Source organism: Amblyomma americanum, chromosome 8 (assembly GCF_052857255.1).
Source record: "Amblyomma americanum isolate KBUSLIRL-KWMA chromosome 8, ASM5285725v1, whole genome shotgun sequence".
Classification (NCBI taxonomy): Eukaryota; Metazoa; Arthropoda; class Arachnida; order Ixodida; family Ixodidae; genus Amblyomma; species Amblyomma americanum.
In genome coordinates, this window is record NC_135504.1 from 5,823,042 (window position 1) to 5,895,130 (window position 72,089).

The 72,089-nt window shown below is 44.1% G+C and overlaps 2 protein-coding genes across 2 annotated transcripts; both read right to left on the reverse strand.

The window, feature by feature from the left end:
* Window positions 1-3,829: 3,829 nt before the first annotated feature.
* On the reverse strand, window positions 3,830-12,743 carry LOC144101655 (uncharacterized). Its single transcript, XM_077634793.1, has 4 exons — window positions 12,672-12,743; window positions 10,889-11,062; window positions 5,164-5,319; window positions 3,830-4,315 (listed from the first exon to the last, which is right to left on the reverse strand). The coding sequence occupies exons 1-3, from the start codon at window positions 12,741-12,743 to the stop codon at window positions 5,251-5,253; spliced, it is 315 nt and encodes a 104-aa protein (XP_077490919.1). The 3' UTR covers window positions 3,830-4,315; window positions 5,164-5,250.
* Window positions 12,744-23,392: 10,649 nt separating this feature from the next.
* Window positions 23,393-60,424, reverse strand: LOC144101657 (4-pyridoxate dehydrogenase-like). The gene is made up of 11 exons (XM_077634794.1): window positions 60,183-60,424; window positions 53,604-53,809; window positions 50,642-50,837; window positions 47,431-47,568; window positions 37,219-37,346; window positions 34,979-35,146; window positions 34,426-34,570; window positions 33,683-33,834; window positions 32,471-32,651; window positions 31,540-31,756; window positions 23,393-23,573 (listed from the first exon to the last, which is right to left on the reverse strand). Exons 1-11 carry the CDS (start codon window positions 60,301-60,303, stop codon window positions 23,411-23,413), a joined length of 1,815 nt encoding a protein of 604 aa, XP_077490920.1. The 5' UTR covers window positions 60,304-60,424; the 3' UTR covers window positions 23,393-23,410.
* Window positions 60,425-72,089: the final 11,665 nt, after the last annotated feature.

Sequence of the window (72,089 nt, forward strand, 5' to 3'; positions counted from 1 at the left end):
GTTGTTGACACGTGCCTGATGAACTGGCGATGTTTGATATCACGCAAGTCAAGCGTGCTTGTATTCTTTTCCCGGCCACCAGGCCAGTACTTATACTGGCTGGCAGCCAATAAACGTTTTAGTTGTGAGTCAGCGCTGTGTGTTGTGTCTCCTCTTCTTTGTCCCGTCTGTCGCGCTGTTATGGATCATCGATAAAATCTCTTCCCCGGTTACAGCGATTGTCACATCGGGTTGGTATTTATGAAATGCCAATTAATAATTTGCATACGTAAAATCTTTGAGTTATCGTCGTCTAAGAAGCGCACTAGGTAACGGTCAGTGCTGGCCAAGAAAGTGGCAGCTTATACAGGTGCGACACTCGAACCAATGTAGATACTGTTACGCGGAGCAAGAACCAGGTTGTTGGAAAACCCAAAAGTAGAGCTTAGATAGAAGTCAAGAGAATGCAATCTTTCAGCGACAAACCGCTGGCATTCTAAAAACCTCTCACACCCCTAGCCTGAATAAAAGACCTGACAGCACAAAGCGAGGCATCGTTGGGTATAGAAAATAACAGGTAATTGATGTAAATTGAAAACACAAAGCCTATAGATGAAGCACACTAAGTAGGAAACTATCTCCTGTGTTCCATGTCTAGAAAGGGTCTTCAACCAGCAACAACTTCAAACACTTATGAACGAACCCACTCCTTTCATATTGCCAGGTGCCTTGTTCACTCGCTGCGCCCTTTGCCAACTTTGCGGATGTTTGCAATAAAAAAATGGTTCTGAGCTATAACGCTCACTGTTAATAACTGCTCTATAGCACAATAAAATAAATTTAATAAAATAAAAGCAAGGTCCCTCTACAGCTCAGAAGCTCGCGGATTTACCTTAGACGGTTTCACCTTCTTTAAAATGCAGACCTTTTCGACTGCTTGAGTGGCTTCGTCCCGAAGTGTGCTGCCCAGGTATTTCTCCTAGTACCCGACGTACAGGTATTGGAGACTGACTGCCTTTTTAGGAGCTGTTTTCGCGTACTCAAATGCAATGGGCAGTAGGAATTTTGTTGGTAGAGTCTTGCGCACACTCAAAGAAGAAGGGTGGTAACCATCTTTATTAAAAGCCTCCATTAATTATATGAAAACAACAACACCCAACTCAGTGAGAATTATGGCGGAAGATGATGTTGCAGAACTAGCTTACATAAGAAATTAAAAAATCTGCATGTGAAGAGGATCACAAGCTGGATGCCTGCTGTGCAAAGATGACATAAAGGAGTTCACAGTAACGCTGAACTTTCCCAGTGTAACTGAGCCTGCCTTTGGAACATGTGTAGGACAGACATTTCAAATTTTAATGATTTCGTTTTATGTGATTCAGCGCCCCAGAGCGACTAAGGCTGTGAGGGACGTCGTGGAGGACAGCTCTAGAATCATGGGCCTTTAGCAATTCGCCTCCATTGAAAATGTGACCGCCGGGGCCGGGATCGAACCCGCGTATTTCCGGGCAGCAGCCGAGCATCATAACCACTGAGCCACTACAGCGGCTAACGCAGGCACTTTCATTACGTGGAAAGGAATATGCGGAGACCAAATGAAACAAAATCGAGCGCTCATGCAATGAGAGAACAAGACACGAATAGGTATCTTCCAGTCAGGGGAAACACTGAAGCAAGTACTTCCTCCAAGTGATTACCAAGAAATATTTCGAACAACTGACTTTACAATAGGCTTCCCTCCACCTAACAAATCGATAAAAAATACCATCAGAATATGGAGTTTCTGCGAAGAAGGCGATCACGGCAAGTCACATACAACACACGTCTACAAAAAGACGCCGTATATTGAGAGTACCAACAAAATATTCAGAAACATAACGGGTTAAGCAAAAATTTCCAGGTGAACGTTTTACTCCTCAGTATATTATAGATTTTTCCGCAGCGTTACCCAATAGCTAGAGAGATATGAAGGACATGTACTCTTCTGATGAATTAAATGCCACCCCATGCTAGACATCACCTTCATACTTTAAGCATTGAAAACCTGACAAGTTCACGTTGATCGTGCAATTGCATCATCTTGTACACAAATATTCTCGTCCACCATTTCACCCAGTCCAGTAACACCACGCGTATTCATTCAGTTGCAGGTGCTGGGAAATCACTAAAATTCACCGTGGAGAACCTTCTCTCGTGCAAAAAAGTCAAGGGAAAGTCACATCTGACACCTCCTTCAATGGCGTTACAAGACACCTTTAAGATTTCTGTACGCACCCAGCGACAACGATATACCAAAGAACCAAAATGAATAATAGCCCCATACCGTCACATTGAGGCGCCAGTGGAGCAGTCCTTATTTTCACACATTTCTACGAAGCATCAGTTGTTCGCATACTAATCATGTTCGTCTTGAAGTAGATAGTGTTGGTGATGATAGTGAATTTTTACGGCGCAAGACCATCTGAGGCCAAGGTGCGCCATGGCAAAAGGTTTTTTCGTTTTACTCAAGGTGGGGTCGAAGACCCATTTAACGATCATTTCCTCTTGAATAAGCTGAGCACCATGCCAGGGGAAGCTTGCACCCATTGTGTCACCGCTGGGTACCCGGCGGCACTCGGGATCGAACCCTGCACCTCCCGCATGCAGCTAGTGTTTCCGAGGACAGCATCGCCAAACATACGTGTGGAACTATGGCCCGTATGGCAAAAAAAAAAATAACCGAGCTCATATAGAGGACAAGATGCAAGAAGGCAAAAAGCCCCCAAGCATTTCAATTTAACGCTTATAAAATGTGTGGAAGTGTACACTGCAAAGTGACGAGATGAGGACACCTACACTGACCCGCAGCTCCGGTATCTAGAGGCATAAACACCGTTGCTATTATCATGGTCAACCTTGCCATGCTCAATAAAGGGCAAAGGCCTCTGCCGTGTTCATTTAACCGTGTAATGTGACAGCTGAGGCTACTTTATACCTGCAGATTTCCTAATCATCACCGCCCACATAACTTTCTGCTACCCCTTGCTACGCTTGCCTTCTCTTGGAATTAAGTCTGTTGCCATTGACGACCCTCAGCTATTTTTCCTTCGCGTAAAGTGCACTGCTCGTGCCCATTTCTACTGCCTGATTTCGATTAGGATGTCATTAACCCACGTTTGTTCTCTGACTCACACTGCTCTCTTCCTCTTAACCTTACACTTATTTTCCTTTCTACGCCTATGATTTGTCGGTAATTTGAGGTGAAGCGTTTGATAGCCACCATGCTACTGCCGCTGCTGTAAGAGGGCGTTAACAAAATGATGTCTTGAGAAAACATAAGCATTGTCTTTTCTATGAAAGCGATTATGATAAAACATTTTGAACTGCAGTAACCAGCATAGTATTTCTAAATACAGACCGAAAATATATCCTCAAATAATTCCTCAAAGTATTGTCTCCTGCCATCATTCTGCCTCCTGCCTGCTGACTTACGACTTCCGACGCTGACGCTTCCTTCTGCGTCGCATTTCCGCTTCGCCTACGCGTACTGTGTTAATGGATCATAAAAATTCAATATAGGAACAAAAACTTTCTCTTTGGCTGCCCGAATTGCTTTCACAAGAAAGCATGACAGCACGAGTATGTGTCAAACACGTGATTTGTGATTAAAAGATACGTTGCCTTTATTACTACCTTGTCGTAGTCGAATGACTGTGTACAATAATAAAAATGTGAATTACTATACCTCATACTACACATACTAAGCTTTCTTAATGAAGCTCGTTTAGCGACACACTTCTTGCTACCAACAGAAATAATCTGTCGCAGACAGCAGTCCAGGCCATCGGTGTTTTGGCTGCAATACGTTTTAGAGGCACATTATAAACCACACATCCATGGCCGCCCTCTTACCTGCGAACGCATCACTTCTAGCGCCACAGCTGAGGGCTTTGTGCAAGCCTGGGTATTTGTTGCGCTGCTGTAAAAACTACAGCATATCAAAAAAATCCCGCCGAGCTGTTTGTCTTGACATATAAACCTATTTCCTGCGGTGCAGTCTTTGGGAACGGAGTCGCTAAGCAGGACTCCTCTTTGTCTGGTGATTCACAAGGTTCTTTTGTCTGCTATTGCGGTCGGAAAATCGCGAGATACAGTGGGTACATGGCATCTTGTGCTTATTACGGTAGTCCTCTACTGGTGAAGCAAGGCCCAAGCATCAGGGAAGGACCGCATGTGCCGCATCTATGTAGGGGTCTAGAGACGAGCCTTTAATTCATAGCTTCGTCTTGCGTCTGGTGCGCGGCGGAACTCTTCCTGGTGGAACTGCAGCCCGCTTTGTCAATTTCATGGCGGGAACCTAAATAAACATTGAAAACGCATAAAAAGAAAAAAATTGACACGCCAGTCAGCACTGAAATCTAGAAGGTATTAAGATGGCAGTAATGAGAATGGCGCCCGGTTTGATCTTTAGTAGAACGCAGGATGAAGATTACTTAGCTACATGCCGTAGGCTAAGGCAGACATCATTTCACGAAATGAATAACATTATTTTCGTTCAGGCGCATAATTAATTTCCTCATACAAATTTCTCCGGTAATCTTTTATTTCTAAAAGTGCACAATATTGATGCAAAGCTTTCTTTTTACCGCCTATGAAAGACTCTGCATTCAGGTGACTTGCGCCCACGAAGAACTGAATAACTCGGTGGCGGCGAAAGCAAAACGCGTGCTCGGTGGTCGTCGAACCGATTGCACATTTCTGGGCTCAGTCAGTGGAAAGCCTGCAGCGGACATTTGAAACATGGCGTGCAAACTAATCAACAGCTTGGAGCAACGTAGAATCGGCTCCGCCTCGGTGCGATTAACCGCGATATATCTAGTGGCGTGTTGAATGACAGGGCCAAGCCATAAGGTCCTGTTCCGGCTGCTTTGAAGAATGAAGAAGCGGCGATTAAAAAGCATTGTGTCATTGGCACCATTCTTGTTCCGAAGCAGCAAGGTCGCTACAAAGTAATATCTTACGCCATACATGCTGTGTGAAAGGCAGCGGCGAACTAATCCACGACGGTAGGAGAGCCTTGCAGTAGTGAAGGCCACGTTGAAATAGTGTAGGTCACGTGTTCTAAGAGGTCATGTCCTCAATGAACCAGTTCGCGGCTTTGTCAAAGTAGGGCGTCGAACTCGAAAAAACAGTCAAATCCCTTACCTAAGAAAGGTCACAATGACTGGGACTGTCGCCTCAAGAGGCGTGAAGGATGCGCGTGACGCCAGTGCTCATGTAGGTCCTCTTGCGTCAAGAAGTACGCGCAGCAATGGACACAGAAGAAGAGTCCATGCTCACAGGAAACATTCGGTCCGGAATCTGTTGGAACAAATGTGAAAAAAAATGTTTCGTCACAAACACATGAGAGACTAATCATTTGCGATGTAAGCACAGATAGCACCTTTTGACCATTTACTTTTAGCTGCAGCGCAAATCTTCACAAGCAACTTATGTTTACAGTCATTCACGACAAACACCAAAGTCATTTTTCTTATTGGCACTCGAACAACAACAGCCAGGACCCCCAATTCTCTTCCATTCGTCACTATTTGCCCGCGTCTTCTACAAGACCAAGGTCCCTCCCATATTCTCCCATGAACAATGGCGTATGCCTGCCGCGAAAACCTTTACCCAGCAGATATTCTCATCAGCCCCCCAGACTTTCTCCCGCCCCCTGCTGAGCTTGCCTTCTTTTAGAATCCATTAGGTTAACAGATGATTTGGTCAGTTATCTTGCCTTAGCATTACATCTACTGGCCAAGCTCATTTTGTTCTTGATTTATACTAGGATCTCATTAACACGCATTTGCTTCCTGACCTCTTCTGTTCCTTTCCTGTCTCTTAATCCGAAGTGTTAGCAACTTCATGTTTAATATGTCATGATACGGTAGAAATATCTGTGACAACTTTCGTTTTTATAATAGAAGGGTTCCTCCGAGCACAAAAATAACCTGTGCTATGGCGAGCGTAGAAGAGTGGACGAAACTGGTATAGAACAAGCGACATGCCTCCTCTATGCTCCAAAAAGGGGTATCAAACCCTTTCTAAACCTACAACCATTGGTACACTTACCGAAGGGAAAAAAACGCGAAGGGAGCAGAAACCGGTAAGGCCAGAAATGATGATGCTAACCCATGACCGCAGCCACGGATGCTCATTTCTAGCAAATTTCAGATCAGGATTGATCACAAGATCTCGCATTCTTTGGCCGCAACACATACAGTACATTCAGCTCAGCCATTCTAGACAAGTGTTTTACTTCTTTAGCTCTGTATCTGCTGTACTGGATTGCTCATCCCTCCTACCAGTTAGCCACCGACGCATGCATGCAGCAGTCGCATATATTTTGCACACAAGAAGTTGTCACAAGGCATGCAAATTAGGTCCACAGAAATGTTGAATGAATGTTGAATGAGTCAACACAAAATATTGGTTCTCACGTGTGCCGTGAAAAAATATAACGCAGTGCTGCAGCACGCCTTCCTCGATATCATTAGGGTAGTTAAACCGCCTGTTATTTCTTATCGCCTATGTATTTCACCCTCCGTACAATCTTTTCGCATTTTAGCTGCAACAATATACCATCGCCCTCCCATGGATCCGACCATGGAACCTCGTTGTCGACAGCAGAACGCAGGGAGCAGACTCCCAGCCATCACGAAAATGTTACGGCGATGTTACGTTTAAAATATTTAATATATTGCCGCGTCATCACTGTGCGGTTCCTATTTCAAGCGTATTTTAAACCCCATCGGAGGGCGTCGCAATAATATTCTCAAACCTTTATTACCATTTAAACAACATGCCTGGTCATTTGCCTAAAGCATTGAGGTACACCTGCGATACGGTGTCCTCAGTCAACATTTTCAAGGACGAAAAGGCAATAATTTAGGGCGCTAGTAAAGCACAACAGGACGCACATTTACTATATGCCGTTTATAACCTCACTTTGGAACCTAATACCATGTCTTCGAGCTCATATTCTTGGTCACTATTCCTTGTGAGGGATAGTGGCAATCAAGTGTTCTCGGCAATCATTTCGAAGTTCTGCTTGAAAGGTATGGCAGTATCAGTAAAACTAACAATCGCAAAATTCCACTAGTTGAAGAAAATTATTACTGAGAGTAGTGGCAAAGCGGTCTGACAATGCTTTAAGCACTCTTCAAATATCCTTTTACAGTTATTACTTTGACACTGCAATGAAATAAGATTCAACACAACATAAACGCAGCGTATTTTAATGTGCAACTTGTGTTTAAACGACAAAATGTGATGACAGGCAAGGTGATGAACACATGAGAACCAGAGGATAGCCCCTTGTGACTCCGCGTCCACGTTTCTGGATGCCATTTTTAAAAAAATATCTCGAAGTGTCTAGTGTTCACGTAAGGAAATAAGCAATGCCGGCAAAATTTGAAGCCCGTGCTGGACACAGCAGCAGGACGATAAATATCTGCGAATAACAATCGCTATTCTAAACCAAAAAAAAACAGGGATGGGTGTCGCCAAGTTTAACGGCGAGCACAGGAAGTGGTGTAGTCACTTCTTTCTTCTCTCGCGCTGTCAAACATTTTACTAAAGGGCACTTCAGAACGACGACATAACCCAGCGCGAAGCTTATCGGAAGATCAAAGGCGACGATAGCCAATAGAACGCGAGATTATACACCTTTAGGATACCATGTTAACATTACCGGAGTACCGGGAGCCCGTCCACCACCGGTGAGCACGCGCTGAGTGGTCCTGATGTTCCGGGCGCGCAGCAAGATGCCGGGTACCTGGCGCGTGCCTTCAAGGCGATTTGCGCATGTCCATTGGCTGCGCGCGGACTCCCGGTACTCTGGTACCGGTAATGGAAACACCGTACGCTCTCTGCTAAAGGTGTATTTGGAAAGCGGAGGAGGAGGGAATGGCGGTAGCCTGATGCCAATTTGCACAGCGGCCATGACAGCGGCAATCCGCAACACCAGAGTAGCGCGTGCCGTCGTGTGCTCGCCGATGGGGTCATCGGGAAGGTATCCACCCCTCACCAGAGATGGCCCCAAAGTAGCGAGCGTGAGGATTTGTGGGACATACTGGGCACATTGCATGTGGAAGATTGAGTAACTAATCTTTTAAAAGATATATATAAATGTAACAGAGTGCTTATGAAATCGAAAAAAATGTATCAGGCCCTATGGAGATACAGCGGAGGCTTAGACAAGGATGTCCGCTGTGTCCTTTGTTGTTCATTTTGTACCTGCAAGGGTTAGAAACAAAACTAGAGATGAGCAGACTAAGCTTCAGCCCTTCTTTTTTCAAGCAAGGAGAATGGACTAAACACTCATTACCGGGACTAATATATGCGGATGATATAGTGCTAAACAGCTGACAAGAAGGAAGATTTGCAGAAGTTGACAGACATCTATTCTACAGAGGCAGATAGATTAGGTTTCAAGTTTAGTAATGAAAAATGTGCAGTCATGATATTCAATGATGAGGGCGGCGAGCATAGGATGCAGGAGTTCAAGCTAGAAATAATGAATGAGCACAAGTATCTTTCGGTGAGGATAAATAACGGCGCTGAGTGTCGTCTGACTGAGCGTGAAAAATATGTAATGAATAAAAATATGTAATGAATAAAGCTAGTAGGAAGGCAGCTATGATGAAAAATAGGGCACTGTGGAATTACAGTGGTAAGAGGGACCTGAAAAGGGGGGATGGTTCCTAGCCTGACTTTCGGCAATGCAGTCCGGTGCATGAGACCATATGTTCAAGCAAGGTTCGAAATCAAACAACGCGGTGTAGGGAGGCTAGCTTTGGGAGCACATGGCAATACACCAAATGAGGGGGTACAGGGTGACATGAGATGTGCGTCGTTCGAGAGCAGGGAAGCTAGCATTGAGATAGCATTTGAGGAGCGATTGAGAAAAAAAAAGGGGGGGGGGGGGGAAGCAATGGGCTAGGAAAGTTTTCAGATACCTGTACATAAGGAATGTTGACAAGAAATGGAGAAAGCGAACTAAAAAATTCACAAGCAAATATCTGGACAGCAGTCGGGGGCAAATGAGCAATTATCGTTTAAGAAATAGGTTGCAGAAGCATACAGAGAGTTGTGTGCAAAACAGGGATGCTGACGAAATCGGCACTGGGAACATACAAGACCTTTAAGCAGGAAATTGCCAAAGAAGATATCTATGATAATTGTAGGGAAGCTATTTGTTGTTTGAGGCCAGGACGGGAGTTTTGCAGACTAATACATATAGAGTCAGGTACCACGAGATAGACACGTACGTTGTGCGTTGCGTGCGGAGAGGAGGAGGAAACGGCTGAACACTTGATACTTTTCTGTAAAGGGCTTGACTAGAAAGCAGCGGGGCTGATTTATTCAAAGCATTGGGGTTTAAGGACAGTGAAGGGAAAGTAGATTTTAAGCGGGTAGAAGTAACCGAGCGAAGGTTATCTGATTGGTGGCTAAAATCAAGACAAGAGTAAAGTTTCACAAGTCATGGCTAGGTGGCTTGAGTCACCGCCCGATTTAAAGGGCTCAGCCTTATCCATCCATCCATCGAGGCTATCGGGCGCGCGCTCCCATGTTCCTGCGCACATTCCTCATGACAGTACCTTTTTCGATGCTTCCGGCAAACAAACTGGCGATATGCAGTGCTGAACGTGAGGCGTCGCTGCTTTTCAGCGCCGTGCAGCGCGAGAACTTGAGCACGACAGGCCTGAAACGGGCTTTGTTCGCTTTGTAGCGATCGGACCCTATTTTACCTGTCTAGACGACGAACCGGCTCAGCATACATTACAACCTCACTTCATTGATGTTTCCGCGGGTTTAAAGAGAGCGTCAATATAAAATTAAGAGGGAGCAGCCGCAGTGATGCATTGTGCTGAAGAACGTTTTTTTTTATATAGAAAAGTCCCATACATTGACGAAGGTGCTGCGCGCAACCACGATTCATCCAAGCAATCCGGCCACGTCTGGCCGGAGTGAAAATTGCAACGCTTCCCCCCTGATAAACAAAAATTGCATGACTGTGTGCGAGCCAAGCTAAATCATAAAACGTTGAAAAAACAATCGCAGCAGTGTTACCAGTCCATTATCTAATGTTTGGCGACATGTGATGTCACGATGTAGCTGGCGGGGAGGAAGGGGGAAATGTCAAAAAACCGAGTCCAGTCTTCGGAGACACACGGGGAGAGGGCGGGATTTTCTTAGGGGGTTCTATGTACTTGACTGATTTTATTTTATGTCGAGAACTATCGACATATAAACACGGGTCTTGCTGGGAATCGTGGGGCTCCTGTGGTAGTGGCCTTAATTTATCTCCTGGAGACCAAGGCCATAAATCTATAGTAATATAAGTTAAATGATGCCATAAGTCATAGGAAAGTGTCGCGAGAAAGTGAAGAACACACGCTAAGTGGCCCTTCGTGCTTCGTCGAACTGCGCGCGCGACACTTAAAGAACAGTGACCCCCCCCCCCCCCCCCCCTAGCATATCGCCAGCTTGTTTTACGTAAGCGAAGAAAAAGACTCGGCAGCGAGTACGAAAGGATGCGCATGTGCCAAACAGGGGTATGTACACCACACGCGCATCATAGATGGTGCCGCGATACAATTTTGGCAGATTTTTCTACCTGTCACTTGCCTGGCTTGTTTTCTCGCTGGTTATAGCACATGTTTTAGTGCGGTTTGGAAAAGCTTTGCAGTGGTCTAAAAATTACAGGTTAAAGTCCTAACGGATAAATAAATCCCGTCAGGACCGCTTTCACTGCGTCAGGAGCTGACTTTCTTCGAAACAAAAATTTATGACCACATTTACGAAAAATATCTGACAACCCTAAAATGCACGACAACAGCTTCTCGCAACAAGTAACGAAAGTTTTGTTTACTAACGCACTCACCTCCAAATCCCAAAGGAGCAACGTATTCGGCGTAGCCACCAGCAACCAGGTGTTCGTAAAGCGGTTGACCACAGGGCCGACCCTGTTGATGTTCCAGAACAAGAATGGCGGCCTGTAAAGCCGCGTCGATGTCACCCGTAGGAACACCCTGAAGCTGCACAATCTGATGGCAACCTAAGGAGCGAAGAACGTCAAGCACTCTAGAATGAACGCTCTTCTTGCAACAATGGATCGCTGCGAGGGGATGTGTAGCCGGAATGAACAGATAGACGACATTCCCTTGTCCGCACGAGATTTGGGGTGCTGCTGTCAGCACGCAGGCGTAAGCCGAACCTTCGCGTATGGCCCAGGCAAGCACTTGGGCTTGCTCGTTAACTCGCAGGTGAGCTTCTACAAATCCGAGCAGAGCGCCAATATCATCTCTTCTCACCGCACTGCTCAAGAGGTAGAACTCCCACTTCATGCTTAATCCCGGCATAATCCAGCAGCGGATCGACGCTATGCGCCGCAATCGCTCGTCTTCCGACCATTCGATGGCAACAGCGCTGAAAATCGCAGTTGGGACGCTCGTCAGTGGCATACTTCGCAGTTTTGGCAGCCAGGGCGCGTCAAATTCGCACACTTTGCAGAGTTGCATCGGCGGCAAAGCTTCCAGAAGTGAGCGCAGTCCTACTAACTCTCTGTCCGCCATCGTCACCGGCCGGTTCCCACTGGGAGGTGCAAAATGGGCCATTGAAGCAAGTCGCCTCTTTTTGTTTTCAGCGACGCGGAATTAAACGGTCTCCGATGCAAGCACTGCCCGGTCGATGAACAACAGAGGGTCTAAATGCACGACCATCGTTAGCTGCTTTCCAGGCTGCTAGGATGTGGCCTTGGGGTTAAAAGCACTTTACTAACAGTGCTGTTCATGATGTTTCCAAGAACGGTGGCGATAAGTTAACTCTGAGCTACACAAAGCTTAACGCAGCAGAATGAAAGCAATGCACTTTATCATGCGACCGCATAACCTCGCATAATAAGTCAAGGGAGCTTTGCAGAGAACGCGCGTATACCGCAAAAAAAAAATAAATCTTTTAAATCCTGCAGATTGTACGCGAAAGGATCAATATGATCTTATCAGACAGAATATGATTTACAAGGCACGAATCGTTACATGCGTCTCAGCCAACCATCCCAGCATCCCACCGTGGACTGGTTTTGGAACTATCAAAACTTTTAAGGCTTCGCCGGCGCCGGCATGAAAACTTCAATTTTTCACACTTTGGCTTTATAAAGACAAGCGTTTTCAGCATGTTATTCTGTTTTGTACATTTCTGTCTGAATTGATTTTACCGACTAAAGAAGTGCAAAATACCAGAATTACAGGAGCCAGTCTGAAGAAATGTGCCTGTTTTCGTGAACATCCTGCACACTGCGGGAAATCTGTGTAGGGTTCCGGAAAGCTGGCGCGTAGCAATTGTGAGACTGCCCTTAAGAGTGTCGTGGTTACACTGAGAAAAAATTTAATTGCAGGACCGCCAGGTCTCACTTTTAAGCACATCGCACAAGCCTAGAAGGTGACGATCGCATCTCGGTGCTCCACATAAATAGCGACTGCAGAAAACAACCATCGCAGACTGCGACTGGAGAGAGAGAGCCGAAGTTAATTTCCACTTCCGAAGAGTTCGGAATTAGCCGCGTGGCAGTGCATTTACGCCTGATCAACAACCTCTACACAGCCCAATGTCACAAAAAAGCGCATAACTGCTGTGACGGAGTTGACGGAGTGTGGTCAGTCCCCCACCTGCTTCGCTGCCACCTTCTCGATCATTTCATACAATTCCTCCTCGTTGCAAGCACACTCTTGGTTCACCATGAATACCGAATCGTGCCCTTGCCTGTGTGAACACGGAGCCGCCAATTTGAAGAGTGTTGCGGCGCCATGCGTTCATCCGCACGCGCGACACGAAATAAAATCTGCAAGCAAGGCTAAAAGGAATTTACATCAGGTGCAGCTTTCTGAGGCAATGGCCCGTCCGACTAGCCACATTTTTTTGTGTGCAGTACTCCCTCCGATTCGCTGATGACATTGCCTTGCTGAGTCACTCAGGAGGTTAACTGCAAATTATGATCAATGAGCTAGACAGGCAGAGCAGAATGCTGGGTCTAAAAATTAACATGCAGAAAACCTAAGTAATGTTCAACAGCCTAGCAAGGAAACAGCAGTTCACAATTGGCAGTGAGCGCCTGGAAGTGGTAAAGGAATAAGTCTACTTAGGGCAGGTAGTGACAGCTGATCCGGATCATGAGAGGGAAATAACTAGAAGGATAAGAATGGGGTGGAGCGCATATGGCAGGCTCTCTCAGATCATGAATAGCAGTTTACCAATTTCCGTGTACAACAGAAAAGTGTACAACAGCTGTATCTCATCGATACTCACCTGCGGGGCAGAAACGTGGAGGCTAACGAAAAGAGTTCAGCTTAAGTTAAGGACAACGCAGCGAGCCAAGGAAAGAAAAATGATAGGTGCAACGTTAAGAGACCGGAAGCGGGCAGAGTGGGTGAGGGAACAAACGCGGGTTAATGACATCCTAGACGAAATCAAGAGGAAGAAATGGGCTTGGGCAGTATATGTAATGCGAAGGCAAGATAACCGCTGGTCCTTAAGGGTAACAGAGTGTATTCTAAGAGAAAGTAAGCGTTGCAGTGGACGGCAGAAGGTTAGGTGGGTGGATAAGATTAAGAAGTTTGCATGTAAAGGGTGGATGCATCACAAGTGATTCGCTGGCAGAAGACAAGGTTAATTGGAGAGACATGGGAGAGACCTTTGCCCTGCAGTGGGTGTAATAAGGCTGATGATGATGATGATGACGACTCCCTCCTCAGTTACGCTCGACGCCTTGCGCGGCAATGAGCCGCACTGACACTCGCCCTATGCAGAGGGCGACGTCAAAGACGCCACATGTATATGTCAGGAAACAACGCCGTACCAGCGATAAGGCTCGTTTAAAAACACTTTAATATCCATTGTTTTCTCCTTTGTGGTGGCAGGAGGGACAAGCGTCGCCTTGAATAATTCACCCAGTTACATCTATAAGACATTTGTTCTGTGGTGTAGGCGCCACGCCGCGGCGGATTTCGAAGGTCAAACAGTGAAGACACATGCCGCACTAGTTCTTTCATGCGTTTATGATAAAGTACAGCAATAAAGGGAGAGGAACGTACACGCCCTCGCAGCGTTTGTCCTATAAGCGGACGGACGGTTGTGAATGCGTACGATGGTACACTGCGGTATAGGTGAGCTGCCGTTCCAGCCGCGTTAGCAAAACCTTGGACACTTTTGAAGGCACTACATTTACGCGCATGCGTACATAACCTTTCACTGGAGGCGGGAATTATACTTTCCACCTACTACATGTCTGCAGCACTGTAATGGGAGGCATTCTTCCCACACCTAGAACTTTTCGCCATTTCATGTAACTTCTCTAAAATCTGAGAAAAAAATACACTGTGTAGCGCAGCAAAAGACGAGGACACAAGAGACGAGAGACGAACACCACGAGCGCTAACTTCCAACAAATTTTATTCTCCTGAAGCATCACATTTATACACCAGAAAACAGTAATCACACGTGCGAACAGTATCGATTTCTTTGAAAAACGAGCTCTTTATCTGAGAGGAGAATGGAAGGTGTGCTAACACACGAGCATCCTGACCTATTTATCTTTTCGGCTTCAATGATTTCGCGCGTTAACCTTTCTCTACTTTTTCCTATCACAAGACTTTTATCAAAGAAAGGCTTACAGGATTTTGACTTGCATGCGAGAATGTGGTCAACTAGCGATCCGCCTTGCCCGTTTCTGACGTTGCGAGCGTGTTCCATTAGGCGCTCGTTCAGACATCTCCCCGTCTGGCCGATATAGTGTTTCCCGCATGACAAGGGAATTTGATATACAACACCGGAAACACTATATCGGCGGCGGTACTCCATAACTATGTCTGACAAGATAAGTGCTTTCCGTTTTCGAACTAGTTGTTCTCTTGGCGTAAAATATATGCCAGAGTCATTCTCGAATTCAGTGAAGAAATAAACAGAAATGTGCAATTTTGAACAAAAAATTCGTTCCTTCCCATATTGCACGCGGTTTTATTAACGATACAACCACTGAATGCAGCACGGAGGGAACTGATAACCGGGCGCGGTACATCTGCCAGGGCGGCGCTTTGCAGTTTGTGCGCAGTGTTTATTTCACCCTTCTGAAAAAATCGCCGGGCATCCTCACGCGCTGTGCAGTGTTCAGAGTGAAAACAAACTTCATAATTTGTAAACATTTGGGCATCTACTAGGCAGCGCCAAGATTACTTCCCACCAAAGTATTTTCGAAAAGTTTGGTCAGAAGATCTTACATCTATAACGGTGACTTCCGCAACCATCTCTTGTCGACAGACCGCACAAGTGCTCCCAATAACCAAGTACAAAAAATTAGCACCGTTGAGTGGAATAAAAGTGTGTCTCGTGTTACTTGCTTAGTTCTAGGTGCCGTATCGCAGAGCAAAGAAGACGGGTGCTGGCTTGCAGGAAGCCGCTACATGTTGATCGCTTTGCGTAACTGGTGTCAAGTGCTCAGTTAGCTGTGGTAGCTGAAAGATAACTGTGTGTTTATTTTATGGGCACGTCTGTTTCTGTGTCCTTGGAATTTTTTTAACAAAAAGATTTCTTCGGTTACTTCTGTGTCATCCGTCCGTCTTCATACAGCGGCTGTCTCCTGCGCGCTGTAAGAGAAATCAGTTTATCGCCACGAAGCGAGGTAAATAAAAAACCTAGGCTTTAAGGTGATGTGGATACGTCTCCAGCCAATATAACCGAGGACGGTCGTTGGACGGTTACTGCGTGCCTGAGGGCCGGCACCACTTGGCTTGTGAGTGGTGGATGTAGAACAGAACGAAATAAACCATCCCCGACGGCTCTTGCACTCATCTTTGTAGTCGAGGCCCATTTGCAGATTCATCGTCGAAGTAAAGCTTGTGGCCTGTACTAGGTAGATTCTTTTCGAGCCTCAGATGAAACACAGTTCGGCTCAGAACTCCATCCTGTAGAACATCCGAGTAGGTGTAACGCGCTGTAGTCAGATCATCCCGATACTGAATAAAAAAGGGCCTGTTGGTCAAATAACTTGATATCCAAATAAACATCGGACTACCAACACCAGCAGGCTTTGACGATATGTACAAGTTTCATAGAAATGCCTTTTAGCCGTTTTGTGCTCCTCAGCGGTGTAGTAGAGATCAATGATGTTGGCTATAAAGAAACAACGCCGAAATCACGCCATGACATTCGGACAGGGTTTATAGCTGTTGAGGTGCGACTCGAGGTACATCATGATCATGCTTTCCATTGTCGTTCCCATGAGACTGGTGAGAGCAATTGGCCTGCATGATGTCAGCTCCTGCGGGTGTTTTCCTGCCTTTAGTATTGTATCAGTCGACTGAATGTCTACTGGTCCGTGATTTTGTAACCGCTGAGTTGATTACGCGTCTCATGACCAAGTAGCAGAGAGCGGCACATATGGTCCTGTTGGTGCCTGGCGAATACAAATGCTTACATGCTTCTGGAGCAGCGTCGAGTTCCTCAAAATAGGAATACATCGCTGGTTCCAGAAACGCTGAACGAACACAGAAGGATAAAAGCGTGGCTTTTTTGGCTTATTGGTGCATGATCAAGCAAGAGACTAAGCGCAGAGTAGACAGGACACAGAAGAAGTGAACAACGCAAGAAACGAACAACCAACGGAAGGATGTAGTAGTAATCATTGATCTCGCTATTTTCCCTGCGGAAATCATTCTCCATTACAATCTACTGACGACCTTGATGGAAAGAAAACAGAGTGGTTTTATTTGGGGAGGGTTCGAACATCGTGCACTGTCCGCTAAATGAAGGGCTGAAATCTAGAAGAGAGCAGCGAGAGGCGGTTTAAAATGTTTTTTTTTCTTGCTTTTAAGCTAAAGGGCATTTGGAAAATCTATGCATTCCAGCGGAATTCTCGTTAGTCGTTAAATTTTTCTTCTGAATTCGGCGGGTCACTCTCCGATCATTTAAAGATTAGGTGCACCTGTATATTCTTTTCTTTAAGACAGAGAATCGCACTTTGCCATTCTAATTGAATACAAAATTTTGTGCTAATTCTAGTCGATGTGCGGGAGCCTCTGGCAACGTTCTCTGCATTTGCTACCGTGTTCTCCAGACTGTTAGTGACACCATCTGGACATGCCTCCCGATATGTGACATAATTGATGTCCTTTCAATGTGTATGGTACTGATTGGGAGAGAGGCACCTAGTCTACAAATCTAGAGGTAAGCGGACATGTGGCCGCCCCCATGAATTTAGATATCACAAAACTGCTCAATCCGCCGGTAGATAGACTGCGACACTAAAGTCAGGCGCTGACAAGTGCTGTAGGAGGAGCACGGCAGGTAACTGCGACTGGTGTCAATCATAAACTAAAGTTCGTTGTCAGAAGGAAATAATGGCAGATTACCTACCTGCCATTAATCCTACAATTTAACCACAATATCAATCAATCAATCAATCATGTTTATGTAAAATCATGACGATGTTGGGTGCGCCGACAAAAAGCCATTGGGAAGGCTTGACGAGGCCGACGCACCCCACAAGGGCATTGCAGTGGTACACAACATGGTAGCACTTCCAGGGATAATGAACAAAAGTAACATATTTGGCATTAGCTGTACATCAATTCGGACTCCTTATTTAGTTGATGTGGGAGAGTGTAGCTCAACATTTGATAACCATAATTTGTTCGCATCCTAGGCACATACCATTTGGGTGTCGCACGTGTAGTGTACTTTGGCTCATTGCATTGTAATCCTGACAGATTTAGCATATTGCAATTATTGTGATTAACACCGGTTTTTTACTGTTTTAGAAGTAAAACTTCGTCCAGCTGTGGCAAACGGATGATTCGAAGTTCATTGAAAAACGGTTCGGTGTGTTCTAGTCGAGGAGCATTCATAATATTTCGAACAGCTTTCTTTTGAAGAAGATACAAGCGGTTAATATTTGTAAAAGCCGTGGGTAAGTACGTTTTAAAAATACAAAAAATTGATATGGATATATTTACGGTAGGCTACGCACCTCTCAATAATTAAGGAGCCTAACAGTAATAGTTAAAAAGCTAACAATTCAATATTAGTTAACCAGCCTGCTAGTCAGCGCGCCTGAGCGGCCTTATGGTGTACTTCACCGTTGAGTGCTATGATGAAAAAATCGCTCTATTAATTGAAAAAGCCTATATTTAAAAATTGTGTGAAGTTCTAGGTGAGACACGCTGTATCTCTTCGTAGTATGCAGGTGGACTCTGCCGCATCGCTCGTTTTGATGTCGCGACTTTGCAGAATGAATCGTTCTTGGGGACACGTAAGCAGCTCTCAGTGCCTCAGTCTTCACAGACCTACCGAAGCCTGCTGGCAGTTAAGCTTTGCGGCGGGAGCAAGGTCGCTTACATCTCCACTATGAAAGACTGCTGCTTCTTTTTGGTTCTTCTATGATAAAAAAAAACGTTAAAATGTGCTCTTCAAGCGGCAAACAATTCTAGTCATTCGAGAGTCACGACCGCCGTTGCACCACCAACCGCTGTATATAGGTGGCTCACTTGCCAGCACGCTTGCAGTGGCTTAGAACGTGTTTGCACTGGTTTTCTTGGCCGGTACATAACGTAGAGCGCAAAAGAAAATTTCCAAAAGCGCTAAAAATTTCATGATTACTGCACATTTATTCCACGTGAAGATAAGCAGACACATTGTTTTAGCATTACGTGGTTGCTCCTATGCAGAGATTAGGGAACCACACAAAATATACGTTTTATATATAAGTGCCCTAGAATTTTTGCATTTGTTGAAGCGCCTTCTTTAGAAGCAATAGTAGTGAAATTATTTCTTCCCTTCGGATTTTCAACCATCAGTAATTAACCACTGCACTTGGTACATGGCACTAACAATGCAGTGGCCTAAAGGACGACCCTGCTTAATATCTATCGAGGTAGCACATCGCCAAGTTAGCCGCGCTTTGTAACAGCCCAAATGGAACCGTCGGAATGGAATCGTCGTCGTCACAAAATGGGTTTTAAGAGTGCACATGGACATTGCCAGTGCAACCCTGCTGAAAGGTTTAATATAAGCCACTCGTATGGAATTTTGCAACACAGAGTCCATATGACGAGTAAAATACATGGAACACTATATTTTCTTTATATCATCTGCAGATGGGACCAATATCCTTTCCGTAACAATTTCATACGAATTCCGAATCGTGTGCATAACGTCACGCGGAGTGAGTGCGTTTTTTATGAAAAAACCTAGCGCTATCAAACGACGACACAGAGGGGACACAGCGCTGTGTCCCCTCTGTGTCGTCGTTTGATAGCGCTAGGTTTTTTCATAATGAACGTGTACCAACTAGCTCAACTTTCTGCCGAGTGCGTTTTCATTGGCGTTATCCGCATAATTCATATTGACTCCATGTACTCCATATGCACTCTAAACAAAAGGAGTAAAAAAGGAGTAAAACGGTCCCTTTAGTGCGCATCCTTTAGTGAAGTCTGGAAGGGTGTGCACTAGACGACAGCTTACTTTCTTTTACTCCCCTATAGGTTTATTTGTGTTTAGAGTGTGGTGGCCGTATGAAAAACTGAAGGGCGCTCTGCCTTAAGGTTACGACGCGATAACGTTAATGAGTTAATGTCCATATATGAGAAATTGCTCATTCTCAACTTTGCATTCGTATGTCGCTGGGAGTCTTCATGTCACTCCTTGCGCAATGGTGCAGCGGTTAAGGCATTCGCCACTGCCCTTAGTTGGCAGGTGCTGCCGCACACATTCATCACACCCGCCCCCGCTGTAAGCCTTTCGGGCCCAGAGATTCCAACTAGAATCACCAAATTTAGTGGCTTGAGCGAGAAAGCCCTGCTGTTTTTCGACATTTAGCAATTCCGACATTTCGAACATTAAGCAATTCATCTCAATATTTTAGTGGCCTTTTAGCTCACTGACGTATATCCTAGTAGGTAGCAGAGAAATATAGAAACGGCGTACGCTTTGCTGTCGCCATCGCCTAGTGCCACGTCCTCTCTTGCACCGTTTGGAAAAAGAAAACCATTTTTGGTTTTCTGTAATCTTGTGGATTGGTACAAGCAAGCCTCACGTTACTCATTCAAAATGAATTCTTTCGACTAAACATTTACAAGCGCTAAGATCTTCCTCAATTCTGATTCCAAATGGAAACTCTGGGTCCTAGAGGCCTTATTGTAGAATAATCAGCGCGGTCGTTTTTCAGATACCCGCTGCTGCTTGTGTCGTGTAAACATCACCTCTTTCGCGGTCTATATGTAACCATAGATGTTTTTACGAAGAAGATGCATACATTCAGCGCTAGCATTTTTCATACGGAAAAGAAGTTTCAAGAGCGGAGTTTCAAGGCGCACCCCGAGTGCGGAGCAGTGGGCGAGCCGGCTCACCAGCTGCGAGCTCGCCGCCCAAAGGGCAATGGTGCAGCACGCAAGCGAAGCAGTGCGACTCAGTGGAGCCCTGGACTAGGGGCCCAACCCTGCTTTGAAGGTCAAGAGTCTGCAGCGATGCAGACGAAGACCCAACGCTAAACACTTAATAGACCAAATAAAGTTTTTTTCTCTCTCTCTCTCTCTCTCTCTCTTCAAGAGCGGCCCACCAGACGTGTTGACGTGTCGATTCATCCGATGGTGAAGAGATAGCATTCATCTCACGTAGATCAGCCACAAAACAACCTAACGCCAGGCATAACATAAAATCATTTTGCCTCTATGGAATACGGTCTATGCCAGCAGTTTGAAAGCTGCAGGACGATGCAGAACCGTTTGGTAGCACAACTACGCTGGAGGTTCAAAGCCATACTGCTTCCAACTTCCGATAAGCCGACCAAGTCGCCCAACAGTCAACCAACTCGCCCAACTCGCCATCACATAAAAATCTTTATTGGGGATGCAGCCCGACACCGATGAACAAGGCAGAAATCAAATACGAAGCCCCCACTGAAAGGAGCCCCTTCAGCGTACGAGTACTTCAAATGCTTCTGCATCGACTCGACTTTTTTTGTTGTTGTTGCCTCTTACATTGGAAGGAACGAATTAACAATGTGTGCAAAAAATTAGCTTTGGCCGCCCCATCATGATTAGGGCAAAATCTAATTTTAGTTTCGATGTTTTGCGCTCCCTCTAGTTCTCATTCTGCCACTTTCATATCAGTTACTGTTGTGAAACTTGGCGAGAAACATACAAAACCTACTTATTGCCGTTACTCCACATCCAAAAACGGGCACCGACCTCGATAACTACTGATTTCGATGACTGTAGGACCCATATTATTTTATGCTAAACATGTACTATCGTTCCTAACCTGGCTCAACTATAAAGTTTCACTTTTGATCAAAACAAACAATTCTCCCCTTCCATTAAGCCTCTTCATTCTACCTTCTCGTAGTACAAGGCAAGCACCTAACCGTAATTTTAGCCTTCCCAAATGTACCGGAGTATATGGTGAACGCCTGATGGAATCGAACGGATCCAAACTATGAAATGAATTGCCGATCGAGGTAAAAGTAAACAGGAACGGTAAATTGACTTGTAAATTGTATTACAAGCCCATCTAACTTCTGCCTGAAACTGATGCTTTGTAAATTCTGCTTTCATACCCTGTTTATTTGTGTTTTATAATATTGTTGTGTAATTCTTTTTATATGACAGTGTTATTCAATGTGCTGACATGATTTTTTATTTTGATGTCTCCTGTATTTTATTTATTTACATTTTTGTTCTGTATTCTTTACAAGTGTACTATATATGTAGTACTGTTGCATGTACATTATCATTTATTTCTTCAACTGTCACCCTCTGCGGCTTTTAGCAATTTTTATATTGGACTGCCCACTAGATTTTGAAGCTATCGGTCAAAACAGTGTTGTACATTTTGCTTCAATTAACGCAAAAAAGTTTATCCTAATAATCCTAGAGATTTTCGCATTCTAAATTTGTAGCGAGTGCAGTAAGTAGACGCTGCGAACTCCAGGCTGGAAATCTGGATACTGACAGCGCGGTTGCCCTGCCTCTTACACGGCATGTCTCAAAAGAATCACTGCTTGTCTTAAACAAACTCAACAATTCCTCTTACATAGGACCGCACACTGGCCCGCACACAATGAGGAAATAACGAAGGTAAAAGCTGTGCGTCATATCATTCTCGCGCATTTTTGGTAAGAGCTGTGGCATACTACTCGCCAGCAGAGAGTAATGTAGTTTCAAAGCAGATGAGATTTATTTGAATTTTCAATTCAGTCACGAAAAATGCGCGTTTCGCACCCCCTAAGTCCCGGTGATTCATTGTAGAATCGTGCGAGAAATCCGACGAAACTGCTTTTCGGACAATTTATAGTTATCTTCCTCCTGCACATGATATTTTCTGGATATCGATAGTTTTTATTGAACATGTTTTAATTTGGGCCGAAAAGGGCGAAGGGTTTCGCCACTGCCCTGCGTTGGCAGGTGCCGCCACCGGTGCGGCTTGTGCGACCGAAGTTGCTCATTCCCAGCAACCTCTCGCAATCAATCATTAACTGGCACCTGCCACGATGGTCAGTTCGCTCACAATCCGGTGGGAAAGTTGTGATGACGCTGCAAGGTCACGTGACCTAGGTGAGCCCCTTGGTTGCTTCTCTGAAGGGTTGCCAGCTCGGCCACGCTACGCCACCTTATTTTTGGCTCACAACGCCGAAGACAACGCCGGATTTTCTGCGCAACAGGAGTGTTAACGCTATCGCATTAAATCATGAAATTACGGTCCTTGCCATAAAAAACGTTTCAGTAGAGGGACCACATTATAAAGACATGCAGTCTGCCTGGCTGTGCGGTTCTCGTAAAAGAAGTCTGAAGTTCTAATTTTTCAGTTTATAACGCTCTAACAAATGCTCCTGTTTCTGTGCACGCTGGCCCACCCTGGCACTTCATGCAGCTGCATTACACAACATGGTATTTTATTGATTGAGGTTAACAGCATGAACTCACGTGCTACTCGTGCCACAGTTTACACAGAGTGAGCCTGTGCCGACATCGATTATTGCAGTTATGCAAACCTCTACATGTACATATTATTTAACACCAATGGAATAGCTGCAGTGGAGAAGCTACTGTAATTTAGATTTAAGCCTGCTGCTCTTCATAACAAGGTGATGCTGCCGGTCAGAATACAGCTGTGGAACTGCTCTCCAGCACCGCGTGACAAATAAGCGCTGCTAATGCAGACAGCAAAGTGCAGACATCGAAACAGCTTGCCAGCAGAACGGAGAATATTACGGATTGTTTTTTATTGCCATCATTCCTAACTCAGCGGCATAGGAACCATCCGTATTTAATGTAAAACACTTTTTTTGAGCTAAATTCCTCATTAGATGCACAGCCCTCACTTGCATGCAACCAGTACAACAAATGGCAATGATTTGCATCTAACGTCGAACGCGTGGGGCGTCGTAAGCTGCGGCGTCCTTCAGAATCAGGTCGGCACCTTTAGCCGCGATCATCATGACAGCCGCGTTGGTGTTGCCTGCGATGATGGCCGGCATCGCTGAAGAGTCAGCAACTCTCACGTTTTTTACTCCACCTTTCACCCTGCAATAAAAAGAAAACAGGTTGATGAGGCATGCCTCCGTTGACAAATTTCTTTAAGAAAATGTTATAAGCTACCTCAGCATAAGTTTCATGAAAACTTTCGTTTGAGCAGGCCTGTCGAACTTCGGATTGTAACATTTCTAAACATTAAGTGACTTTTTGTGAAATCATACATGTTTTTCTGGAACTCCGATCAAGGCGTCCGATGTTAGCAAACATGCAATTCGGCATATCATCACCTATCTCACTGTTCAGAGGACAGCATTTAATGTAACACAGGTCATAACTCTCAAGAAGATGGTCAAGAATAGTCTCATATAATGCAGTAATTCTAGGTACTCATCCTATATAATTAGCACGTCCATTAGAAATAAACGCGCCTTAAAAACTAATTTTCTTAAAAGTTTCCAGTCTCATATCAATTCTTAAGTCTTCACCAATGACCCCTCTAGCTCACGGCAGTAAGAATTTGACCGAAAAGAGTTAAAAAGCATAAAAGGTTACAATCAAGTGGACGGTAGCATACAGCAGGACTTATTCCATCGGCATCGGGACATGATATTCAGACACTTGTAATACGCAAAAATTACAGGAACAGTGCACTTGACAACGCATTTTTTTTAAATAATAAGGACACAGCACCTCCACATCTTCCTAACCGATCCAAACAAAATTTTCATTTTACGGATCTTCGAAAAATTAACATCATTATTATGCCAGGTTTCGCTTAACATTGCTACATCACAGCATGTACTTATATCTTCAAAAAGCTTTCTGATTCTTTTTAGTTTATTGTTTACCGACAATGCATTCATGTGTAAGCAATTTAATTCCATTTTGCGAGTGCGGAGAGGTCCAAACGATTTGTCCTTAGCAACGTGTGCTAAATGTAGCATGGTGCCAGAAAAAGGTCCGAAGTTAGCGATGAGAAGCTGTTTTAAGACTTTCTTAGGCCCTGAAAGTCCTGCTTGCACCTTATCACAAAAGCCGTGACACTACACGCCCTGCGCACGGCTACTTTACATTTGTATGCCAGCTCCCTTTTTCTCCACGTCCTTTCAGCCCCCATCCTCGGAAACGGCCCTCTTCTACAGCAATCAATGTTTTCGCGATGGGACGCGCGGCGGGAACGGCCTACTGGAAAACAGCAGCCGTGAGTTATAATGGATGCTCTCTGAAGCACCAGGCTGCAGGATCTGGTTTCTGAAAGGTGCCTCGCCGGCTGCCCCTACGTCGGTGCGGCAGCGCGCTGCGGTCGTACCGACCAGTGGCTTGTCTTAGCAGTACGAAATTACATGGCTTGAGCAACACGCGTAACTTACATACGGATGGTCTTGAAGTGTCTACAAGTAGCGTGGCGTCATATTTACCACTAACATGTTCTGGTCAAAACACATTAATTTCATTTCCTCTAAAGCAGTCAGTAAGCTCTGGTATTTGAGGCGCAATTTCCACAATTCTCCACAGTAAACTAAGTTACTAATGTATAAAATTTTAATTCGCCCAATCATAGATTATGCTTCTCCAGTCTGGAACCTCATAAGCAGTGAGACATTATCTCTATTGAGAGCATACAACGAAAATCTATTAGGTTCATGTATCGTCGCTATCATCACCATTTTTCACCCTCTCGTGCCTTATCTTCTCTGAACCTAACTCCTTTATCCGTACGCCGTCACATTGAGTCATTGAAGTTCCTGCATGGCATCGCCATTTTTTTTTATCGTGTCTCACATCCCATGTATATTCCTTCAGATATTCCTCGGTCAAGTAGGAGTTACCATAGCCTTAATATTAATCTTTACTTTTCTCGATGTAATAAATTTAAATACAGCTTTTTCGCACGTAGTATTCAATTCTGGAACTTAATTCCCTGAACAATTAGGCCACTGCCATTAAAAGATTTCCTGTTAAAAGTTAACTACACCTGATTTTATGTACTTTCTTCTTGTTACGGTGTATTGACTCATCCTCGTTATTGTACTGTATCTCAGTGTTGCTGTTATTTTGAGTTTCATTTGTGTCATCTGCCTTACTTCTAGTGAATTTTTAACTCTTATTGTTTGCTTGTTTTTTGTACGACTTTATTTTGTCTAACCTACTCCTGCAATATCCCCATAAAGGGGCTGCAGTATGTATAAATAAATAAAGTAAATAAATAAACATCTACACCGCTGGAACAGGATCATGCTATGAGTACTGTTCTAATTTTTCTTTTCTTTCTTCTTTGTTGTTCTTTTGTTGTTGAAAATTTTCTTTTCGTATTATTTTTTTTTTCCTTGTGCTTGAACATCGCGCTAACGCAGTAGGAAGCCAACACCAATAAATTTCTTGGTGGCATTTTTTCGGAGGCAACTTCCACTCCTCCACATCCGCAACATCCCTCACACCTCCGCTATCTTTCTGTACCTCTTTGTTTTACTACCGTCACCTTTTCCTCTTAATAGACGAAAGAAGCCCGGTCTTTCTCCCTGTTTGCCTACTTCGGGCTCTTTTTGTTTGCTTAAAGGAGAAAAAGATAGACTTCCCCGGTTTCTCGTCACACATTGCTGTGAATACTTGGATCCCTCTGTTCAGTCTTTTGCCTTGATGAAGGACTGTCAACTCTCCGAAATCGTTGCATTATTAACCAAGATAATAGTACTATATTTGTGAGGTTCTCATTTTGTAAACATTCCTTGGCGCATTGATTACTGACTGCTTGTGTATATACAGGGTGTCCCTGCTAACTTTAGCCAAGGTTTCAAAATACACCGAAGCACTCTAAGACTACGTGACCAAATGCATGCTGCTGGCTATTGTATGGACCATGTCACAATATTTTATATTGTGCTTAATTGCGTAATTAGCCGGTATTAATTACCCAATTCGGCAATTAATTGAGATAGGCGAAAAAGGTCAAAGAGAAAGTTGTAGAACGATCCGCAAAACTTCCGTTTGAACAGTTTTTAACTCTCCATCTATTACGTATCACCTTTTTTTTCGCTGACTGCAAGTGCCAGCAAAATACAAAAAATGCCACGTGACATGCCCGCTTGCGCGCCGCGATTGCAGTGCTCTAAAATGTTCCGGATAGGAACTAACATCTTTTAGCCCGTTGTGTTGCCCCTTAAAAGGTGACAGGGCAGCGACGCAGCAGCTGGCTGTGCGAGTTACGCCAGCGGTATGCTTCCCTCGCGGCGCTTGATGATAGCGACAAGCAGACGCAGTCCTTATCGCCTGTGCTCCTGTAATCGCACAGCCAGTGCGTGCGTCGCAGCCCTGTCACCTTTTAGGCAGAAAATAAAAATAAAAAATAAAAAGGGGCAGGAAAATTTCTTTCCCCACCAACTCAGGGTTTCCTTACAAAGGCAGGGGAGTGACCCTCGAGGTATCGCTCGTCACCGCATTATGGTGGCAAGCGTGAAGCGCTTGCCCCTGCGCAGCCAGGAGGCAACATTCAACAGAAACTGGTAGGGATTGGGGTAAACAGGAATTGCAACGAGACATCTCAAAAAAAAAGAAAAAGAAAAGAAAAGTTATTGCATAAGACTTCTTGTGCAATAGCTTGCAAAACTTCACATATAACTCAGACGGAGAATAAGTCCCTTCGAGACAGGGTTCCTCTACCGCCCTATTCGTCATATTTAGAAATTTGTCCTCTCCTTTCAACCTCTAGTCCAACCTCTGCTTCAGATATAAAAATCAATTCACCCCCTTCAGGCTCATACCAATCAACCTTAACAGTCACCAAGTCCACACCGAAAATGTAAATCTTTCCTAGGTAAATTTGTCACATTATGAATGCAGAGTGCTGTCAAATGGCCTCAACTTTTGCCCCACCAGCGGCATAATAATTAACTTCCACTTTTTAAAGATCTAGATAATTTCCCTCGAATACTACTACGAGGAAATACTACTATGATCGCCCCCAAAAACTAGATCCTGGTCCAAAACTTCCATCTATTACCCACTGGACACCACCTCCACAGCGCAACAAGTGTCTAGATTTATATGTAAAGGCGGTGCAAAAAGATATCCTTTCGGAATTTCAACACGTTGCTCTCACCGCAGAATCTTATAATAATCAAACGCAATACATTGCAAGCTCTCAGCAGCCGATCTGGCATTGTAATGAAACCAGCCGATAAAGGTGGAGCCATCGTAGTTATGGATCAAAAGGACTACATTGATTAGGCCCAAAGGCAGTTAAGCGGTTCCACATTTTACAAGGCTCTCCCTATTGATCCCACGCCGGAGTATTAAAAGAAGGTTTCAAAATCTATTTTAAGTCTGGGAAAAAAGAATAAAATTGATGACAAGATCGTGCAAGCTCAAATTTTGTTACATTCAAGTCCAGGACGTTTTTATCTCCATCCAAAGATTCATAAATTAAACAATCCGGGAAGACCAATCGTCTCTGGAACTGGAACCGTTTACGTTCAAAAATTATTACAGAAACACTGTCACACTGAAATTCTGAGGGACAAACAGCCATCCTTGAAGGCATTCTATGGGCCAAACAAGCAAACACAAGCCGGCACCGACAACTGCATTCAATGAAGCCTGTATTACCAACAGAATGATCAGTTCACAGACCCATAAAAAGGCCTGTATGCGCCTTCTGAACATTATTTCTGAAGATCTGAAGGCATTTCTGAAGGCTTTTCTGAAGGTGCAGCTTTAATATCTGTATGCGAGAAGACAGCAAACAGAAAAACTCCATCATGTGCAGTCAAGCAAATACCATTACGTTATGCATGCTTTCGCGCAGGCCGCTGAATACGGGTTTTCTTTTTGGTGCGACGATAACTTATTTTACAGTGAAAGTATCGGTAAAGTGTGAATTATTAAACGGTTCAGCTGTTGTCATGTGTTTTTGGTTGGCTTTCTTGCAAATGATATCATCTCTACCAGGCTCCAAACTCATGATTACTCTGGAATGGAAACTTCGATTAAGCTCGCCAACTGGCCGGCGTGCCGCAAGCTTCCTACACCGCCCCCAGCCGACTCCCTGTACACTTTGGTGTAAGACCTTACCGTAGGCTCTCTGCGCACACAAAGACTATTAATCCTACACCGGAAGCTCCAGACATTGACTCCTACCTCCTTCACATTAGGGACGCAAGGCGGTGACTAACGAAACGCTTTCGCCGGCAGGGACTTCACAAGCTGCTGTAGAAGCGTATCTCCCTTCTTACGGCTCAGACAACTCGATTTTCCAACAAACTAGCCAGTCACATTTGTAATTTACTCTGCAATACACTCTCGCCTTCTATACAACATCCCCTAGCTACCTCAACCGCACGCGGGCCGAGGCGACCCGAATGTCCAATCTCCTGCCTATTCCACCCTCTTTGCAAAGTCACTCATGGACTCCTTAAGCTCGGGGCCACTGACACCCTTCAGGAGCTCATTGAGAGGCATCCAATGGCGCAGCTTGCACGCCTCCGCAGTACCACTAAGGGCCAGTCAATTCTCCAAACTTGGCTATTAAAATTCATCGCGTCCCCTCCATCCTCCACATTTCTTTCACCCCGATCACAGCTGGAGTGCCTGTCAATTCAGTGCCTCACAACATGAACCCTACCCGCCATCAAGCTCGGAGCGATCGCCGCGCCGGATTCCTCTGTCGCGGATTCTGCGCTGAAGGCACCAGCCTGCACGTTCTGTATACGGACGCCACACAGGGCCCGAGGGGCGAAAGTGTTTCGGGAGTGGTCGATGTAGCCGCCCTGCCTGTACACGTAGTCACCGAGTTTCGCGATTTGACTCCTACCGACCTCGAAATTCGAGCAGTCGCTCAAGCCTTCCTTTCTACTGCCACCCTTACTCCGCCCCAAATGGTCCACGTTCTCATGGACTCGCAGGCGGCGTGCAGTCACTTTACTCGTACCTCTTCCTACTTCTTCTGCCTCTCTACTAGAGCCCTTCCTCAGCTCCACTTCTCGTTTGTTCTGGCGTCTACACATGCGGACGTCTCCGGTAACAACCGCACTCAAGCGCTTGCCCGAAATTACCCGTATCGCGCTTCCTGGGGGAGATCCGATGCCACCCTCAGACGGATATTTTCGCCTTCTCTGTCCAGTTGACCAAGCTTCGCATCTCTCGCCAGCGTTAACCTCCATACAACCCTAATCTTACCTGTAAGGAAGCCGTCTTGTAGCGGCAGCTCTAGACAGGCACCTACCCCACTCCCCTGTTGTACTCCTACATCCACCCCTTCGTTACCCAACCGTGGTTCTCTCACATCAGACAACATCCTTCTCTCGTCCGTACGGTATAGCAGTGCCAAGCGTCTGAATGACCCACGGCCACTAGCCAGCATGGCTGATGGAACGTGGGGTGGCGATGGCCGCGACATATGAGGCCCCGGTCCGAAGGCACTTGGGGTAGGGGGAGGGGGGGGGGGGGGACTTATTTCTCGGTTCTAGATGTGTTTACTACTACGACTACCGGAACCAGAAGGGGAGGAAGGAGCTGCAGGCGATGAGGCAGAGTATTAGACGTCAATGACATGGGCTCGTATTGGAGCTCTCCTGAGAGGGATACAAGCTTTCGCTATAGCCAACATCTTCCAGCACTGCATTAATTCATTCGGCAGTCTAGCTCGGCGTGAGTGCGAACGGGATTGCGCATCTTTTCAGCCTACCTCATTAAGAAAGTGGCGATGAGCCTCGTACTGCACCCTCACCCGCACAGACGTGTTTACTCGCGCTCTACTGGACCGCATGCCTGGACCCTTTGTAATCACATCGTTGCAGAGGCTTTATTCTTGTTCATCGCCGTTCTCGTTGGACTGACTACATACTCAGATTGCATTAAATACTACCACTTAAGCCATGAGACGCCCCCGAAATGTTTACAACTACCGCATACTGCTGGGTGCAACGAGGAAGTGTCATCCGCGGTCATCAAGCTGAATCCCCGTGTTGTCGCCGCTCCTAGTCTGTTTACCATTATTTATTGCGTATTATTTCTCTTCATTCCTTCAAGTAATTACGAATTTAGATTAATGACTAATTTCTTGGCTTCCCGATCTCCTTTTAAACTCATTTTTTTATTCGCTTCAGGTCTGTTGAAGAAATATTTTTGTCAGCTACGTGTGCCGATGTAATACATTGGACGAAGTTTTTCCTTTTGCAAACTTGCCTACTCAGGAAGAAAACTGCCTGTGATAAGCTTTTTCGATCATGACTTTTAAACCCGCCGAATTGGCTTAGTGGGTATGTAGATCCGCTGCTCACACTAAGGTTACGAGAGCGAATCCATAGCGTTTAGTGCATAAGCGCCCGTGTGCTCCATAATGTAAGAGCACGTTAAAAGGACACTGAGAATGGCTCTAGCTAGTTTGTTTTTTTAACCAAAACTTGATTCTTTGTCTTCCTCTGCCATTGCTGATGTTCGTTCGGTAGATAGTCTGTACTGCAGAGGGAATTGAATTTAGAAATGAAACATTTTTTAGGCCACTCTATTTGAATGAGTGATGTCCTTAAAGAAAATGGCTATTTGATCACTGTATGGAAGTGAATGGTGTAGCCACGGATTGGATGTCAACACTAAAATAATCATTGCCGTCTTCGCAATGTGCTTTCAAAAATTACGGTAGCGGTGACCCCTGCATTTTATTTTTGAGTCGATCATTAGAAAACCTGAAAGCTCGGCTTTCAGCGAAAATCGTCAATTTATGATTGCGATGCGGAAACGTGTCGGTAAAGATGACGCCCCTACAAAGAATCTTAGCTGGCCTTAATTAATCTCGACCTCTCTACTACGGCGTCGTCCTAGCCAAAGCGTAGCTTTGGGATGTTTAACGCTACATACAATAATATAAAATGTTTTTTTATTACGTTAACTAATGGTTCCAGCTTTGCAAATGGCCGATGTTATCTTAACAGGAATGTACGTGCTGCCAACTGTTGCGTAGAATCATTACTTATAACAACAGAACCATCAAAAACAAAGAAAAACCTTCTGGTGGCCTCACCTCAGGTTCTCATCAACGACGGCATATTCGTGATTGCCCATGCCGCATGTGCAGCAGAGATGCTGGCCAGGGAATGCCGTATGCTGAATGAAGCAGGTCACATAATCCTCGCTCCAGAGTTCGAATTTTTTGCAACGCGGGTATTTCCGATCCCACAACTTTGCACCAACTTTTTTCATGGCCTCCGTATTGAACAGCTCTTTCACTCTCATCGTTCCTGTGGTGTAAAAGTGAGCGCGACAAGAAACAATTAAGAAGACACGACCCATGCACTTCTTGAACAGCTGCAACAATGTCCGCCTTGCGGAGCTTTTCAGGGAAAGCAACATCGGCTCTTAAAAGCGGATTTTCCACTTCCACGAGAAACGAACAACTTGGATTGCTACCGGGCGCCACTCACAAATGCTGCGCCACACTGACCTAAAGAGGTCGCCTCGAAGCGCGCTGTCGTTCCTCCCAAGGTGGCCTACGGTGAACGGGAGATGCGAAAACGAGAGCGATGGAAGCTGTCAAACAAAGGAGCTCAATAGGCGTTTACTAGCCATGTTTGTCAGATTTCGCTTTACTATAGATAGCACGTTTTTTTTAACATGCTACATTATAACGAGAAGTGATGTACTAATCTTTATTCAACACCTGAAGAATAGGGAATCGAAACTCGTCGATTTTCAGCCTATAATTAAATGCTGCACAGAAATTCCAACGCTCATACGATCCTATTCTCGTGTTACCGTTGAGGAACAATTGTTTCATGCGGCATACACTTGCAGAACACATGATCTGATGTAACCTATGCAGAAAAGCCTTACTAGGAACAGTTTATACCAGGGTTACCGTAAATCAACGCACGCGATGTACGGGCTTTGGATCAAAATTACTACAGGGTGGCATGTCAAGCTGTCTGAATGCAATATTATTGGATGACTCTTACCATTAACTATTCGAAATAGGTCTTTTGTTTCCGCTGACAGCAGTTTAGGGTCAATAGCAGGCTTTTGTTCGGGATCTTTGCTTCTGAGGTAGATCATACCACGAGAATCTGGGCGAACCATAGCCACAGCACACATGAAGCCAGTTTTATTAATCATTGCCTTGTAGTACTGGTCATAAATCTGCAGGGGAAACAGTGTGCACAAAAATGGGAATGAAAATTGTTTGCATCAGTGGTTATAAGACAATATACGCCGCAAATGTATTTGCTCTTTCTCCCTGTTCTAATATTTCTCAAAAAGCCCAAGCAATATTTTCCTAAATGTTTGCAGCCAGACCTTCAAGAACAACTGAGAAAATATGAGATAAATTAGTTGTAAGAAGGTATCGAGGAAAGCAATGAACACCAAACGTCCATCTTCGGAAAAAATGGCAGTGAATACATATTTGCAGTATATGCTCCTCTTTAGCATCCAAGCCGAGCAACAAGTCTGTTCTTTTTAACACAGAACCGACTAGGTGCACGGCAAGGTAAAAATATCATACACGTTTTATTTTATCTAATGGTTTCAGTAACGTGACCACGAAAATTCCATCTTGCTCCCCCATTACAACAGGGCCAAACGCAAGAATATTGTCAAGCGAATAGCCTTGAGATCCATTTAGTGAGCAGGACAATATTTTCCTAAGCAAATGCAGAGCATCTCTGTTGACTCTAACCAGGCTTTAAAAATATGCTGCGGCAGTCTACTACAACGTGACCAAATGCAACTTGCTGGATATTGCATGGAGCAAGTCAAACCATTTTTGTATTCTTTTTAAATGCATAATTAGCAGTGATTAATGAACCAACTTCGCAAACAACGAAGATTGGCAAAAAACATCTAGCGAGAAGGTTGTATAACGCCCCAAAAAGTGTCCAATTCAACAGTTTCTAACTTTCCATATATTATGTATCAGTGTTACATAACACATGGAAAGTTGCAAAGTGTTGAATTGGACATTTTTTGGACCATTCTACAACCTTCACGTTAGATGTCTTCGCCTATTTTAGCAATTAAACAGAATACAAAAACAGTGTGACTTGCTACGTACAATAGCAGCGACGTGCATTTGATCGGACCGTCTTAAAGTGCCTCGCATGGTTTTTAAACCTTGGCTAAGGTTAGCTGGGACGCCCGGTATACATAAAAATAGTAAATATAGGACTTACTTCTTCACTCACAAAAGACGAGCGCGCAATTTCTTCATTAGGAAACACAGCTGCAAGTTCCATTTCAATATCTGGGTAGTCGTCGTATTTTTTGTCAACATTGCTGTGCGTAAAGAGCACAGCTTCGAAGGCACCCGGAATGGTAAGGAGTCCTGTGATGGGCATTAAAAAATCATTCTTTTAGTAAAAACAGCATGAAATTTGTCCCAATAAACGTTCCACGCTGCTTATCTTATAATTTTCGGCTTTCAGCCAGAGCCTGATACCACACCTTTCCGCCATCACTAGAATTAAAACCTTTGTCACAAAGCATGGACTTCGTTGCGCTAGCGCATGCGTTTCGTTGCAATGCTGAATTAGTGGCCGAGTTACCTTCCGCATGTTCGCACCTTAAAACTCGTTAACAATGCCTGCATAAGCTTCCTTTTAACAATTGCAACCGTATGCTTCTCATTCCAAGTAGAGAGGACGCCGAAGGTACTTGGAAAGTTTTAACACAATCTCAAAATGGTGATCTGATCATGTGCGCGTAGTTCTCCGTATTTCAACAGCGACAAAAAGACTGGATTTTACAAAAAATGCTGTGCAGACATGTATAATATGCTCAACTGGTCGGCTCCGTGTCACATGCTTCTACATATTTTGCTTTGCTGAAACTAGTGTTCTTTCGAATTGAATACCTGTGTCTTGACCACTTCCTTACAAAAATGCCGGAAACAATGCCAGCTTTCTACGTTCCTTACCGGTTTGATTATATGCATATTGTGCAATGCTTTGATTTATGTTCCTTAGACCGATGAGGTCGTCATTTGTTGTTACCACGAGACCCAGGAAGACCATGTGATCTTGGAGGCCTTGTCCTACCGGAAGACTCGCCACGACTGGAATCTGCGAACCGAACGAGGTGTACACAATTCGCATTTACGAGGCAAGTCGACATAAATGGCATACTGGGCAGTGGGAAAAATCAATTGTGTTTTAGCCAGGTATATAGCACAAGCTTAACTTTTCCGCAGTTTCAAGGTACAGAATTTGCCGCACATAACCTTTGATTACAATCGTGACTCATGTGTGATATCTGAAATTTCCTCACTCACACGCGTGAGCCCATCGAGCCCATCTTAACAGTTGTTGCTGAACCATTTCTAAACTAACTGGTGTCTTTCCTTTTATGAGTAAACCCGGCCATTCTCTATTGCATTTGCATGATCAATATTTTAGCAATCCAGCCCTACTATCTTAATAGAGCATAACGCCTCCGTGAGCCAACTCACACGCACAGAATAAGAAACTCACGCCAAGATCCTTTAAATGCCATTCGGGGCCAATTCCCGAAAGCATCAGGAGTTTCGGTGAACCAACGGCTCCTGCGCAGACGATCACCTCACGGTTCACGGCGATAGTTATCTCCTCTTGATCTTTTTTGAACGTCACATGGGTGGCTCTTTTGTCTTGAAAGGTTATCTAATGAATGAGAACGAATAAGTAAGTTAAAGAGAAGAGAAGGAAGGAAAATAATTATTGAAATCAGAACACGCAAACGAAAGCAATTCAAATTAGAATATTCAAAATAAAAAAAGTAAGACGAAATTGCATGGCATTCGCACATTTCCGCTCGCAGCTGTCAAGATTGGGCGCTGCTAATCAGAACCGCGACTAGCACACAGAGAAAGGTAACTTGTATGCAGTTGTTGCCTTGCCAGGACAGGTGCGCATTTTAACGAGTTTGTTGTGTCACATAGACGCCGCTGACAATGCAGTGATTGTTGTCGGAAAACAGCGGTTGGTAGCCATAGACTATGGTCCGCTACGCCCAGTATTAGTCCGCTGACAATCACAAAAGGCAATTAAATTACATGTGTATTAAAGCGATAGCCTTTAATGGCTCATGCTCGCGTCCGTCCGTTACATTTTAGAAAACGTGACCAACGTGACCTTGTGATGTCACGTGCTCTCTATGCCACGCTCGGGCCAGCTGCCCTTCTCCTTTGTCGTGGAATGAATTCGAGCGCGGCAAATTCAAATCACTGCAATGAGTAGCAGACGGCTTTCGCCTTCCCGCAGTTAGAAGATGTCTAAGTGCCTCCAACGAATTTTTCTCGACAATATCAAAGAACCAAGAGGTATCAAATTCTTGAACTGATAATGTCGTCTTGCGGCTCGCTTGTTGTTTGGGTAATAAGAAAAGATTTAACAACGGATGACTTTTTTCGTCGCCGAGGAATATTAAGTGGCGATGCTGAATATTGCAGAGCATCACAGCAAGATTGAATAATATCTGACTATAGCACAAAAAAGGACACTCCTCGACGCTTCATTGTAATCTCTTTGGCTTTGGTACGTTTGCAAAGCTACTATCGGTTCCCCCCAATCCCGTCTCCTGTCCTGTTTTTGTTCACATTTTTGGCCACGGTGCGTCGGCTGGCTTCTGTTTTGCTGCCTTCTGGGTCTGCAGTTTCCACCAATTTTCATTCCTGGAAATCGCCACCATCTTTCGGTGCAATCCACCGGAAACGAATCTTTCTGGTGCGCAATAAAATATTCATATTGTGATTTCGGTGATTTCGATTTTTATGCTTTCAAAGCATAAAAAGCTCCTCCTTAGCGTCACAGTGCGCAATTTAATTAGAGTTTACTGCATCTTTTACGTTTTTTCAAGGTAACTAATTTTCCTTGTTCTGTCTTCCAACTCAGGTTTATTTAACTTGATGTAAGTATTGTTTCTAATACTATTCCTTTTGGTATTTCCTTGTTTTGAACAACCACGAAAGACAGCGCGAAATAGGGGTGATGCCTCAGAAAGTAGAGGACGTTGGCTATTCTCTGGGAGGTCAGTCTTCCCTACGTCACTCCTTTCGCTATGCGCTGGCGCTCTTTTTCATGAGTAACTAAGTAACCAGCAAGCCAGGCAGCATTGAATCATCGTGGTTTTCTTTTCTTTATTTAGTTTCACTGCGTTAAAGAATTTAACTTTTTATGCTGTAATATTTACCGAACTCAGCGGTCCCCGAATGTCACCTGTTTAATATTTTTGGAATTCCAACAACTAAATGAATATTCTTGGAATTCATGCGACTGAATTCCAGTTTGCTGTCGGCTAGCTTCAATCGTTTTTCTGCTGATTTTTAAGCTCAGCGGTGACCGTCTGAAAAAGTAACAATGTACTCGTATATAAGTGAAGCTTTTAACAATTACTTTTATGTCATTGTTAAAACATTCATCTATTAAGAATACATCTATAAATTTATTATGCAACATAATTACCGAAAAGGGAACAGCGCGAACACAGGGCGAAGAGAGGAATGTACGGCACAGGCGCTGGTGTCCTCTCTTCGTCCTGTGTTCGCGCTGTTCCGTTTTCAGCAATGTTATACCAACTAGCCCGCAACCACACCCTTGCGAACTTCATAATTACTCAGCTTTGAAATAAGTCTCATCGGACTGTAGCGTAGATCACACAAGAATACCGGCAAACAAATGGGTGGTTCAGAAAGTTGTAGAACACTTCGCATTTTTATGCAGTTGCTTTCACTTACTTTGGTGGCTGTACTATTTATCGAAATGTGAAGATTTTTGAAATGTTTAGTCCATTCCGGGTGGAGAAAGCATGTGCTAGCACCCATTCGCACGCCATACTCGGTGTTAGCCTGCACTCGGGAGTAACCTGTCGTAGAAACAAACCGACATATTCACTTTTTATCTCGTCCGGAAAGGACTACAAATAATAGTAGGCCAACGCTTTTTTCTCCATACGAGGCTCGGTGTAATTGCAAGAAATGTAACACAATGTTGTGTGCTTTCAATTCAGAATTATGGTGAGCGGCCGTCTTCAGCAAAAATGAACCTAAACATGGTTCGCTTCTGACTTTCATAGTGTAGCCCTTACAGCTTCCGTAAAGACCATAAAGATCTCGAAAGGGGATGATCAGTTTTCCTTACCTTGCCGATATTTATAACTTGGGAAGGCATAAATGCTACGCTGATTGAGATGCAAATCATGCTGACTGATAACTTTTTGACTGATACCTTTTAGCGGAGATAATACGTGCTATTATACAGTCCTCATTCCAGCTGAAGCCGATTTCTCGTTAACACTCTAAAACACACTAAGTGTCACGTAAAAGCGCCACAGCGCTGAAAAAAAAAAGCTGTATGTAGCGTACGGAGGATTGAGATTTGTGGCTTAATATTGTCACAAATCGACTCGATGCGTTTATTTTGGCAGCATTTGCATCGTTTCCTTAAGTACCTATCGCGGCTGGGGCTGACAACCTCCTCAGCAAGAGATTACGAGTGCAAGCCAGACTACGGTAGCGGTCTCTTTCTTGTATGCGGAATACAGATGCATCTGTGTGCGTAGATTTTGCTTCATGTTAATGAACACCAGGCATCGAAACAAACATGAAGACTTCCTTTACGGTCTGCCTCATAGTTTCGAATCTTGCTTAGGCTTTAGAATTACTTACCGTGGTGGCTCAGTGGTTATGGTTCTCGGCTACTGACCCGAAACACGCCGGGTCAATCCCGGCAACGGCAGTCGAATTTAGATGTAGGCGAAATTCTAGAGGCCCGCCTACAGTGCGATGTCAGTGCACGTGAAAGAACCCCAGGTGGTCGAAATTTCCGTAGCCCTTCACTACGGCGTCGCTCATAGCCTGAGTCGCTTTGGGACGTTAAACCCCATAAACCAAACCAAACCAAGCCACTTGTTTAGCGACCATTACTGCGTGTCGAAAAGCGCTGATGACGGAGCTAAAATGACCAAGTAGTTTACAAATTAATATGCTGGCATATTCACCTACAAGACTGAGTTCAAAGGGAAAAGAGACGGGCGATGGTTATTTCAGTTTGCCAACGCCAGTTCTCAACACTTGCGTCGAGCTCTGCGGTGCAAAGAACATAACATCAAATGCAAGCTCTTTCATATGTGGCGGTATTTCTGCGAAAGTGCAGTCCCGCGCATACAGAAGCCACACAGACCCAGGAACCATGCCTTCAACGCTGCAGCTGGTGTTAGAACCCGTTAGTTGTAACATAAAATGCAGTTTTTTCGGGTGCAACTTCCTTGAGTAAGCATTTCAGGATTGCTAAAAGATTCAGAGGAGGTAGTTTCGAGTGATCCAACCTTTCGTTTTGTGGTGCCGAAATCCACTCTTCAACGACTACTTGCGCGGAAATTCGAAGCGAGATGTCTGGTAATTTTTTTAATCTTCCTTTACTTTGCCGTTCAACCGTTGATCACGAAGCAGTACGTAGTCTATCCCCTTCAGACACTCATTACGTTCTATTATCGAGAAAAATGTGACAATTTGTGTGTGTACTCGGAACCCCCGTTCCACAAAAGTAACACCAATGACTCCAAAACTTCGGGAATTCATTCAAGCCTCGCACTTCCACACTAACTTAACTGCCGCCTTACTTTTCAGAAACACACTAATTCTAAAATGATAATTTTCATTATAATTCAAATCCATTTCCGCAAAGAAAAACTAGCTGCAGTGTCACTTAGATAAACAGTCCACCACTAGATAGAGGAAAGAAACGACAGCAACAGGCAGCACTCTCTGTGCATGCCGCGGAACTTGGCGCCGCCAATTTTTCTGTTTACCAGAGATTTCAAATGCAGCCGGACTCACTGGCTTCTTGAAAACATTCTTGCTCGCTTCAAAGAAAATGTTGAAAACTTGCCTTGACAAACGTGGACGCTGTGCTGCAAACAGTTATTGCTTATGCCGAGCTCGCATTCAAGCATGGATTGTGAAGTAAAAAGCGGTAGGGTTATATCGTAATTTAACCCAGCAGAAGTACGAAAGCCTGTGTTTAGCCTGGTTGTCTAAACCAGGGATTAGACCTGGTTTGAAGCTGATGACAACGATGATGTGTGATGCAGAGATTGAGAGTGCGTTGCAGTTTAACACGAGGCGTGATCGGCTGCGGCGATAGCCTAGTGCTCTCGTGCTTTGACCAGCGAAGCTGTCCTGTTCGCGCCTCCGCGGGTTCGAAGCCCGGTTACGGCAATATTTAACTTATTTCTCCAGGTTCACCAAGGTTGCTTTCGCAGACCTGAAGAAAAGGTCATCTTCAAGGTCAGACTGCACACAAAATTCTTGATTGGAACCCTGATAGGTAGTGCTTTCGCACTAAGAACTATTATGTGCATTCAAGAATGTCGAGCTCTAGTCCACCAATAAAATGATACGAGGAAGCGACAAAGTAGCTGTTCACTAGATTTCTTATGCGTAGAGAAAAAAGAAAGAAAAATGGCAGTAATTTTCGGAGTTCATGCAAAGCGGCTGGACTGTGATCTGCCCCAAAAGCTTTTTCTATCATCGAAATACTGTTATTTACGTTACGTTACACGCATAATAGTGACTTGTACGTTTTTTATTGCTTGCTTTTAAATCAGAAGGAGTATTTTGCAGTACGCTACCGCCTAAATAGCTGGGGTCTTTCGTCGAGTGTCAAAAACTTTCCCGTTTTGATTTTAATTTGCGAATTCTTTCGTAGCATTTTTATTTTTGTTCATTTCTACAAAGTTTTCGTGAAGGCACCTTTTCGAGGGTACTGCATAAGAAGGCTAAACCAAATCATAAGAAAGGGAAGCAGGAGAAAGTAACACAACTATTACGATGTAACACTTAAAAAACACGCAATATTTAATTAGATTTTCGAAGAAACTTTAAAACAAAACAGTTAATGCCAGAAAAATACCATAGCCAACTCAGGTAAATCCTTACGTCTAAATATAAATGAATGGCAAATGGGATCTCCAGTGTGTATAACGAACCACCTCTACAGGAACAGCTTAACATAACAAAAATAATGGCGCCATCATGTCTATAGCTTTCGTTACATACTATTGAAAGGTTCGATTAATTCCTTAAATTTATTTTTCTTGATACTCGGTAGAGATGGATGGCAAACTATTCCATTCAATGCTCATCCGCTGTATAAATGACTTAGCGATAAGGGTTGTTGGGCATGTGATGAGTTTAACTTTTAAGGATGTTGTATAAAGGAGTGGCAAACTGGCATAGGGTTCGTTAACGACATGCTCAGTGATGATAAAGCTAGTTAAAAAGCGATATACATGACCTTTTGCTGTAGTAACACCGTTATGGTCATTCAGCGCATACTTTTAAAGATGTTATGCTGGTGTGACGGGAGTAATGATTACAGCTAAGTTAACCTTAACCTACTTCAAATTGGAATACCACTTGCCTCTACGCATGTGTGAGATGACCGGGCTGCACTATTTACTAACATCAACTTTTCTCGAGCTAAAAACATAAGAAGACATTAACAACAGTACGTAGAGTAAGAATTAGTCCAGATATATGAACTAACAGTGACGTTTATACCTGCGAAGAAGCAATATTTGAAACAGGCATAACTGATGAAGTGGAACTCGCATACCTAAACGAAACAAGAAGGATTTACTCATAGATTAATATTCGCAAGAAAAACACTACTTTCTGAATAAATCACTCCGATCATGAAAATGTAGCTGCGAGGTTTTGTTATGTTTGTTTTATCATTTTATATTTTTCTCCTCTTCGAGCACGCCGATTCACCAATTATTTTACCACGCTCGCTGCACCCAAACTGCTTCAACGTAATGTGCCGCGGATAACAGCACTGACGCAGTCGTAGACGGCCTACAAAATACTGGCACGAAACTGAAACTCTTATTTGGCGAAACTGTGTCCGCTAACAGAGAAAAATTGCCGCTGGCGAAAGAGCAAGTGAGTTCGATGGTCGAAGCAGAATTGAACGCCCGTCGCTTTCCATCGCTGTGCATGCAAAGAGCTCAGAGAACTTACAGAATAAGGCTACTAAAACGTTTACACCCATCTTGAACATCGTAAATGCTGATGCTTGCTGTCACGATGGTTCTATAGTGATCTGGGGGCGTTTTGAGCGGCAAAATAATAAGGTGGCGTGCCGGCGGCATTGAAAAACTGCAGTAGTTACACCGCCTCTAGATTGCACGTTTATCGCTTTTTCATGGATGTGTGAGGTGTGTTGTACTTATCCACTACGATGACCAAGAGGACGAATTAAAGAAGGAGACAAATTTAGTAGGGAGGGGCCAGAAAGTAAAATGGGCAGACGAGATGAGATTAGGAAGCTCACGAAGGTTAGGTGGCCGCATATAGCACAGAACAGGGTTAATTGGAATTATATGTGAGAGTGCGAGGTGCACAAAAGATCCTCGGAGGATTTGTGAACGCGGTGCGTCCACAGTGGTGCGTCGGGCAGCGGAGCGCTGCGCGCGCCAGCTCAGCGTTGCGCGTGTGCACGTGCGGAGGGTGTGTGTGTGAGGCGACGGCGACAAAGAGCGTGGCGAGCACGAGGAGCGGAAAGCTGACGTGTCAGAAAAACGAGGTGTAAAGAAGACAGCGCAGCGGAGATCGGGTCATTCAATCGTGGAGGTGGCAGCCGTCGGACGTTGGGTCCGTGCTGCCATGCCCTCCCTTGGATCACCGACGCAAGCCTTCTGCGTTCCTTGCAAGCGTGGAGGTGGCAGCCGATTTTTTTTTTCAATTCAATTCAATTCTTTTATTTTTCCAGAAATAAAGAATCCTGGAAAGGGTCAAGAGCTAAAAGCTGTCTCGACAGCTTGACTAGGCCTATGACCCCTTCTACAAGTCAGTAGGTTTACAGCAACAGGTAGTGTCCATATTAATTAACATCAATTAAGAAATGCAAAGAACAATGAGTTATACAATAGCAGAAATGCAATTTAATTATCAACTAAACAGCATATGATTTCAAAATGTGTCTACAAAAACTGTACTTATAGTTTTGAACACAGCACAATACCAACAAGAGAAGTTAAGCAGACAGAAATATAAAGAAAAAGAGAATACATACATGTTCTTGAAAAACAGCACTTGCAAATGAAAAGGTAAACACGCATTGCATTCATTCTTTGAATCGAAAAAACATTCTCAGTTCTTTTACGCCGCAACTCATCACACATTTATGCTCATTTAGAATAAATGGCAGATTATGCTGTAGTGACTGAAATTTATAATTATTTCGAAATTTCGGGCGCACCCAGACATCATCATTACGCGTGGATAGTGTAACATGTCTTCTTTTTAGAGATCCTAGATTCATTTAATAATCCTGAAAAGCTACAGTGGAAAAGTAAAAAGACCGGAGCAGGCGATATGGATACATAAATTCAGCACTAATGATGTTGTAGCTTATAAAAGCACTTCGCGTGGGAGACAGGTAATCAAGGTTTGCAATATGTCGCATAATTCTCTTTTGAAGTACAACTATCTTTGCAACGTTTCCTTTTGTCGTTGTAGCCCATACTAGACCACAGTAGTCGATATGTGAAGCAAACAGTGCGTGATAAATTTGGATTTTGGCCTGTGTTGGAAGATGTCGGCAGCGAGATAAGATTCCCGTCACTGCGGCCAGTTTTCTACAAACATCTTCTACGTGTTTATCCCAACTTAAGTTCGAAGAAAACGTAACTCCGAGAATTCTATGTTCATTCACTACTTGAACTTCTTGGCCCTGGTATCGGACAACATGGCATGTCTTGACTATCTTATTTTTAGCTCTAAATATTACTACTTTCGTCTTCTTAGGATTTATTCTAATGCAATTTAAATTGGACCAGAGGTGTAATTTGTCAAGTATATGATTACATTTGATAATTAAATCGTCTACGTTAGGACCCGAAATTATTATGCTGCTGTCGTCTGCATATATGATAAATTTTACGTTTGAATCAATGTTCACGATATCATTTATATATATATTAAAAAGAAAAGGCCCTAATACACTGCCTTGTGGTACACCGTTTTGCACTGGTAAAAAACGAGATTTCTGATTATCTATGTACACTGCCTGCTTTCTGTTTTCTAAGTACGACTTTATTAAAGCAAGAGGTGTTCCGCGGATTCCACTGAGTGAAAGCTTGTAAATTAAAATATTATGGTTTAGGCAGTCAAACGCTTTACTAAAATCAATAAACAGGCCGAGAGTGAAAAGGTTTTCTTGAATATTTTGCACAATAATTTCCTTAAGCGTTAGCAGGGCGATTTCAGTTGATCGCCCTTTCCGGACGCCGAATTGGGCGTCACATATAATATTCTTACAAAGGAAAAATTTAGACATGCGAGTGAATATTACCTTCTCTAATCCTTTAGAAAAGACAGGAATGACAGAGACTGGCCTATAATTGCTTGTGTCGTTTCTGTCACCGCCCTTGAATATGACGCTCACCCTACTTTTCTTCATTTCAACAGGATAGACGCCCGTTTCCAGAATCAGGTTAAAAATATGAGCAATCACGGGAGCTATGAATTCTATGACATACTTAACTGGTTTTATTTGAAGGTTACCTGTGTCTAGGGCCTTGCTATTGTTTAAGTTCATGAATGTCCTGTAAACCTCTAATTCGTCGGTAGGCTCATGAAAAATACTGTCGGCGCATGTCTTTATCGGCGTTTCTGAATTGGGTATCTGATTCACAAGCATTCCAACATTCGTGAAATGACTATTGAAATGGTCAGCAAGTGCGCTCTCTGACAGCTCACTTCCTTTATGGTTTATTCTTCCGACTGACGCGTTCTTTCTGCCGCGGCCTATAACGTCATTTATCAGCTTCCAAACTACGTTGGGCTGTTTCCTCGTAAGTTCAGAAAATAGTTGCTGATAATATGTTCGCTTGGCGTGTCTAAGCTCAGCGTTTAGTTTGTTTCGTGCGCTTCTGAATGTAATCAAAATTTCTGGCGACCGAGTACGTAGAAAAGCGTGGTAAAGCTTATTCTTGTTCTTTATCATTTTAATATGTGCGGGTGCGACCCACGGTCTTCTTATTTTTTTTAGTGCTTCATTTCTTTGAGAGGAAAATGTGAGGCGTATATTGTTATAAATTCGGAAATAAACTTTGTGTACGCAGCATCTGCGTCTTTTATCTTGTATAAATGGGACCAATCATGAATACTAATGTCATGCTTGAATGTTTCCAGAGCACTGTGATATGTATTGAATGTAAATTGGCGTTTCAGGACGCCTGCAACTTTTCAGATCTGTGTAAAAGAACATAAACACAGGACAGGGATCACTGACATCTGAGGTAATGGTACCAGCTTGGTTGACGATAGTTTCAATATTGATATCAATACAGGATGAAGTAGTCTGCGTAACACGTGTAGGTGTGTTGATTAAATTCATGAAACCAGTCGACTGAAGGGTAATCAGAAAACGTTGCGTTAAGGTGCTATCCCCTGCGATATCTACATTGAAATCACCTCCGCAGATGAGGCGAAAATTGTTTGCACTAACGTAGTCTAAAAATGTTTCAAAGAAGTCTATGAACCTTGAAATAATGCCGTTCGGAGGCCGGTATACTACCGTTATAATTTCCAAGTTGCATTTCAGGGTTAACATCTCATAATCACTCGTTGAAGTGCAGAACTCCGGAACAGGAATGCAACGGCGCTGTGTTTCAATGTATGCGGCAACACCGCCACCACGCCTGTTTGGCCGATTTATGAAATAATTGCTGTACCCATTTAGGCGTAGTGCGCTGCTATCGCTATTGAACCATGTTTCGGTTAGCATAATAATACTAAAATTAAAACTGAATTGGCTCAGCAGTTCTGTTATATGGTCTTCTTTATTATTAGTTGAGCGAGCGTTGATATGTAAAACTGAACTAAGAGGCTGGTTTGGAAGCTGAACGCAAGAGGGTAAAACGAAATCGTGATATTCCATTTTGACCGTTTATGAAGACCTATCGATAACGGAACTTGGTTCAGGGCCTGCCTTGGCCGAGTCCGCTTCACTAGATAAAGGAGCACCTGTAGCTTCAGGGACAGGGCCTACCTTTGCAATGTCCGCTTCACAAGATATATGTATAACTTCAGAGCCATCAGCCCGCCTTGCAAAGATCTTACCATTGTTTGTCCAAACTGATTTCCATTTATAGTCATGCTTCCTTTTCACTGCCATTCCTAGTAGTTTTTTCTGCGCCGGACAAAGGTGTTCGTTCGCATATACCGGTGTTTCGTCCACTAGTCCTATGTCGTTGTTAGTGAGCCGTATCTTCTTTGCTTTCCTGAGGACAGCGTCACGCTTTGTTCTTGACTTAAATTGAACCACTATGTTTGTTATGTCAGGCTTGCGGGTGGGCACTCGATGACATGTTTCGATGTCAGATTCAGTGATAGGTTCTTTGATGGCGTTACCAATTTCGGTCAAAATGGCCACAACGTCTTCGCTTTCCTTCTCGATGACCCCAAAAATCTCAAGATTTGCTTTCCGCGAGTATTGCTCTGAATGAACAACTCGTTTTTCTAGCTCTGAGGCAGTCATTTCAAGAGTAGAGCATTTATCCTTAAGCACATCATTTTCACTTGCCTGCTTTGCGCTTTTTGATCTTTCGCCCTTCAGTTCTTTCTTCAACTGAAGGTCCGTCCTGCCGTGGACCTCTCTTGGATCACCGACGCAAGCCTACTGCGTTCCTTGCAAGCGTGGAGGTGACAGCCGATTAACTGAAGGTCCGTGCTGCCGTGGACCTCCCTTGGATCACCGACGCAAGCCTACTGCGTTCCTTGCAAGCGTGGAGGTGACAGCCGATTAACTGAAGGTCTGTGCTGCCGTGGACCTCCCTTGGATCACCGACGCAAGCCTACTGCGTTCCTTGCAAGCGTGGAGGTGACAGCCGATTAACTGAAGGTCCGTGCTGCCGTGGACCTCCCTTCGATCACCGACGCAAGCCTACTGCGTTCCTTGCAAGCGTGGAGGCGGCAGCCGATTAACTGAACGTCCGTGCTGCCGTAGACCTTTATTGGATCACCGACGTAAGCCTACTGCGTTCTTTGCATGTTTGGAGATGGCAGCCGTTGGACTGAGGGTCCGTGCTCCTAAAAGGCACCCTTGGATAGCTTACTTGAAGCCTCCGGCGTTTCCTAATGCCGTCGACGGGACCTGGCTAGGTTTCTCCTGCGGCTGCCAAGTTCTTCGGGCTGTTGTCGGGAGACCGGCGGCGTCTCCCTGTGTTCGTGTCCACTCCTAATACCACCTGGCTCCCTTCCGTCGCTTCCTTCGGCGCAGCGCTAGCGAAGCGTCGCACTACAACCACCCGCGTCCGCCCTGTCTGCAAGGTATCCCCGCTCCACCTGGGACGCTCAGTACCTGGTGAACACTTTTCTTTATTGTGTAGTGTTGTACGTGTGTTGAGTGTGTTTTTCTTGGTGTTTTCCTTTCTTATTGGCTATTTCCCTTTAAATTATAAATACGACTTCGTTTTGTCCAGTTTGATCTCTTTGTTCTCTTCTTTTGCTCGAACCTGCACGCGATAGCGTTCCCCTTCGGAAAGTCGGGGACGCGCTACCAATTCGCGACAGAGAGGCCTTTCTACTGCACACGGACGTAGCTAGGCTGCTATGATGATGATGAAACTGAAATCAGCATTTGTTTGTCTTTTATTATGTTGTTTTTAAGTTCTCTACTTTTTAACATAATTATGGAACAGTAAAAAAGCAGTTTGCCGGACATGCACTGTACGCCTTCTGTTATCTTATTTGTACACACACGCATGCTGTTACTGAAATTCCCGTTGTATCTGTTATACATTCTTGCAGACCAGCACACTTCTGCTCGATTTAGGTACCTGTAAACGGCTGCTTGGCAAGATGTCAGAAGGTACTGCTAACCACAAGCCAATTTCTTGTCTGCTGCATAGTAATATTCCGAAGGCACGTCTGTCTTACCAGAATGCTTTTTCCCGTTGTAGTCGACGTATTCATAGTGAGACTCGTTGCAGGCCTGAAGGAAAACATCGCTTAGTGGTGTATGATACCTTGGATAGTTGACTGGCGTTTCACCGTCGAGGCCATGGTAGGCAGCAACTGTAAAGTAGCGAATAATATCAAGAACCTGCTCTTACAGTATTTGCGGGAAGCTAGCCTGCTGTACTGCTTTTCGCCTTTAACAGACTCTTACAAAACTTTCGTCACTTGCTTTTATTTCACTCTCTACTAGCTACACATTTCCATGAATATGCCAAAAATTCTCCCGATGCAACATTTTAAGGAACAAAAGACTGATTACAACGCAAAGACTAAATGAACTAAAGACGTGTTTCTAGGCTTCATTGAACAAAAAGAATAATATGTCCAAAGGAATCTAAGCGCAATGCTGCGAAAGCCGTGTTCATTGCTGTAATGTACTATGCCTGCTTCGATTATGGATACGCTGAATGGTGGAAGCTTGAATACTTAGAGTCGACTTTTTTCGCCAATTTTTTGCCTCACATTTTTGAAGAGCAGAAGTCTGCGTATGCTTGACATGGTGACATGTCCACCCGCCCGCTCGCCCGCCCGCTTGTTTGCCCGCCTTCCTGCCTGTCCGCCTACCCGCCTTCCCGCCTGCCCGCCTGCCCGCCTGCCTGCCTGGTATAAGAAACAACGCCTTGAGTGCACATATTCGTCATCTCTCTCGGATTCCCCGCCCACCATCTTGCCAGTCTTCCAGCTAACCGGCCGCGCACATCCTTTGCAAAAATTATGAATGCATATCGCGAATTTCTACCATCGCAATTTACACCAGCCTCAAATATAAATAATTGCTTTTTTGGGGAAAGGAAATGGCGCAGTATTTGTCTCATATACCGTTGGACACCTGAACCGCGCCGTAAGGGAAGGGATAAGAGAGAGAGTGAAAGAAGAAATAAGAATTAGGTACCGTAGTGGAGGGCTCCGGAATAATTTCGACCACCTGGGGATCTTTAACGTGCACTGACATCGCACAGCACACGGGCGCCTTAGCGTTTTTCCTCCATAAAAACGCAGCCGCCGCGGTCGGGTTCGAACCCGGCAGCCTCAAGAGCATATCTCAGCCTCAAGAGCATATCTCATATTATTTGTGAATTTCCAGCGTACAGTTCTGACATTCTCTACGCCGTGCGCTGGAACACATCGACTCACGACCGCTAACGGAGTTCAAGGTTCTTAGACATTGGCTGCGGCGATCATCGGCGGTGAGGGCCTGCCAGGCCCTGCGGCAGTTCATAAGAGTGTTGGGCCTGCACGACAGGCTGTGACATTGACGGAGCCTTTTCGCCTTCTGCTTTTTCATATCACTCTCTTTTCTTACTCATATTTGTATCCCGTCAGCCCTTTCCCCCAGTACAGGGTAGCAAACCGGTTTCATCTACCTGTTAACCTCCCCACCTTTCCTCCTCCTCTTTATTCTTACGTGGTAGACAAAGCCATCAAAGCGCGGCTATAATTGTTGAAGTCCATCTCTTGAGCGGCATGAACCAAAAAAGTAGTATACTTTCTGGCAGAAATTTCCTCACAAAGACCCATATTTCCCGATTTCCAGCTTTTTTTCCCTGTAGCAGACTGAAAACTTCGTTGATTTGGAAAAGAAGACAATTTCGGTTCCTAAAGTTTCAGAAACTCAGTAAAAATTTTCTTTCCAGTTTATTTGCGTCTCACATTCTATTAAATAATTAAATTCCACAATTACATCGAAGCTCTTGAATCGTGGCTTAAAAGCACGAACGACACCCTAAGGGGCTCCAAACCATGGCTGTGCTCTCGTCGATATTATAAGTAGTATAAGTAATATTTCATTTATTCCAATTTTTTCGTATTTTGTTTTCTCTGCCTCCGAAGGCATGTCAAGTGCTGTTCCGGTTCCTTCGAGCTTCGTGCTTCCACCGCAGGTTTTGACTCGAGCGTACGCACACCCTACCCTGACGTCCTTCGACATTACAGCTGCTGTCTTGTTTTCCGTTTCATATCGTCTCTTCCCGTTCTCTCGGGGCAAGCCGCACAAACGGAACACTTTTCTGGTCACCTTCCCCGCCTTTTTCTTTCTCTCTGCTCTTCTTATTAAATTATTGCGTGATCACAAGAAAAATCTTTACTGCATCATCCACGTTACGGAAACACAGAAAACAAATATCTCGCTGTGTATTCAACCTTGGAATGGTGTGTAAGACATTACCAGACACATATTGTCGAGTAATTTCCGTACGCAAGGTAACTAATTTATTAATGAATTTCTGTTGTGATGCTCTTTTGGCGTCAATAGCAATAGTAGAATGGTTGCAATGGCTTCAAAGTTGACGGTAAGTCACATCGTACACAAAAACGCTACAACTTAGTTATTGCTTTGAAGTTTTAATTCCTACTCTTACACCAGACAGCATCACGAGGCGGAACAGTTACGATTGAACAAGCAGATATAATATCCCACACTCTTTTTCACGTCACCTGAACTCAACTATAAGCCATAGGTGCTGCCCGAATTTTGAATGCGAGATCGCAGTAACATAACAGGATAAAACCGTTATTGGTTTTTTTTTTCTCGCGGAAGCGATTTCAGAGTTTACGTTTTACCATTCACATTCCCTAATGCCTAGCACATCATCACAGAGAAAGAAGAGGCGACCTAAGCTTGTCCTTACTCTTTAGTAGGGCTACCAGCACTCGCTGGCCTCCCTCCGTAAAAGCAAAAGAGGATGTGTTCACGGGCACAACTTCGAGCAAGATGTTAAAAAGAAGCCAGCCTAGGGGCGCACGATCTCAGCTTTCTACTTTAAGGACCCAGTTGCTTCTAGAATACATGCCCTAGAGCCACGATATAAAGAAAACTCGTAGAGGAAAATAAGGCCAGCCTCTACACGAGCTGGATTTCCGCACTCTGAGCACAAAATCTTAGATATTTTCATTACATCCGACAGAAAGCCTTCAGAATGTCCAGAACACACAGCGATTACCTAAAGATGAATTCGCAGTTGTCGGATTATAATGGTCTGCACACCTGAGCTTCTCTTCCTTTCACTATAAAAAGACAACTGTGACCTAAAGGCCGAACACTAAATACGTCTATATATAGTTACATCGTAAAAAGTCGATACACGAAGCACTACTCGTACGAAGCAGTTTAAACGCAAAATGTTCAACTTACTCTCTTCCTGGCTCACGCCTGGCACTTTGAATTTCTCTATCTGCTTGAAGTACTTCAGTACATTTTCATAGTTCCAGCCTGTGGCGTTGTATATCTTTTCCCAGTTATCGAAGTCGTGCCTGCTTCCTCGCACGTAGTTCATAGAGTTGAGAGAGCTGGTGCCACCCATAACTTTTCCTTGAGTTATATTGGCCATCTGTTCACCAACAGAAAGAAACAAGTCTATATATCACAACTGTACCAGGTCATGTGAGCCAAAGGACTAGAAAGAGTCGAATTTGTGCAAGAACGTCAGCTGACATAACGTCGCGTAAATACCGCATAATAACAACGGCCTGAAGGGGCAGCGCGAGCGCTGCGCTTTTCTGTGGGCAAACTAACTTTCCCAGGAACCCTCAGTTCAAAATCTGCGGTAATACAGCGCCCAAGACATCATTGAAGTAAACGAAATGAGCAGCTGTGTGGGTGTGCGTAAATTGTTTTTTTTTTTTAGTGGGGGGGGGGGGGGGGACAACCCGAAGCATTGCACAGGCTATAAGGGACTATGTAGTGGAGGACAACGGCATGACTTAGGCCACCTGGGATTCTTTTACGTGCGGTGATTTCGCAGTGCACACGGGTGCCACTTCTATTTCTAGGCCTTCTTGACCAGAATTAAACACAAGTCCTCCGTCTCAGGAGCCGAGTGCCCTAACCACTGATCCACTGCGCCGGGTCTGTGGGTGTTTGTGTGCACATACTACAGGATACAGGTAGTGCAGTGACTTGACTACTGCGACTCCTTCTCTAGTTTTTATGAAGGTCTGTTCTATTGCTTTTTGAAAAGATAACTGTACTGTTCAACTATCGTGAACACTGTGTAACTTTTTTTATCCATAAGGTTGATAAGACTTGTGTAAATAAACCGCCCGTGTCGTTAAGAAAAGCATTTAAGATGAATCACAAGTGTCTGTTTTTCTCCGTAGTGCTGAATATTTTCGCAACAATTTGTGATAAAAATTGCACTTTTGCTATACTTCTCTGATGTTTATGTCCATTCATCGTTCTTGTCGTTTTCGCGCTTTCTGGTTAATAATGCGGGCCACGTAATCACAGGTATTCATTAAAACTCTATTTTTGAAGTATTGTAGTGCTCTATGACTTGCTGAAGTTTCTATGAAAGGAACAAAGGTTTGGAAGTCATTATTACCGAACAGAAGTCGAGCAAGAGACTCATCCCGCTTGCCAACGTCCCGACGAGCGAACATCTCTTAACCCAGTTGAAGACAATCTTCTTGTCGAAAGGTTGGCCTGTGGACTCAGGCTCTTCCAGCCTTCGTTTCGTTTTGTGTTGTTAAGAATCTCTTCTTTCTGCCTCATCTCTGCTCGATATTAATTACTATATTATGAAAGATGGTCCGCGTTTTGAAAGACATGAAACAAGCTCCGTTGCTGGTTTTACTTCATCTGACTTTAAGCACAAGTTTTGTTTTGTTTTTTTCAGCAGCCTCTTGCGCTTACATTAAGTTTCTTTTTCTTTTATGGTCGCAAAGCTCGCAAAGCCCCAGTCGGTTCAATTCCATACACAAGTGCGGGCACTAAGTACATCTATCTGTGTCATACAGTCTCTTGTAAAACGTTCTAGTCCTTGACACCGCAAGTGTAATCTTAGAATCAGTCTGATTCTTACTCCGTGAAAATAGCATTTGGAACAAAACAAACATTATGAACATTAAATGCGCGCTAAAAATGTTACTGAGTTCGAATTTTCGTTTTCACTTTAAACAGACCTTTACTGCGCTGCCCACTTGTGAAGATGTGGGCTTAAAGTCCTTTTATTTAGGGCAACTGTCACCAACGTACCAGACTTATGCACCGGCGCCATCGATATCCAAGTTGCCTCTTTACAGAACGACGTTTTCCACTCAGATTGCTACCCAACTGACAAAAAGGTCCCGCAGACCAAGCTCATTTTTCGACTGGAGCATCGTAATGAAGCAGTCTTGTTCATTTTTAAAAATTACTCTGAACCTATTTAGAGAGTAAAAGGTACGGTGTATCGGGCAACCAGGCGCGGCTTGGCGTTTGTAACATTGAGTGTGTTCCGTACACTGAATAGGCAGCGCGCCCGCCCTACCCTGGCAGGTGGCAGTTAAACTAATGGCTGATCGCGATAGGTTGGTCCCCGAATGAACGCACGGCTCCGGCTTATATTCCCCCATACTTACGTCACAGCGGCAGTTTCCATCGCACGACATCATGAGATTGTCACTTCACTATTCTGCTGCCCTCTACCGGAGAATCGAACGGTCAAAGTTCGAAACTCAAGGTCAAATTTCAAAGGTCAAGTGGTGCGACACTATGGTGGACCACATATGGTAACGCCTATAACCACACTTGACCTCGGGCTCACTTGGAAGTCAACCGGGAGTGCACGGCGAAGTCGGCTCCGAAACCAAATCGGGCATGGTCATTCGAGGCACTCTCACTTTCCATTTCGGCGACACCGAAATGCGTTTTGCCTAGTGTTTCTGTTGCCCTCTTTCTGTGGTTAAGGTACGCTAGTTGTAAGGTGGTTCCTTTGGTAAGTGGCAAGCACATTTTGCGACGCTGGCCTGAGAACGTCTTTTGTTTGCAGTTAACATTGGTCATCTTGTTCCTGAAAACAATTTCACCCTTTGTAAAGCCGTGGTCTTCTTGCGTCCGAATACTGTAAATGCTTCAGTGCTACTTCAGTACGGACCTTTTAAAAATTCGCTGAACACAAGAAGCACGTGGTGCTGGTATGACTATTTGTGAAGTAGAAATTTTCTAGGAGGGATAGGGATCACACACCAAAAACAACTGAAGGATAAGAAGTGAGAAACAACGGCATAAAAGTGTTATTTTTGTCTCTTGTGATGGTGACATGCGGCAACTCGTTTCAGAAAAACATATTGTAGGCTAAAATATACGCCTAGCTGACAATCAGAGGTATACTCACGTATCGTGGGAAATCCCAGAGGGCATACCTCTGGGGCTCAGTTTCGTACCCCCAGCTGTTTGCTTCGTTGGCCGAAAAAGGTGCATAGAAAGGGACATTCAGATTTTCGGTCATTTCTCCTCCAGCCTCCAGCAAAAGCACGGAGTAATTCCCAGGAGCCCTTGCGAGGCGGTTTGCCATAACGCTGCCCGCGGAGCCGGCCCCCACTGCACAGGTGTTGAAATCAGAAGCATGGTTAGCCACAGTGTGTTTTTCAAGATGAAATGCATAAAACTGTCGCTCGGTATCACTGTGATGCGTTTCTGAACCGGGCTCAATTGCTTCGATATAACGTACAGACCGTTTCTTTCAAATGTTCCAAGGTGACCATGTTTCTTTTTGGAGTCTGCAGCCTGTCCAGGCTAGTGCACTCATTGCTTCAAAATATTGTAATATGAAACAAACTTCATTCTGGCTTCCACTGCTTCGTAGTGTACAGGGGCTCCTGTACCTCCATCACATGGGTGAGCTGAATATCTGTTCGCATAGAAAGTTTCCAAACCGATCGAGTCGGATGAGTTGGCATGAAACAATAAGGATTGAAAATCGGCCTATAATTTTTCTAATAATTGTTTTTCAGCGATTTATATTGCTTCAGGGCATTAAGGAGGTATGAAATGCTGAATGGCAGAAAAATATGCTTTAGTAAATCAAAAATTTTGGCCAATATAATGAAGTCAAGAAGTGAGTGGTGATGAGGTCCCTGCGTTCAAGCAGCATACGATGAAGGACTGGAGAACCAGATGCTGGATTCTCGTTGGTTTCAGTGTCGTGCAAATCCAAAGCAGGTAGTGGATCGGTACCACGAGTCGGAGACAGCGCCAAGCCAGTCGCGTTCAGCCTAGCGGCCTACACTTCTTCACTGGCAGCAACTCGGTCATTTTCTCTTTTACGTCAGCGATGATGTAAAGGCCCTATCTTTAAATGTTAAAAGCATTTCGCCAAGTTGTGGCAGCCAAGGGAAGTAGAAGCGCTTGGCCTGAATTCCTTGCAATGATTGGTCTCTCTATCCCGAGGCGTGCACACAGGACACCCGAGGCGGGCATATATACGCCCAAATTGAGCCACTTTTGACTACTTAGTTGAAGTACTTCAATTAAATTGATAAGTGTACTATTAAGATGTCAGGAATAATTGTATGGTGCTAACTCATCATCTTACAAAAACCTAATGGTATTTACAACTGTTCCTGTTCGAAAGCGCGAAACCTGCGTCAACGCTGCTTCCCATTGCGGTTTACGCCTCATCTCCGCTTCTCAGTTTTGTTCTACTTGGTCCGTTCTTTTCACGCCAAGAATACATGCAAGGTGTTTGAGAGAAGCCCGCCATTAATTTTTAAAAGTAGGTTTCTTGAGGCAAAGAAACTTTTTGCGGCATAGTGATACAAGTGTTGGCGGACATCAAAAAACGGTGGAACCATGTTAACTAGTACAGTGATGAACTAAATTCTAATAGTTAGCTTTTTAATTATTATCGATAGGCACCTAAATGCAGTTATATATCTGTAGTCAGCCGTTAGTAAAAGCTACATCAGTTTTCTAGAGTTTCGAAAGCGTGATATACCTCACCGTAGAGGCTCAGAAAATTTAGGCCATTTCTAGCGTAATTCTGAAACCGCGCGACTGCAGAGAGCGCTAAGAAGCGTCTTCAATCTCGTCGCTCCGTGGCGTAATTGCCACGTCCCATTCTCTGCCTCACCCGCGCTGGTGCATCGCGGTGGTGCAGTGATGAGGGGCCTTGAGCACCGATGCGCGGGCGGGGCAAAGATTAGCACGTGATGAAAGTCGCTTCGCGCTTCCCGCAGGCGCGTTTTCAAATGGCGCAAGGAGGAGGAGGAGAAAACATTTATTATAGCACTGTACTGAATTGGCAAAGGAAGGCGGGGATGGTAATGGCGCTGGGTGGCAGTCTTTATTCCGAAACGACAGAAATAGCCCAAATTTTTGTTGTGTTGTGCTGCGTTGGGTTTAATGGCGCGTAACCATCTAAGGCTATCATGAGTCAAGTTCAAACATGGCCGGAATGGCCCCAATTTGTAGAGCCATAGTGGCGAGTTAATCCGATTTTTTTTTCGAAGTTGCAAAAACTTAAATGTCTATTACTTACGGCCGTGCTACAAATTTCTAATTGCAATTAGGAGCCTATTCTTAATATCTAAAAAGTTAACTAAATGAATTTAGTCAATCACTTTACTAGCCAACATAATTCACCCATTTTCTGACGTCCGCCAGCACTGGTATTACTAAGCCACAAAAACCCTGCAATTCTTTTAAAAACCCGGATTTTAAAAATTAATATGCGCTTGCGGCCATACTGCTGCCGTTTTTGGGATGCTATAGCTCTATAGCGCGGAATGATATAGTGAGGCATAATCCCGCATGCTCATGGGACAGCAGACGACGAGGACAATGTGTGCCTCTGAGCGAGTCAGGCCTCTTTTATGATTGCAATTTTCTCTGCTGTGCCATTGCGACTGCGGCAATATTACGATGGTTCTGTTCAAAATTACGTTTACTCAAAACAATTGCTCTCCATATTGTGCAATCATGCCTGTCAGATATATAATTTGGCCGTTTTTTTTTTCTTTGTCAGCAAGGGATTGCTGCGGGAATAAGGACAACGGCTATGCCTGAACGTCGACTCTGCTGGCATCTTCTAATTCGGCGTTTGACTGGAGTGAATCAATGAAATGATTTTCAGCTCTCTAAGAAATCCCATCTTTTACAATTACTTTGGGTGGCGCGGTCTATGACTCGTGAAAACGAAACGAGCGCCACGGGAATGTAAGTTTTACAAAGAAATCAGTAATGGCCAATATACTACAGTATTCCGATCTTTGTTGATGTATCTTATATGTGTGGTCGAAGATTATTGCAAAGCGCGCTTTTTTTTTCCTATTGTAAAGTGATGTCAGCTTCCTAAGACGCGTTGAAATGCTTTAATCTTGTTCAGGACGCTTCTTTGTCCCGTGAGGCACACTTTAAATAAAGCCGGATGTATATCACTCCCTATTAGTATTTGAAAAAAAAAACGTTCAAAATAGATGGCATGAGGTTACTACTTGAGATGAACTGGACTGTCGCAGCTATTTTTTCTTTGAGAAATGAAAATGGCCACAACAGTTTGTTCCTAGTAAAAGCCTTTCAAAGCAAAATGCACCTTCAACGTGGTTCCCATGGTAAGTGCGTGCGGTATCGTTAATAAGTGCACTGACCATGCATATAACACAGGCTAAAAAAAAACGGGTACGAATGCACCAGGGTTCCGTTAAACTCAAAGCCTTCTGGAAAGAAACCAAACTTTTTCATTACCGCGTAATTTTTTGAACCGTTTACAAAGGTCCCGCGCACGCACTAAAGGGGCAGCAAGAATCAGCAGGCGATAGAAAGAGGGTGCCAGTCCGAAATCCAGTCAGTTTGGTGATATTAGACAACTCTGAGGTATTAAATCATCGGACAAACGTGCGACTTTGTTCAGACAACAGACACACAATGAAGGTCTATCGTACGGATTTTCTATGAGATATGGAGTTCGGAATAAAGCTCATGCCCAGCAGGACATCACCAGAGTACAATGAAGTGGGTAACGCAGCGTATACGAATTGAAATTAGCGCTGTTCTTCTGTGTCGTTGGAGAGTATCGTAGAGGAGGTCGGCATTTTTCAAGTTCAAATTTTTTTATCTTTTCAGTTAGGCGGCAAAGTAGCCTCGTTCTGAACCAAATTTGATTAGTCGTTGTAGTTAAGATTTGATTAGTAACTGTGCGTGGTGAGAAAGCCGCTTTTTGCACACGTATAAGTAGATCATGTCCAGGCCGGACTAAGCATATCAAGCTGTACATGCGAGGAGAGGAGACCGTTGAAATCATGCCTTCAAGCACTCTTTTCAGCGACACTGAAGGCGAAAATTTGGAAGAAAAAACTCACTTTTAACTCACGAACAGCAGAATGCGCCTCATTCACCCCTCCCCGTCCACCCCTCCGGCAAGGACGATCACAAAAATTACACAAAATATTGAGCGTCCACATACCATTAACTAGATTTACCTGAACGAACGGAAGGAAACTCAGCGGGAAATTTTCTCGGAAGAGCCCGAAACGCGAAACAATCTGTCGCACATTAATGCAAACCAGAAACAAACCCACCAGCCGTCATAAGTTTCAAAAGGTAATCTCGTCGTGCTAGTACCAAGAAAACGGTCTACTTCAGACCTCAAGCCTTGTGATCAAAATGTGCTTCGCCTGCCACACAATGCCTAGCTGATCCACTTTATGAAAAGACGTCTGGAGGGGGCACAAAAAAAGAAACTCCGTACAAAAGTTGCTACGACTTTGTAAAAGCCCCGAGAACAAAAATTTTGGAGCGCAACAGGCATTATTCCTCCACTATACCCAGAAAAAAATGTCAGACAAATATCGGAGCCCGCCGCTGCAGAAATCATATTATGTCTTTCCCGTACTCTGTAATGTGTGTGTAGGCCTATAAGGCAACGTCAAGGTATCTGAGCAGCACACAAATCCACGGAACATGGGCCGGTTCACCTGGTGTAAATCGCCACAATCCAAACTATACGAAAGAATTTTTAGAATGATTAGCCTTAGTGCCAGAAGCTGAACCGCGCTGCTCATTTAAGATCACTTCATCGATGCTTGGCTTATCAGTACTGAAAATCGCATGGTAATCTGCATAATATTGTTCCGAGCAATTCGAAGGAGAACGTCCGGAGAAGACACGTAAAACTGCGGCGGTTCCTAAGAGGTCCGAGCGCGCGGGCGAGAGAGAACCATCTTCTTTTTCTACGAATGCAGGCGCTTCTACTTCTTCTACAGTGGCACGTATCAGTGTAATACCTAGGGCTCGTTCCCCACGATTTCAAAACTGCGAAAGACACAACTCTTCAAAATGCTCACAAACAACGGCAGGCCACCACGCGAGGAAATGATATCTTTATTTGCGAAGTACTAATGCTCAGACTTTTATGAAAGGTAGTGTTCCAGCAAAGCGTGGCTATTTGGATTTCAAAGGTCTTGGTAACAAGCTGTCGTAAGACTTGTGTATCGTTCACAGTAGTTTAACTAGCATTTTACCGTCACAGCAGAAAAAAAAATGAGTAAAAAGAAAAACGACATAAGTCACTGTCTCATTTCTAGCAAATGACAGTTGCAGATTACGACCTGTTGACTACGGAGATCGCAGCCAATTGTTTAGTTCGTGTTTCGTTACTAATCATGAAGGGCGGCTCAAAATTGGCATTATCACCATTTCGATAGGACTTCCCGACCCTTACAGAGCACTCCATTAGTTCGTTCACTTACGGTTATGAAAAGACATCACGTACTTTCTTACCGCAGACTCTTTCAACTCTGGTAAAACTTCCTTTTGGGCTAGTTGGTGCATTTTGAACCAAGCAAAAGGTGCAGCGCAAAAGCATGCGACTACACAAGACGAAAGGACAACGCTTGTGTCTTGTCCTTTCTTCTTGTGTTGTTGCATGCTTTTGCGCTGCACCTGTTCCTTGCTTTCAACTCTACTGTCAGCCTGTATGAAGCGCGCGTCGTACACACTACGTATGTGCGGTCTAGGCTGCCGATCGCTTCAGTTCTACTCAGTAATTTTCATTTTCATGCAGAAGGACCTTGCCACCTCTGCATGGACAGCGACGAAGCTATCCGCGACTCGAAGTGATATCCTCAACTTGGAGAAGTATTTGTTATATTGCGGTACAGGGCTTTTCGCGTTGGGCTGGTACGTTGCATCATCAAACTACGAATCCCGAGCTTTCGCACGGCGCTTATTTCTGACAAGATGCGTGGCATTCGTCGCTGAGTAAGGTGGAATCAACGATAAAGCATGAAATCTATATGCCTTTCTGCTTACTGTTAGTAGGCTTCTTTAGGAATCAAACTTTCTCTTTCTAATAGATATACTCTGCGAAAAAATCGCTTTATTGCCAGTTTGAGCAAAAGTAAAAATCCTCCCTCGTATTGCGCTCTGAACTTGACAGTTATTGCACTGTAACTGCAGGAAAGCTAAAGCGACCATAAATTGTCCCCTGTACATACCTCTCGGTTGGAGCCATCTGATGAAGTTCTTACTAGTGTGGAGAGGTTTCTTTCAGCCATTTAGTCAGTTAACTCTAAAACATATTGAAATATAAAGAGCGGGAGCAGCTTCAATGCTATAAAACACCTACTGCGCTGTATTGAGCATACTAAATTCCCGTCCTTGTTTCGGACCTCCCGCTAAGAAAGAAATACAGTGATAACTAAGCCTTTATTACGTGGCTGAAACCAATATTTATGCACTACACTTAAGCAATAAAAACACGAACCAAGCATCAACTACGGTCCTAGAACATTTCGCATTGCTTATTTACGTGGCTACAACTCCAGTATAGGAAACGAACTCAAGCTGTCTCTTTTACCGTTACTGAAAGCAACATCCTTCGCCATTAGGACTTTACTCGGTTTGCAAAAAAAGGAATACCTCTTATGGTAACAACATGGCGGTTACATCTTGAAGAATAAAAAGCATTCCTCACCTATTATGAAGTCATAACTGGTCAAGAGCGGTTGTTGTTTTGCTTGTTGCGGTGTTTCCGATGCATGGCCCAGAGAGAGCCCCGATACTACAACGATTAAAGTAACCTCGGCCAAAATCATGGCAAGGCTTTTGAAGACGCTTTCTTGTCCACGACAATAAATTATTTGGTCGTTATAGAATAGCTTTGCAGAAAAGGAACCTCAACAGGATGATCTGTGTAGGAAACGTCACCCTGAAAAAGTAAGTAACTGTCTGGCAGCGGACGCCTGTTATATAGAGCTGCCAACTGGGCTTTGCATGACGCTCGCTAGTAACTATTCAGATCAATCACTGACACTCTATGACAGACATGTCGTGAGTTTTCGGATGTGTATAAATTATGTCCTCTTGACACTGACTTTAGCAATAAAGCGGACCACTCGTCAGATTTCTAATCAATCTACAAATTTCCTTTTTCATGTAAGCAAATCTGCCTCTTCGATATTTTCGAAAAGAAATTTTGACGTATAGCGTTTATACAAATTAATTGCCTACAATTAAGGTTCTGACCTTTCCAAATTGCAATGCTACATAGCTAATTCCTAAAACATCGGCTTTTCCTTAAGCATGCAAAAATTTACGATGCTGCCAACCCAAATCTGGTCCTTGGAACGCAGGCCGCTCATGTGAATACTCTTTTGCTGGCAAGTGAGTAAAACAGTGGTAGCAAAATAAAAAAAACATCTATAATATTTGTGGGATTGCGTTTTCAATGATGACGTGTGATAAGCGACTGGTTATACACTGATGGACTCCCGTTGTCAGCATGAATGTAGATCAGTGTAGACCACTGTGGCTCTTTGGATGTCACATTTTGCTGCTGAGTACTAGTTCGTCGGTTTCATCCTCACCACGGGTGCGTTCTGATAGAATGAAAATTCAAAAACACCCGTGTGCTGAAATTCAGAGGCACGTTAGAGAGTCCCACGTGTAGCGAAAATTATATGAATTTATCCATGTTGGTGGTCGCCATGGCCTACCGTACAGAAAATCATGTAAAAACCACTTGATTAATTATCTTTTAAAAGCAGGAATTCTTCAGTGGTTAGAAGGAGCTACGTATGCGAAATATTGTACCTTCCGCTGACTCTTCTCAACGTACGAAATTCTCCTATGCCAGCTACCAAGATACCGGCCTCGGCGGTCGAATTTCGATGGAGGCGAAATTCTAGAGGCCCGTGTACTGTGCGATGTCAGTGCACTTTAAAGAACCCCAGGTGGTCTAAATTTCCGGAGACCTACACTACGGCGTCCCTCATAGTCTGAGTTGCTTTGGGACGTTAAGCCCCCATAAACCCAAACCCAGCTACCAGGAAATGAAGGAAGCATACAATACCGAGTTATCTGCGCTGCGCTGCTTGTGTTTTGGGCTTCCTCACATCGTCCGTCAAGAAATCTGGCATACGCTTGGGTGGACAGTGATTTGGGAGCGTACTCCAGACCTTCTAAGCTGATCTGTGAGACCGTCATCTTTATTTACTCTGAACGATGTGGGTTAGGTCCGGGAAAAAAATGAAACACACCCTTTGAAAGGAGTCCAAGCTCTTTTGTGCGGGCAGAATACAACGAAAAGCAACTTTTATTCCAAATATTTAATCCACACTTTTCAGGCCGTGATCCATCTTATGAACATACCGACGGGCAGTCTGCAGCAATCGCTCGTTCCCTGAGTGCCGCTCCTGTTACATAGTTTCACATGCCTACTCCAAGGCTTCGCATTTAGAAAATAGCCTCGGAAAATTGCCTTCTTTTAGATGGGACATCTGGGAAAGAAAACTGCACTTGGGGGAGAGGTCACGGGATTTTGTCAAAGCAGAACCAAGCCAGCTTACCACAATGTATCTCTTCACCAATATCGAGTACCTTGAGTCGACGGTCAGTAAAGATCTACGGACTTCTGATCATACATCCAGCCGGTTTAGTCATCCAGCATCCAGCAGGTTGCAAGTGGGCTCGGCGGCACCGCAACGATGAGCCAAACTCACCGGTGGAATTTTCCTGTCTTGCTTGTGCAGCTCTTAGGCCTATGGTGCATTGACCTCCAGATTCAACCCAATGAGCCATGCCACGTCCTGACGCCCTTCTTCGAACCCTGCTGCCGTACCGATCTACCAGCCCTGAATCATCACTGTAGGACATCGGTGCACCCCTGGGATGACCACTGTTGCCTCGCACCCAACGCATCTGCCAAACGCGCATCCCCACGTGTGCAGTTACGCCCCCTCCGCCTCGATGGATCGCCTTGGCTGCCGTCACGAAACCGGAAAACCTGCCTCATGACAATGTTATCACCGATCATACAGCCCGTTTCCAGCAATGCACCCTTCAGTGGGCTCGGCGGCACCGCAACGATGGTCCACACTCACCGGTGGAATTTTCCTGTCTTGCTTGTGCAGGTGAGCAATTACCATTTCCTACATGCTAAGCGCACAGGCAATCGCTTTCTATTCGTGCTGCCGAGCCCACGGTGCGCATGTGACATTGTATCTGAAAGCTGTTGTGTGATCTTCAACTTGCTTTTTAAAATCTGGCGATATTGAAGCCAATCCTGGGCCTAATCACGTTGAGACCTCAGCATCCGATCTACTGAAAACCATTAAAGAAGTTCATACCGGACAGTCAAGCTTGCTTTCAGAGCTGAAATCTATCAAAGTATCACTATCTGACCATGAGAAAGCATTCACTGAAGTGAACAACCTCCTCTTGAAAATCGAAGCAGATTGCGCTTCCTTCTCTTCGTTAAAATTGGGAGTAGAATATATTAAGTCCACAACCGTCGAATTCAAGGCTGAAATTGCAAAAATGACTGCCCGGTTGGACAATGCGGAAGATCGAGGACGAAGAAACAACCTAGTTTTTTATACCCCTGTCACACGGGCACTTTCGATCCTCATTGTGTCAATGCTCATCGAACTCAATGCAAATCTACGGTTGTCACACGGCCACTTTCAAGCGCAATCGAGCTCGATCCTGCTTGACTCGATGCCGATTCCTCAAGAGTGCTTGAGGTTCCAAGCACAATCGAGAACACTCTCGCTCTCATGAAGCTATAAAAATAAACACAAGTTAACAAAACCAAAGCACAATTGTTGTTGTTGTAATTGATTAAAATGTAATACAGAACACTTTTCAGGTACTATGCCTGCTTATATGCAAACATTTGAAAATAATCTCTACACCACGCTCCAAGCTTCGCCGTCAGTGTAAACAAAGATGGCACCCTCCTGCTCGTCGGCGCGGAAATTGGAGCGAGCGCGAGACAGCCGCTCTCATCTACTGCTGGCAGGACCGCCTAAATAATTTGCGGCGCCAGAAGAGAAACGCCGCCGTCTATGCAGAAATCGCAGAGGCGTTGCGGACCCTCGGGTTGCATCGCACAGCAGCAGAGGTGCGCCACAAAAACCTAGCGCAGATACGCAATGTACCGATTTGGCTACGGATTTGGCTGCCGCTGCCCCCGACTGCACAGTGTTGCCGGACATCGCCATGTTATGGCTGTCGGCGGAACATTTGGCGCCACCTAACACACATGAGGGAAACTTCTCAATGAGCATTGAAAATGCCCGTGTAGCGCCGGATGTTTCGAGCGTGCTCGAAAATCTCGATGCAGATCGAGCTCAATGAGGATCGAAAGTGCCCGTGTGACAGGGGTATTACGGTCTGAAAGATGCAAGTAATGAGTGCTGGCAAGATTCCGAAAAAAATTGCCGATCACTGCGGCCAGTATCTTAATCTATCCATTGAACCTATAAGTAATGAAGGTGCCCATCGCCTTGGCTCATTTCGTTCTGGTAAAAAATGCCCTATCATTGTCGCGTTCACTCAGTTTAAAGACAAAGACCCGGTTTTATTCGTGTGTAGCAAATTTAAAGATACTGTCTACTGTGTGTCCGAGGACAATTCACCAAATACCCGTCTTGCACGGAAGCGCCTTTATGATTATGGTAAAGGTCAGGGCCTCACTTTTGAAGTAAGACCTGACAGAATGACATCCGGAAACAAAACTTACTTTCGATCACGTCAATAACACCGCAGTTGAACAGCATACCTAGCAATCACTTCATCAGAAACACAGCCCAGAACAGGCTCCCCGTTTTCAATTATCTTTCCTTTTTACTAATATCCGCAGTGTGATTCCCAAACGTGACGCTTTAAGCAGCTTAGTTGAAATATGTTCCACTCAGGTTCTTTTATGAACCGAAACCTGGCTTACATCTGCTATCTACGACGTCGAAATATTACCCTTTTTTTCCTAACTTAGATATTTTTCGATCAGATCGCAGAGACATGCGAGTTGGGGGAGTCCTAATAGCCACTCATTGCTCATTGCTCATTACATTGTTCGCAGATAAACATTTCAAACCCTTTGTAAATGGTCTGGCTTTTTTGCGATTAATCTTACCCTCGAGTTTTGATTGGAGTTTGTTATCGCCCTCCTAACCATGACTCTTCATTTAGTACTCTGCTTCATGACGCTTTGAACAGATTAACAATCCGCTATCCAAACACTCCGATCTTATTCTTTGGTGACTGCAATTTTCCTTCCATAATTTGGTCTGATCTTGCATCCACTCTCTCAAAAAATAATCTTGATAGCGAAGTTGTTCAGACCTGCCTTACTTTTCGGTTAGAACGAATAATAGATCAGCCAACTAGAATAACAAATCATTCTGCAAACATTTTGGACCTTGTGCTGACATCCCAACCTGGTAGTTTTTCCCCTATAACTTATCTAGAAGGGCTTAGCGATCACCTGGCTATTCGTGCTACTTTCTCATGTCATCTACGAAATAACAAAAAGAAAAGGAAAGCATTTACATTGTATGATAAAGGTGATTACAGCAGTTTTAACCATGACCTCGCTGCTTTCCTCGATAACATTACCCCTGATTTTCAAGTTCGTTCACTGGAAACAAACTGGTTACTTTTTAAGTCCGAAATACAACGCCTTATCGGTATACACATTCCTACTATCACATTACTGAGCAACCAAGTTCCCCATGGTATATTAAAACACTAAGAAGATTAAACAACAAAACGAACCGATTATTTCGTACAGCTAAAGCTACTAACTTGGCGCACGCTTGGAACAAATATTTCATGGACTCCGCTAACTATGACGCTGAAGTAGCCAAAGCTCAGGGAAACTTCTTTTCTTACACCATGCCTATTATGCTGCATAATAACCCAAAGCGCTTCTGGCACAATATTACTGCCTCTACGTCTAGCGCAATTTCACTAACTGATCATTGGGAACTTACATATTCTGATTTAGATATTCCAAATATCATAAAGGATCAGTTTTTCTCTGTATTAACTGATTAACCTCTCAATAACCTCCCTGAAGTCCACTGTCTTAATGATTCTCCAATGAAAAACATTATCTTTGAGCCGAGTGGAACATTAAAAATTATATAATCATTACCAAACTCATCATCTGCTGGTGTTTACGGCACCAACCCGAAAATCGTGAAAAATATTAAAGTTCTTTGTAGTGTCATATTATCCCTAATTTTTCAGCACTCGCTTTCTTCGTCCTCACTACGACGCGAGTGGTGGATCGGGAAGGTCATTCTAGTCTACAATAAAGGTAACCGATCACCACCGCTTAATTACAGGCCAATATCTTTAGCAAGTGTTTGATGTAAAATCATGGAACATGTAATATATTCTCATACCGTCAAGTTTCTATCATCGCATAATTTTTTTTTCATCCTAATCAACATCGCTTCCGCAAAGGTCGCTCCTGTGATACACAACTTGCTCTCTTCCTTAATGACATACATGCATGTCTAGATCATAACGTTCCTACAGATGTCAGATTCATAGATTTTGAAAAATCCTTTGATAAAGTTCCTCATGCACGCCTCATTCTCAAACTTTCATGCCTAAACCTACATCCTTTGGTTCTAGATTGGGTCCGTGATTTCTTAACGTACCATTATCAACTCGTTCACGCTAATTCTAATTCGTGATCACTTTTCCCTGTTCTGTCTGGCGTTCCGCAAGGATCTGTCATAGGCCACCTTCTATTTCTTATTTATATAAATGATTTGCCCTCTAACATCACTTCTAACATACGGCTATTTGTTGACGATTGTGTCATCTATCGCCCAATAGTCAACCAGTCAATTACCACCCGGCAAGAAGACCTGCTACGCGTCCAATATTGGTGCAAAACCTCGCTAATGTCATTAAATTTTGCTAATACTTCCCTTCTTTCATTCCACCGCCGGCGCAACCACAAGGATGCAATTTATACAATTACCGAACTTCCCATTAAATCAGTAGATTCCTATAAATATCTTGGTGTCCATTTAGGTAAAAATCAAACCTGGTCGCAATATGTTCACCATGTAACTAATTCAGCTAATCATGTTTTACGATACCTGCGCCGTAACCTTGCCTTAGCACCGCGTTCCATAAAATTGCTTGCTTACTTAACATTTGTACGGTCGAAATTGGAGTTTGCATGCGCCGCCTTTGATCCTAACTTCGCTAAAATCATTGACACGCTCGAATACGTCCAGAATCGCGCTGCAAGATTTGTTTGTTTTAATTTTTCATACCACACTAGCGTTTCCGCACTAAAGTTTCAGCTTAATATCCTCAAATTGGCCTGTCGTCGCAAGATCGCCCGTCTTTCATTATATCATAAATTTCTCCGTACCTTTAATCACGAAGTTATTAATATCGCACGCGCTGATTGTAACTCCTGTAATTGTCACCCTAACGCTGTCTACCCTGTTGAATCCCGCACCGAAACATATCACCAGTCTTTGTTCCTGAAAACAGCCCGAGACTGGAATGACCTTCCATCCGAAGTGACAACCATCATCGACTTGAGCAAATTCAAAACCGCCATCGAAAATCATCTGTATTCAAGCTCATTGCCTTCTCAGCCCACCCCTCATTTAATATCCCTTGTGGACCTTTGAGGAACAAACAAATAAGTAAACAAACGTCTAGATATTCTAGATAAGATGGCGCGCATGAATAGAGACTCTCAACAAGCCTGTCGTTATTATACAATAGGAAGAGCCCCCAAAGAGAGCGGTGGAAATCCTAAGCTCCCTGCTTTCTCAGCATCACCATATTACGTGCACACCAGGACACGAAGGAATAGTGGGGAAATAGGCTGCCCAGGACTTAGCTCGAGCTGTAACCAAGCGAGCAGGTTTAAAATTAGCACACGTCGAACTCCTCCCGCCTACATACAGCGACGGACTATAGCCGCAGAATATACCTCCATCCTTAAAAAAACTGGGCTCCGGAAAACTACGGCAATGCGATTAATTCAAAGCATTTTAAGACTTCAAAGTAAGCATGATGCACTTCGCACAGTGCAAGCATGGCCGCCACACACTTTGTCATGTCTTGAGGCTGCGGGCGAACAATGCCGCTCACCTTAGAATGACATATACATCATATGAGCAGTGGAAGGCACTGCTGACCAGCGACATCTTGAAGGGCCAATAAGCACTCATCAAGCTGGCCAGGAAGGCAGAAAAGCCACTGGCATCATAGAATTGGGAAACCGCCCACGGGATTTCAATCAAATCGCCATTATGATCAATCAGGTTTTGCCCTCCTCCTCTACAAGTGCAAGAACATGGAGTCCGAGTAAAAAGAAAAAATATCCCAAAAATCGTAAACGAAAACAACTATCCTGAAAGTAACCTGATAATTTTCTTTTTTGTAGAGTTTTAGCGTGTGGAAGGGAATAATTTACATCAGTGTCATCTACATCAAACTCTTTCCACCGAGTCAAGGGGTGTTCGTTCAATAAGCCAATGACTTACTCAGAACTCGTCATGCGAAATGGATCATCAATTTTTAGAGTGTTAAGATGCTTGTGCAGGATCTCAGATATCTAAATATGCCATGTTCCTCTCTCGAACACGATCGTTAGAAAACTCATATCGGCCTTGTGCGTCTTCACAGTGAAAAGCACACTCAGCTCGAGGCCACTTACAGTATATTTTAAGCTATTGAAGACAACTTACCTTAGTAAAGCTCCTGTTGATAGCCTGCGCCCTTCCCTTCACCTTTCTGGGTCGCACAGACACAGCCGTGACATTCTTACTGAGAGTTGTGAAAGCCTTTCCTTAAAAGGTCTGTTCTCTCCACATTGCAAAAAAAAATCTTGTCGGCAAGGAAAGACTTGACAACATCTTCAACAAAGAACCCTGTGAAATATCTTCGCGGGAAATTATTTTGCCCGGAGCCAATAGTTCCAGACACACAGTCCACATATTCCGAGATATCTCTTGTGGTTTCATGTTCAAGCGCTTTGCAGGTGACGGACCGCCGTACTGCGATTGCGGCTTTGACTTTTACAGCGGTATAGGCAGCGAAAGGACGTCATCCAACTTTTGCGCAACTTTTTCGCCTTATTGTAGTGTTTTTGCGTTGCGCGGACCAGGGCTTATTTTCCTCCGCATCATGTTGCGCCGCCTCGCTGTCAGCACCTCGCTTGGCCGCCGGAATCAGCAAGATTTCACGCACTGCTGTACCTGATTTCACCACTTGTCATCGTGGTTTTCACCGCCCCTTGTCAACGGACGGACTGCGCCGGAATTTACGACTGGTGGTGTTCTGGGAAAGCATTTCACTTTGGCAGCGGTAGCGGCAGCTAAAGGACGTGATCCAACTTGTGCACTTTTTCGCCTTATTGCAGGTAGACACTGTTTTTCATTTCTCGTGAGCTTTTCTTCCTCTATCCATGCCTGCCTTCCTGCCGTGCCGCTGCCATCGTTGGTTTGTTTACAGTGCATTTCTTCGCTTGCATCTATTTCGCTCTCTGCATACCAGCAAACGATGTCTGAGGACAATGATGACCTATGTCTCGCTTACAACCATAGTGGAAAATGATCAGGTGTTTCAAAAGCGAATTTTAAATCGGAGAAAGAAACTCCAGCAATCATGGAAATGCCAAACTTGCTGCACAGCCGAACGAGGAACCGGAAAGAGTAAGAAAACCAGTGAGGAGTTCGACATGCGGGCTGTCTTGCCGAACATCAGCTTGAAATTGGAAGCTTTAGCTCCCCTGGCCAAAAAAGTAGATAGAATTGAGTGCTCTATTGCCCTTCTGTCATCCATCATGCAAATATGATGAAATTCTTGATACCTTGAAGCGACAAGATGATGATTTGAAGCAACTGAACAAGCGTGTCGGAAAGGTCGACAAAGGTGACACTAAGGATACGGCGAAACATAGAGCCGCGGTAAATCAACCTGAACAACGACGAAGACGTCAAAACCTAGAAATCCACGGCCTCTGTGAAACCGAATATGAGGATCTCATGAGCAAAATCAATGGAGTTGCAAAAGCAATTCCGGTACCTGAACTGGTCATGAGCTCTTTAGGGGCTTTGCACAACCTTCCCTCTAAACAAGGCAAAATTCCAGCTGCCATCGTTCGGTTTTGTCAGCAGAGTTAGCGAGATTTCTGGCTCTCCAGAAGTAAGAAAATGAAAGAGGTCCTTGACGCTGTATATTTTGTTGAAAGCCTGACGCAAGCAGACAAGGAACTTCTTTCTGCAGCGAAGAGCTGGACCAAAGAGAATGCATAAATGTTCGTCTGGTACAAGGATGGGAAGGTTCTTGTCCGTAAAGCCGACGAGCTCACTGTCTATGTCATAAGAGAGCCAGGTGATGTTGTGAAATTGAAGTAGTGGGTTTTGAACGGTGCAAGCCTCAGATAGTCATAGCCATGGCTACTTCATCTACAAACCCGTCAGATCTTAGCTCGCTACTTCGAGGAAAGAGTACCTTCCCTTTGATTTTTCTTCATTTAAACATGCAATCTGCCCGAAATAAATATGACCAACTTTATGTTTTACTTGCTAATTCCAGTTTCACATTTACAGCAATTATGCTTACTTAGACATGGTTTACTGACGATGATGTTTTCGCCGTAAATGAATATAACACATTTTTCTTGAACAGAAACGCGAGGAGAGGACGACGTGTTTGTCTTTTTTTAAGGATGACATCAGCTACGAATATATCGACGACTTTTCCCAATGCATACCTGCTGTTGAGGCTGTTTGTATAAAGTCTGGCACTTATTTCTTTACTGTCATGTGTAGACCACGTGATGGCAATTTAGAAGAATTTTCTGCTTATTTAGATTGCCTTTCTTGTTTGTCAATGAGCACCATTACACGCTCATACTCGAGGGTGACCTCAACATTCACATGTTAACCGAAACCTCGAAAAAGATTGCATTGCAACACTTTTGAATTCACATTTCTTAGTCAATGCAGTATCTGTTCCCACGCGCGTCACTGTTACCAGCGCAACAGTGATTGATATGTTTATAGCCAACATGTCGGAAGAATGCATATATGCCGGTACAACTAATGCTCCACTGCACGATTCCATGCCAGTTTTCATGGCTGCAGATAGATATAATACCCAGCATAAGGTGGTTCCGGTTAAAACTGTCCAGGAGATTAATCCACGCACGCTGACACTCTTTCGTGGAGAACTCAGTGGAATTGAATGGAAAAACGTTTTGTCATGTCTTTCAGCCGATAAAGCTTATGATTATTTTCTAGAGACATTTTGTTCGCTCTATAAAAAGAGTTTCCTCTATAAAGGGTTAAGAAAATTCAAACGAGCTCGAAAGTCATGGCTAACTCCTGAACTACTCAGAAAGGTAAGAAAAAAGCAAAAACTGTTTCAAAAGTTCTTGAAAACAGAAACCAGTATTCACTAAAAGAATTCAGGCGATACAGAAACAGTATAAATAGTGCCTTAAGACAAGCAAAACGCGACTACTTTCAAAATATGTTTGATGGAATAGTCGATGTGAAACACATTTGGTGTAAACTCTCTTCAATTATATCTCCCCATAGATCCACCTCTGATACTAAGGAGCTAATAATAAATAATTTGCAGCAGCAGCTGAGCGGCAAAATGTTGGCTATCAAATTTAACAAACAATTCGCGTCTCTTAATGGTAGCAGTTATGATATAGCACTGCGCCATTTGAGGCCACTGTTACAATCATCCATATTTCCTAATCCAACCGACGAGAATGAGGTACAAAATGTGTTCATGCAGAATTAAAACACAAAGTGCGAGGACATCGGTGGTTTAAAAATGCAACCTGTCAGATTTGTTCTTGACCTCATCACACCATGTATAACCTACATTTCTAACCGCAAAATATGAAGCATGCTAAGGTAATTAATTGTGTTCCATAAAAATGGAGACAAAAATAACCTAGGCAACTACAAACCAATTTCAATATTATCGTTTTTTTCAAAGGCACTCGAAAAAAAATTTTGCTCAGGATGTCCACATTTTAAGAGCGTTAGCTCTTATCACGTTTCGAGTTTTTGTGGGGTCTGCTACAACCCTTGATCACGGCGCCATCTATGGCAGCAACTACTCATCACGTTTCCAGATTTCGTGGTCTCCTACCACCCTGAGGTCAAAGCGCCATCTATGGCTTCAACAGAAAACAGCGCATCTCGCATTGAGACTTGTAGTGCCATCTACAATGGCATTGTAGAAACAACCACCTGCCGCGCGTCAATGATGACGTCACGGCCCAATATGGTGGATAGAGGTGGAACTATGCGAGTTTGACGTCAGGGGACGAAATGGTGGCATAGTTTCGGTTTCTCGAATCCAAGATAGCGGTCATTAAAATTGGTTGTGCCCCCTCATCGCCTCTCTCCCCCCCTCCCCAAAAAGTATACTAGAACGGGTATGAAAACTGTCCCGTTACGGAACCGCTTTTCTTGCACACGTTCGTTGTGCTATATATACTCCGACAACAACGGGCACCCATCCGGGGACACGTGTATACCAAATTTGATAGGCAAATGAAACCCTATGGGTTGTGATA

What these genes read in the sequence shown, in the direction of transcription:
- LOC144101655 (XM_077634793.1), bottom strand. Translation starts at nt 12,743, where the DNA reads ATGGTGAACCAAGAGTGTGCTTGCAACGAGGAGGAATTGTATGAAATG. An exon ending in AGAAGGTGGCAGCGAAGCAG is followed by an intron (nt 11,063 to 12,671) that starts GTGGGGGACTGA and finishes TTCGCTCCTTAG; the next exon opens with GTTGCCATCAGATTGTGCAG. An exon ending in TGCTCCTTTGGGATTTGGAG is followed by an intron (nt 5,320 to 10,888) that starts GTGAGTGCGTTA and finishes TTGTTCCAACAG; the next exon opens with ATTCCGGACCGAATGTTTCC.
- LOC144101657 (XM_077634794.1), bottom strand. Translation starts at nt 60,303, where the DNA reads ATGATTTTGGCCGAGGTTACTTTAATCGTTGTAGTATCGGGGCTCTCT. An exon ending in AGGCGTGAGCCAGGAAGAGA is followed by an intron (nt 47,569 to 50,641) that starts GTAAGTTGAACA and finishes GCTACTTTACAG; the next exon opens with TTGCTGCCTACCATGGCCTC. An exon ending in CAACGGGAAAAAGCATTCTG is followed by an intron (nt 37,347 to 47,430) that starts GTAAGACAGACG and finishes TTTCTACGACAG; the next exon opens with GTTACTCCCGAGTGCAGGCT.